Source organism: Triticum aestivum, chromosome 7A (genome assembly GCF_018294505.1).
Source record: "Triticum aestivum cultivar Chinese Spring chromosome 7A, IWGSC CS RefSeq v2.1, whole genome shotgun sequence".
NCBI lineage: Eukaryota > Viridiplantae > Streptophyta > Magnoliopsida > Poales > Poaceae > Triticum > Triticum aestivum.
Genome location: NC_057812.1, coordinates 568,459,274 through 568,531,362, shown reverse-complemented (window position 1 = coordinate 568,531,362; position 72,089 = coordinate 568,459,274). Strand labels below are relative to the sequence as shown.

At 44.1% G+C, this 72,089-nt stretch overlaps 2 protein-coding genes across 2 annotated transcripts; one reads left to right on the top strand and one right to left on the bottom strand.

Moving 5' to 3' along the window:
* Nucleotides 1–13,164: 13,164 nt before the first annotated feature.
* LOC123148314 (uncharacterized) lies at nucleotides 13,165–22,751 on the top strand. The gene is made up of 6 exons (XM_044567699.1): nucleotides 13,165–13,548; nucleotides 14,452–14,646; nucleotides 14,829–14,945; nucleotides 15,031–15,180; nucleotides 21,935–21,993; nucleotides 22,385–22,751. The coding sequence occupies exons 1-6, from the start codon at nucleotides 13,360–13,362 to the stop codon at nucleotides 22,518–22,520; spliced, it is 846 nt and encodes a 281-aa protein (XP_044423634.1). The 5' UTR covers nucleotides 13,165–13,359; the 3' UTR covers nucleotides 22,521–22,751.
* Nucleotides 22,752–22,970: 219 nt separating this feature from the next.
* Nucleotides 22,971–25,590, bottom strand: LOC123148313 (uncharacterized membrane protein At1g16860). The gene is made up of 4 exons (XM_044567698.1): nucleotides 24,653–25,590; nucleotides 23,989–24,129; nucleotides 23,685–23,899; nucleotides 22,971–23,592 (listed from the first exon to the last, which is right to left on the bottom strand). The coding sequence occupies exons 1-4, from the start codon at nucleotides 25,334–25,336 to the stop codon at nucleotides 23,400–23,402; spliced, it is 1,233 nt and encodes a 410-aa protein (XP_044423633.1). The 5' UTR covers nucleotides 25,337–25,590; the 3' UTR covers nucleotides 22,971–23,399.
* Between the last annotated feature and the right edge of the window lie 46,499 nt (nucleotides 25,591–72,089).

Sequence of the window (72,089 nt, the reverse complement as noted above, 5' to 3'; positions counted from 1 at the left end):
TTACGTGGCTGCTACGGGCTGAGCAAGAACCGTTCTTACCTATGCATCAAAATCACAACGCGATATAGTGATTTCTTTTTGATCTTCAGAAAGAACCCTGTTCATTGAATCAGATTCAACTAAAGCTGGAGAAACAGACACCCACTAGCCACCTGTGTGCGAAGCACGTCGGTCGAACCAGTCTTGCGTAAGCGTACGCGTAATGTCGGTCTAGGCCGCTTCATCCAACAATGCCGCTGAATCAAGAATCAACTAGTGACGGCAAGCAATATGTATATACCCACGTCCACATCTCCTTTGTGTTCTACTCGTGCATATAACATCTACGCATAAACCTGGCTCGAATGCCACTATTGGGGAACATGGTAATTTTAAAAAAATTCCTACGCACACGCAAGATCATGGTGATGCATAGCAACGAGAGGGGAGAGTGTCGTCTGTTAGGGAACGTAGTAATTTCAAAAAAAATCATATGCACACGCAAGATCATGGTGATGCATAGCAACGAGAGGGGAGAGTGTTGTCCACGTACCCTCGTAGACCGAAAGCGGAAGCGTTAGCACAACGCGGTTGATGTAGTCGTACGTCTTCACGGCCCGACCGATCAAGCACCGAAACTACGGCACCTCCGAGTTCTAGCACACGTTCAGCTTGATGATGATCTCCGGACTCCGATCCAGCAGAATGTCAGGGAAAAGTTCCGTCAGCACGACGGCGTGGTGACGATCTTGATGTTCTACTGTCGCAGGGCTTCGCCTAAGCACCACTACAATATTATCGAGGACTATGGTGGAGGGGGGCATCGCACACGGCTAAGAGATCAATGATCAACTGTTGTCTATGGGGTGCCCCCTGCCCCCGTATATAAAGGAGCAAGGGAGGGAGCCGGCCGGCCTAGGAGGAGGGCGCGCCAAGGGGGGAGTCCTACTCCCTCCTTCTTCCCTTGTTGGAGTAGGAGAGAAGGAAAGAGGGGGAGAGGAACAAGGAAAAGTGGGCTGCACCCCTTGTCCAATTCGGACCAGAGGGGGGGCGCGCGCCTCCTTCCTTTTGGCCTCTCTCCTCTATTCCCGTATGGCCCAATAAGGCCCATATACTCCCCGGCGAATTCCCGTAACTCTCCGGTACTTCGAAAAATACCCGAATCACTCGGAACCTTTCCGATGTCCGAATATAGTCGTCCAATATATCGATCTTTATGTCTCGACCATTTCGAGACTCCTCGTCATGTCCCCAATCTCATCCGGGACTCCGAACTCCTTCGGTACATCAAAACTCATAAACTCATAATATAACTGTCATCGAAACCTTAAGCGTGCGGACCCTACGGGTTCGAGAACAATGTAGACATGACCGAGACACGTCTCCGGTCAATAACCAATAGCGGAACCTGGATGCTCATATTGGCTCCCACATATTCTACGAAGATCTTTATCGGTCAGACCGCATAACAACATACGTTGTTCCCTTTGTCATCGGTATGTTACTTGCCCGAGATTCGATCGTCGGTATCTCAATACCTAGTTCAATCTCGTTACCGGCAAGTCTCTTTACTCGTTCCGTAATACATCATCCTGCAACTAACTCATTAGTTGCAATGCTTGCAAGGCTTAAGTGATGTGCATTACCGAGAGGGCCCAGAGATACCTCTCCGACAATCGGAGTGACAAATCCTAATCTCGAAATACGCCAACCCAACAAGTACCTTCGGAGACACCTGTAGAGCACCTTTATAATCACCCAGTTACGTTGTGACGTTTGGTAGCACACAAAGTGTTCCTCCGGTAAACGGGAGTTGCATAATCTCATAGTCATAGGAACATGTATAAGTCATGAAGAAAGCAATAGCAACAAACTAAACGATCAAGTGCTATGCTAACGGAATGGGTCAAGTCAATCACATCATTCTCCTAATGATGTGATCCCGTTAATCAAATGACAACTCATGTCTATGGTTAGGAAACATAACCATCTTTGATCAACGAGCTAGTCAAGTAGAGGCATACTAGTGACACTCTGTTTGTCTATGTATTCACACATGTATTATGTTTCCGGTTAATACAATTCTAGCATGAATAATAAACATTTATCATGATATAAGGAAATAAATAATAACTTTATTATTGCCTCTAGGGCATATTTCCTTCAGTCTCCCACTTGCACTAGAGTCAATAATCTAGTTCACATCGCCATGTGATTTAATACCAATAGTTCACATCACCATGTGATTAACACCCATAGTTCACATCGACATGTGACCAACACCCAAAGGGTTTACTAGAGTCAATAATCTAGTTCACATCGCTATGTGATTAACACCCAAAGAGTACTAAGGTGTGATCATGTTTTGCTTGTGAGAGAAGTTTAGTCAACGGGTCTGCCACATTCAGATCCGTAAGTATTTTGCAAATTTCTATGTCAACAATGCTCTGCACGGAGCTACTCTAGCTAATTGCTCCCACTTTCAATATGTATCCAGATTGAGATTTAGAGTCATCTGGATCAGTGTCAAAATTTGCATCGACGTAACCCTTTACGACGAACCTTTTTGTCACCTCCATAATCGAGAAACATATCCTTATTCCACTAAGGATAATTTTGACCGTTGTCTAGTGATCTACTCCTAGATCACTATTGTACTCCCTTGACAAACTCAGGGCAGGGTATACAATAGGTCTGGTACACAGCATGGCATACTTTATAGAACCTATGGCTGAGGCATAGGAAATGACTTTCATTTTCTCTCTATCTTCTGCCGTGGTCGGGTTTTGAGTCTTACTCAACTTCACACCTTGTAACACAGGCAAGAACTCCTTTTTGACTGTTCCATTTTGAACTACTTCAAAATCTTGTCAAGGTATGTACTCATTGAAAAACTTATCAAGTGTCTTGATCTATCTCTATAGATCTTGATGCTCAATATGTAAGCAGCTTCACCGAGGTCTTTCTTTGAAAAACTCCTTTCAAACATTCCTTTATGCTTTGCAGAATAATTCTACATTATCTCCGATCAACAATATGTCATTCACATATACTTATCAGAAATGTTGTAGTGCTCCCACTCACTTTCTTGTAAATACAGGCTTCACCGCAAGTCTGTATAAAACTATATGCTTTGATCAACTTATCAAAATGTATATTCCAACTCCGAGATGCTTGCACCAGTCCATAGATGGATCGCTGGAGCTTGCATATTTTGTTAGTACCTTTAGGATTGACAAAACCTTCTGGTTGCATCATATACAACTCTTCTTTAATAAATCCATTAAGGAATGCAGTTTTGTTTATCCATTTGCCAGATTTCATAAAATGCGGCAATTGCTAACATGATTCGGACAGACTTAAGCATAGATACGAGTGAGAAACTCTCATCGTAGTCAACACCTTGAACTTGTCGAAAACCTTTTTGCGACAATTCTAGCTTTGTAGATAGTAACACTAATATCAGCGTCCGTCTTCCTCTTGAAGATCCATTTAATCTCAATGGCTCGCCGATCATTGGGCAAGTCAATCAAAGTCCATACTTTGTTCTCATACATGGATCTCATCTCAGATTTCATGGCCTCAAGCCATTTCGCGGAATCTGGGCTCATCATCGCTTCCTCATAGTTCGTAGGCTCGTCATGGTCAAGTAACATGACCTCTAGAACAGGATTACTGTACCACTCTGGTGCGAATCTCACTCTGGTTTACCTACGAGGTTTTGGTAGTAACTTGATCTGAAGTTTCATGATCATCATCATTAGCTTCCTCACTAATTGGTGTAGTAGTCACAGGAACAGATTTCTATGATGAACTACTTTCCAATAAGGGAGCAGGTACAGTTACCTCATCAAGTTCTACTTTCCTCCCGCTCACTTCTTTCGAGAGAAACTCCTTCTCTAGAAAGGATCCATTCTCAGCAATGAATATCTTGCCTTCGGATCTGTGATAGAAGGTGTACCCAACATTTTCTTTTGGGTATCCTATGAAGACGCACTTCTCCGATTTGGGTTTGAGCTTATCAGGTTGAAACTTTTTCACATAAGCAATGCAACCTCAAACTTTAAGAAACGACAGCTTAGGTTTCTTGCCAAACCATAGTTCATACAGTGTCGTCTCAACGGATTTAGATGGTGCCCTATTTAACGTGAATGTAGCTGTCTCTAATGCATAACCCCAAAACGATAGCGGTAAATCAGTAAGAGACGTCATAGATCGCACCATATCTAATAAAGTACGGTTACGACATTCAGACACACCATTACACTGTGGTGTTCCAGGTGGCGTGAGTAGTGAAACTATTTCACATTGTTTTAACTGAAGGCCAAACTCGTAGCTCAAATATTTTCCTTCTGCGATCATATCGTAGAAACTTTTGTTTTTTGTTATGATGATTCTCCACTTCACTCTAAAATTCTTCGAACTTTTCAAATGTTTGAGATTTGTGTTTCATCAAGTAGATATACTCATATCTGCTCAAAACATGTGTGAAGATCAGAAAATAATGATACGTGCCGCGAGCCTCAATATTCATAAGACCACATACATCAGTATGTATGATTTCCAACAAATCTGTTGCTTGCTCCATTGTTCCGGAGAACGGAGTCTTAGTCATCTTGCCCATGAGGCATGGTTCGCAAGCATCAATTGATTCATAATCAAGTGATTCCAAAAGCCCATCAGCATGGATTTTCTTCATGCGTTTTACACCAGTATGACCTAAAGGCAGTGCCACAAATAAGTTGCACTATCAGTATTAACTTTGCATCTTTTGGTTTCAATATTATGAATATGTGTATCACTACGATCGAGATCCAACCAACCATCTTCATTGGGTCTATAACCATATAAGGTTTTATTCATGTAAACAGAACAACAATTTATTCTCTTACTTAAATGAATAACCGTATTGCAATAAACATGATCAAATCATATTCATGCTCAACGCAAACACCAAATGACACTTATTTAGGTTCAACACTAAACCCAAAAGTATAGGGAGTGTGCGATGATGATCATATCAATCTTGGAACCACTTCCAACACACATCGTCACTTCACCCTTAACTAGTCTCTGTTCATTCTGCAACTCCCGTTTCGAGTTACTACTCTTAGCAACTGAACCAGTATCAAATACCGAGGGGTTGCTACGAACACTAGTAAAATACACATCAATAATATGTATATCAAATATACCTTTGTTCACTTTGCCATCCTTCTTATCCGCTAAATACTTGGGGTAGTTCCGCTTCTAATGACTAGTTCCTTTGCCTAGAAGCACTCAGTTTCAGGCTTCGGTCCAGACTTGGGTTTTTCACTTGAGCAGCAACTTGCTTGCCGTTCTTCTTGAAGTTCCCCTTTCTTCCCTTTGTCCCTTTACTTGAAACTAGTGGTTTTATTTACCATCAACACTTGATGCTTTTCTTGATTTCTACCTTCGTCGATTTAAGCATCGCGAAGAGCTTGGGAATCATTTCTGTTATCCCTTGCATATTATAGTTCATCATGAAGTTCTACTAACTTGTTGATGGTGACTAGAGAATTCTGTCAATCACTATTTTATCTGGAAGATTAACTCCCACTTGATTCAAGCAATTGTAGTACCCAGACAATCTGAGCACATGCTCACTTCTTGAGCTATTCTCCTCCATCTTTTAGCTATAGAACTTGTTGGAGACTTCATATCTCTCAACTCGGGTATTTGCTTGAAATATTAACTTCAACTCCTGGAACATCTCATATGTTCCATGACGTTAAAAATGTCTTTGAAGTACCTATTCTAAGCCGTTAAGCATGGTGCACTAAACTATCAAGTAGTCATCATATTGAGCTAGCCAAACGTTCAAAACATCTGCATCTGCTCCTGCAATAGGTCTGTCACCTAGCGGTGCATCAAGGACATAATTCTTCTGTGCAGCACTGAGGATAATCCTCAGATCACGGATCCAATCCGCATCATTGCTACTAACATTTTCCAACTTAGTTTTCTCTAGGAACATATAAAAATTAAATGGGGAGCAACATCGCGAGCTATTGATCTACAACATAGATATGCTAATACTACCAGGACTAAGTTCATGATAAATTTAAGTTCAATTAATCATATTACTTAAGAACTCCCACTTAGAAAGACATCCCTCTAATCTTCTAAGTGATCACGTGATCCAAATCAACTAAACCATAACCGATCATCACGTGAAATGGAGTAGCATTCAATGGTGAACATCAATATGTTGATCATATCTACTATATGATTCACGCTCGACCTTTCGGTCTCAGTGTTCCGAGGCCATATCTGCATATGCTAGGCTCATCAAGTTTAACCTGAGTATTCTACGTGTGCAAAACTAGCTTGCACCCGTTGTAGATGGACACAGAGCTTATCACACACGATCATCACATGGTGTCTGGGCACGGCGAACTTTGGCAACGGTGCATACTCAGGGAGAACACTTTTATCTTGAAATTTAGTGAGAGATCATCTTATAATGCTACCGTCAATCAAAGCAAGATAAGATGCATAAAAGATAAACATCACATGCAATCAATATAAGTGATATGATATGGCCATCATCATCTTGTGCTTGTGATCTCCATCTCCGAAGCACCGTCATGATCACCATCGTCACCGGCGCGACACCTTGATCACCATCGTAGCATCATTGTCGTCTCGCCAATCTTATGCTTCCATGACTATCGCTACCGCTTAGTGATAAAGTAAAGCATTACAGCGCAATTGCATTGCATACAATAAAGCGACAACCATATGGCTCCTGCCAGTTGCCGATAACTCGGTTACAAAATATGATCATCTCATACAATAAAATTTAGCATCATGTCTTGACCATATCACATCACAACATGCCCTGCAAAAACAAGTTAGACGTCCTCTACTTTGTTGTTGCAAGTTTTACGTGGCTGCTACGGGCTTAGCAAGAACCGTTCTTACCTACGCATCAAAACCACAACGATAGTTTGTCAAGTTGGTGCTGTTTTAACCTTCGCAAGGACCGGGCGTAGCCACACTTGGTTCAACTAAAGTTGGAGAAACTGACACCCGCCAACCACCTGTGTGCAAAGCACGTCGGTAGAACCAGTCTCGCGTAAGCGTACGCGTAATGTCGGTCCAGGCCGCTTCATCCAACAATACCGCCGAACCAAAGTATGACATGCTGGTAAGCAGTATGACTTATATCACCCACAACTCACTTGTATTCTACTCGTGCACAACATCAACGCATAAAACCTAGGCTCGGATGCCACTGTTGGGGAACGTAGTAATTTCAAAAAAATTCCTACGCACACGCAAGATCATGGTGATGCATAGCAACGAGAGGGGAGAGTGTTGTCCACGTACCCTCGTAGACCGAAAGCGGAAGCGTTAGCACAACGCGGTTGATGTAGTCGTACGTCTTCACGGCCCGACCGATCAAGCACCGAAACTATGGCACCTCCGAATTCTAGCACACGTTCAGCTCGATGACGATCCCCGGACTCCGATCCAGCAGAATGTCGGGGAAGAGTTCCGTCAGCACGACGGCGTGGTGACGATCTTGATGTTCTACTGTCGCAGGGCTTCGCCTAAGCACCACTACAATATTATCGAGGACTATGGTGGAAGGGGGCACCGCACACGGCTAAGAGATCAATGATCAACTGTTGTCTATGGGGTGCCCCCTGCCCCCGTATATAAAGGAGCAAGGGAGGGAGCCGGCCGGCCTAGGAGGAGGGCGCGCCAAGGGGGGAGTCCTACTCCCACCGGGAGTAGGACTCCTCCTTCCCTTGTTGGAGTAGGAGAGAAGGAAAGAGGGGGAGAGGAACAATGAAAAGTGGGATGCACCCCTTGTCCAATTCGGACCAGTGGGGGGCGCGCGCCTCCTTCCTTTCGGCCTCTCTCCTCTATTCCCGTATGGCCCAATAAGGCCCATATACTCCCCGGCGAATTCCCGTAACTCTCCGGTACTTCGAAAAATACCTGAATCACTCGGAACCTTTCCGATGTCCGAATATAGTCGTCCAATATATCGATCTTTATGTCTCGACCATTTCGAGGCTCCTCGTCATGTCCCCGATCTCATCCGGGACTCCGAACTCCTTCGGTACATCAAAACTCATAATATAACTATCATCGAAACCTTAAGCGTGCGGACCCTACGGGTTCGAGAACAATGTAGACATGACCGAGACACGTCTCCGGTCAATAACCAATAGAGGAACCTGGATGCTCATATTGGCTCCCACATATTCTACGAAGATCTTTATCGGTCAGACCGCATAACAACATACGTTGTTCCCTTTGTCATCGGTATGTTACTTGCCCGAGATTCGATCGTCGGTATCTCAATACCTAGTTCAATCTCGTTACCGGCAAGTCTCTTTACTCGTTCCGTAATACATCATCCTGCAACTAACTCATTAGTTGCAATGCTTGCAAGGCTTAAGTGATGTGCATTACCGAGAGGGCCCAGAGATACCTCTCCGACAATCGGAGTGACAAATCCTAATCTCGAAATACGCCAACCCAACAAGTACCTTCGGAGACACCTGTAGAGCACCTTTATAATCACCCAGTTACGTTGTGACGTTTGGTAGCACACAAAGTGTTCCTCCGATAAACGGGAGTTGCATAATCTCATAGTCATAGGAACATGTATAAGTCATGAAGAAAGCAATAGCAACAAACTAAACGATCAAGTGCTATGCTAATGGAATGGGTCAAGTCAATCACATCATTCTCCTAATGATGTGATCCCGTTAATCAAATGACAACTCATGTCTATGGTTAGGAAACATAACCATTTTTGATCAACGAGCTAGTCAAGTAGAGGCATACTAGTGACACTCTGTTTGTCTATGTATTCACACATGTATTATGTTTCCGGTTAATACAATTCTAGCATGAATAATAAACATTTATCATGATATAAGGAAATAAATAATAACTTTATTATTGCCTCTAGGGCATATTTTCTTCATCGTCCACGTACCCTCGTAGACCGTAAGCGGAAGCGTTATGAGAACACGGTTGATGTAGACGCGTCTTCACGATCCGACCAATCCTAGTACCGAACGTACGGCACCTCCGAGTTCAGCACACGTTCAGCTCGGTGACGTCCCACGAACTCCGATCCATCAGAGTTTCGAGGGAGAGTTCCGTCAGTACGACGGCGTGATGACGGTGATGATGCTGCTACCGACGCGGGGCTTCGCCTAAGCACCGCTACGATATGACCGAGGTGGATTATGATGGAGGGGGGCACCGCACATGGCTAAAAGATCAACTGATCAACTTGTGTGTCTATGGGGTTCCCCCTGGCCACGTATATAAAGGATGGAGGGAGGAGGAGGCCGGCCCTCATAGGGCACGCCCAAAGTGTGGAGTCCTACTAGGACTCCCTAGTCATAGTAGGATTCCACCTCCCACATAGAATAGGAAAAAGGGAAGGGAGAAGGAGAAGGAAGGAAGGGGACGCCCCCTTTCCCTAGTCCAAATTCGGACCAGTCCATGGGGAAGGGGCGCTGCCACCCTTGAGGCCTTTCTCTCCTTTCCCGTATGGCCCATTAAGGCCCAATACAAATTCCCGTAACTCTCCGGTACTCTGAAAAATACCCGAATCACTCGGAACCTTTCCGATGTCCGAATATAGCCTTCCCATATATCGATCTTTACGTCTCGACCATTTCGAGACTCCTCTTCATGTCCCCGATCTCATCCGGGACTCCGGACAAACTTCGGTCATCAAATCACATAACTCATAATACAAATCGTCACGAAACATTAAGCGTGCGGACCCTACGGGCTCGAGAACTATGTAAACATGACCGAGACTCATCTCCAGTCAATAACCAATAGCGGAACCTAGATGCTCATATTGGTTCCTACATATTCTATGAAGATCTTTATCGGTCAAACCGCATAACGATATACTTTGTTCCCTTTATCATAGGTATGTTACTTGCCCGAGATTCTATTGTTGGTATCTTAATACCTAGTTCAATCTCGTTACCAGCAAGTATCTTTACTCGTTCCGTAATGCATCATCCCGTAACTAACTCATTAGTCACATTGCTTGCAAGGCTTATAGTGATGTGCATTACCGAGAGGGCCCAGTGATACCTCTCCGATATTCGGAGTGACAAATCCTAATCTTGATCTATGCCAACTCAACAAACACCATCGGAGACACATGTAGAGCATCTTTATAATCACCCAGTTACGTTGTGACGTTTGATAGCACACAAGGTGTTCCTCCGGTATTCGGGAGTTGCATAATCTCATATCTGAGGAACATGTATAAGTCATGAAGAAAGCAGTAGCAATGAAACTGTAACGATCATCGTGCTAAGCTAATGGATGGGTCAAGTCAATCACATCATTTTCTAATAACATGATCCCGCTTATTAAATGACAACTCTTTGTCCATGGCTAGAAAACTTAACCATCTTTGATTAACGAGCTAGTCAAGTAGAGGCATACTAGTGACACTCTGTTTGTTTATGTATTCACACATGTACTAAGTTTTCGGTTAATACAATTCTAGCATGAATAATAAACATTTATCATGATATAAGGAAATATAAATAACAACTTTATTATTGCCTCTAGGGCATATTTCCTTCATCCGGTGGGCACCATCCAAACAGGCCCTATGTTCTTAGTTCTTACTTGGATTTTAAGAAAGATAATAATGGTGGCCTGCCTGAGTCCTGGTAGACAAATCAATAATCATTGTTCCACAAATGCAAGTGGTTGATGCAATTCTGAACATGCCAAAACCTTTTCTCCATTCTGTTGTTCCGCCTATGCTACCCCACGTTTGTTCCGCCTATGCTACCCCACGTGTCACTCTGATTTGCGCTTCTCATATGAGTTGGATTATCCTACCAATCTTTATCGTATTAGGTGTCATGATAATATACGACAACCTAACTAAAAACACACAAATCTAATCTAGTGCCACACAAATTTAGTTAGACCATTGCAACCATGTCTTGAGTATACACATGAATGGATATGTTTTCTGATTTTCATGATGGATGCCAGAGAAAGTCTCATAGCGTTTTTATATTTTGGTAACTTAAACATTTCCTCAATTGTTAGTCAATCATTAATAAATTGGATCAATGTGTGATGCATGATGTGCATTCCAGTGACACAATTGTATAACAAATTAAAAACAAATTGTTAAAAGGAAACAAGTAGACAGCTGCTAGTAAACACCGAATATCACGAGTATATTCTCCTTTTTTTCAAGAGACGGTAGGCAAATAATCACATTTTTACAGTTCAAAACACGTCGATAGTGCGACACAAAAATTATCATCATTAGAGCAACTCCAAAGGGCCGATCCATTTCGTCTGCCTGCGTCCATTTGGGTCGGCGCGGACAAAACTGATGGCCCAATGCGCCGACCCAAATCCAAATCATGTCCACGTCGCGTCCGCGCCGACGCATTTACGGTCCAAATTTGCGTCCCAAATACGTCAGAGCGGAAGCCGAACGGACGCTTCTCGCGCCTTCCCGCTGTCCGCCGTGTTCCCACATGCCGGCCGTCCAACTACCCGCCGCCCATGCGGTCAGCTTAATTTATGATGACGGGCCCACGCGTCAGCGACGGCGCTCGTCCTTTTTTAAGCCGACCGTGCGGCAGGGCCGTCCTCATCCAAACTCGCCGTCCACATCTGTCATTCTTTGCTCCCTCGTCGCCGGCAAACCCTAACCACCACAACCACAATGAGATGGGCCTCTTCTCCGGCGCCAGCAGCAGCAAGGCCAAGGGCAAGTCCCCCGCCACCCCTTTCCCCTCAGAGTTCCTCCCGCCTCTGCCGGTGCCGGCGCCTCGCCAGCAGAGGCAGCGTGTGAACGTGCCAGTGCATCAGGCGGAGTGGCACTGGCACCACCCCCAGCCCCTGATGTATCCCGACGTGACGCTGCCGCACGACTGGCATCTGGATCCAGATAAGATCCCAGTGTCGGCGGCGCCGCGGTCAGCTCGTGCTCACGCGGAGGAGGTACGGCGCCGGCGGGCGCTACTGACGCCGGAGCAGCGCCACGACCCCGCCTACGCAACCGACTCGCCCAACTGTGCGAGGTGGTTCGCCTTCGAGCACGAGGAGGCGAGGCGCGCGAGGTCGACCGGAGGTCGCCGCCACCGGCGCTCGCCGTCCGCGAGGAGGACCAGACGGCCCTTGCGGCCGTCTACCGAGAGAACGAGGAGGACGAGCGGCGCAGGGCGGAGGCGGAAGAGGAGGCTCGGTATGAGGCGGCAATGGCGCAGGCCCTTGCCCTCTCCGCGGCGGGAGACAGCGTGGTGCCGCCGGTGGTCCCGCCGTCCCCCATCAAGCCGGAGCCGGAGCGGGAGCCGTCCCCCATCAAGCGCTACTCCTGGACGGGAGTAGTGCGTGAGTGCGTACGCGCGCCGCCGGTCTGGATAGGAGCGACGTCGGCGCAGGAGCAGGCGTAACTCGAGCACTGACGCAAGATCAGGGTGGCCGAGGAGCGCCGCGACGGCGAGTACCTCGAGATGCTCGAGCGCGACCTCAAGGAGGAGCAGCGCGAGGCCGGGGAGGAGGCGCACCAGGCGGCGGCCGCACCCCCCTCCCCCCGCGCGCGCGTCGGCACTGCCTGCGCCGACACAACCCGACATGACGGCACTCTGGAACACGGCGTTCGCCTGGGCCGGGCCGCGCCGACGCTCATCGACCTCACGGACCCCGAGGACGACGACGACGCCTAGGGCAGCGCGCCACCTCGTAGTTTAGGTTGTTTTTATTTTTTTAAATGCAAATGTGGACGCATGGACTTTCGCCGGTCTTCGTGGCCGGTTTTAATGTTTAATTAATGTTGTTTCTTTTTTTTTAATATGCATGCGTTCATTTTTTTTTGCGCCATCAAAATGGGTTCAGGCCTACGTTGAATGCACGTGCCGACCCAAATATGAAAGCGGACATCCGTATCCGTCTGGCCGACTCAAACGGATAAAAAGCGGACGAAATCATCGTCCGTTTAGGTCGGCCCGTTGGAGTTGCTCTTAGACTCGCATTGTAATTTCATACTCCAAACATTGGACGCCAAAACAAAGTTCATTTTTCATTGTGAACAAACAAAGGGGTAGCAGTATAAATTTAGGTGCAGCACACTTGCCAGGGGCTGGGTAGGGGCCGGCGGCGGTCGTAGTCCGCCGAGAGCCCGAAAACACCGTGGTCTGGCCTGGCCGTGTGGATCCATCCATCAATCCATCCACCCGAGGCGAGGGCGAGACGGAGATATCCCGTGTGCGTCCCGCTGTTCGCTTCTCCCGCATCCCGATAGCACCAGCAAGCAAAACCCCCCTCCCCTCTCCATCCAGTTCCCCCTCCCCCTCCCCCGCCCGCCGTCCCATGGCGTCTCTCCTCCGCACGGCCGCCGCGCTCGCGCCCCCACCGTCGTCCGCCCGGGAGACGCGGCGGCCGTCGTGCGCCGCCTCCCTCGCCTGCTCCCGGCGCGCGCCGGCGAGTCCGCTGCGCGCTCCGCCTCTGCCCGGGCCATGGCGATTGGGGCCCGATGAGGCCGCGCGTACGGCCACTCAGGTGAGGCGTGGCGTCTCCACCCCCAGTGCTTCATCTGTAGCGTTCGTAGATTGTGTCGTTTCTTTCATATTTTTCAGTGGATATGCAGTAAATTTTATCTTAGGAAGATGTATGTATTATTAGATTTCTGATGATGTATCGTCTCTGTTGAAAATTGGATGTCGGAGTTGGAATTTTGTTCTGGGCACGCACAATTTGCGTAGTAGTACCATCCTGTCTGTCTTGAAAGTGATTATATGACCATCATCTGCTTTGCACTAACATCAGTGGCACAGCCAAAGTCATTTCCCGCTAGAGTTGCTTGTTCAGACATTTGTAATTGAAGATCTCATTTTCCTAAAAGCCTAATGGCTTTAGATGCAAAACCTTTTGAACATGGGTTGTTGGGTGCAAATTGCAAAGTGTAGTATCTCTTTTTCAGTTGGACAGCTGCTGCCATATGCTGTTGTCTGTGTCATTCTTGAGTGGCCTTGGTAGGAACCTTGGAACTTTAAAGTGTGATATTTGCTTTTCAGTTGTTTTATGTTCAGTTGAACAGGTGCTGCCATATGCTATTCTGTGTATTGTTTTGACTTTTGAGTGGCCTTGGTGGGCATCTTTGAACTGCTATATGCCATAAGACCTGAATAGGAATCTTTGAATGGTTTATTCTTGACGAGTAGGAATCTCTGGAATACCGTATGTAAGTCCAGTAATGACGAAAACATTTTAGATGTGCCGGACACATGCCTGTGCTTCATATCTGACATGAATAGACGAGTATAATCAATTCCGACCATTGTGCATGAGAGTAAACCATAAATCTTAGATATTGCTCTACTTATTTGATGTCAGTATGCTGTAATATATTTGGTTTTCACTAATGATTTACTGCCAGGGGCTGTTTTTATTGTGCTCGTATAGTTTCTCTGCCGATACATGAGAAGAGATGGGCATGAAGGTGATGGGAGAACGCAAGGACAAGACGAACCTAGTATGTTTGGGCCAGATGATGACGATGGTGCAAAGATTCCTACTCAGGTGGAAACTCTTGTTAGAGGCACTGCAATAGTTGATGCTCCAGAATACAAGCCGCTCCCAGATCTCGATTACCTTCAGGTGCCTTGTACTGTTCTATTTTCATTTTATTAAGTTAACTTTTGTGCCCATTAGCCTCTAAGCTTGTCTGGGATCACCGCATATTCCATGCAGTTCATCAATCTTTAGTTAAATATGTGTATCAATACATTATTCGTTGGTTTATACTATGGGTTAATCTCACTTTATTGGTAATAATACAGGAATTGCTGGCTATTCAGCAGCAAGGACCCCGATCAATAGGTTTCTTTGGTACCCGCAACATGGGGTATATGCATCAACAACTTATTGAGATCTTGAGTTATGCCATGGTCATAACAGTATGTCACTGTGCTATATGTTATTATTGTTCATTACAACTTGATTCCTCCACACCTCTAGTTAATGTTTACATGTTAATTGCAGAAAAATCATATATTCACATCTGGTGCTTCTGGGACTAACGCAGCTGTTATTAGGGGTGCTTTGAGAGCTGAGAAGCCAGAATTGCTTACCGTAATTTTGCCTCAAAGTCTAAAGAAGCAACCTCCTGAAAGCCAAGAGCTATTATCCAAAGTAAGAATATGTGGTATTTCAGTTCTGTATAGGTCATTTCTAGTTTATTTTTGTTCCATAACTTTACTAAGAACCCTAAATAGTAAATACACCACCTTTCTTTTTAGATTATATTTTCTACTTACGCCAACTTGTGATTGTATATGTCTAGATTGCTCATCACAATCTCATGTGTCCAAAACCAAATTATGGAAAAATTCATTATGTGAGAATTCCACATAAAATTGAATAACATGAATTCATAAGCTGAACCCCTCAATCAACTTGCGAATGAACTGTGTCTATTGGACCTAATTCATGGTCAAAGATGATAATCAACAACTGATTCAATGGCTTGTATTATGACTTGTGAAGTTTTAGGCTCCCATTATCACCTGATATGTCCATTATGAACAATCTTAGAAATGCATTCATTTATTCTATTCTCATTAAGACATTGGATTTTTAATCTTCATCGTACAATAGAAGCAAGTGAGGGGAAAAAGCCTGCCGTGCCCTTCCTCCTTGATCTTGTTGCCTCTGCCACATCCCCTCTCAAAGCTCCTCTTTCAGGCTCTGGGCTCATTTTTGGTTAGCCTTGGGAACTAGAGTGAAGGTGTCAAGGGCCTCGGTGCCCAAGACAGCAGGACCTCGACTACGTAGTTCGTAGTCGCGGTGGATAGGAGCGCTAGGGTTTTTGCCTGGCTGCTCTATGATGCGGGAGGGGAAGATAGAAGGAAATAACTTTATTGCTTATCCCTAAAGGGTGCTAACTGTCTGATATATAAAGGCCCCATGGGCTAATAACAAACTAGAAACCTATACGAAATAAACTAGTCTAGGAACTAATGTGCCCGGATCAGGACTCCTGTCCAGCCTGCGCCTTGCCTGATGCGGCCGTCGGCTGCTCCTGGCCGCGCGGCCCACGTCTGTAAGACGTGCCCCACATGACATCTCTCCCCTCCTCGACGAGCAGCTCGTCCTCGAGCTGAAAAGCGGGGTAGCGCTCGACGAAACTGTCAAGATCCTCCCATGTAGCTGACGAAGCTGCTTCACCCTTCCAGTGGACGAGTAGCTGGCGAACGCCGCGTGCTAGGCGCGCACGAGTCACGCGCTCTGGTTCTGGAACAGCCGCCCCGTTGTGGATCGAAGGCAATCCCGGCGGTGTAGTTGGAGGAATGCCGAAGAACTTCTTGAGGAGACCCACGTGGAACACGTCATGGAGGCGCGAGCGTGCCGGAAGCTCAAGACGGTATGCCACGTCGTTGATCACTTCTGAAATGCGGTACGGCCCATAGAATCGTGGCTTGAGCTTGCCCCTGGTTGGCAAGTTGAGAGAGGACGCGGCGCGCTGTCGAAGGCGAAGCCAAACCCAATCGCCCACCTCATGCCGAATGTCCCGATGACGTCTGTCGTAGTAGGACTTATAGACCGCCTGTGCCTGTTGTAGACGATAGCGGACGTCCTCGATAAGTTCGTCGCGCTCAGCCATGCTCCTGGCCACTGCAGCCACCCGTGTGTCGCCGGGCTCGTAAGAGCGAATAGTGGGAGGGTCACGGCCATACACAAGCTTGAACGGAGTCTCTTGGGTTGCTGTCTGGTAGGCGGTGTTGTATATGTACTCAGCCCAGGGAAGCCACCGGAGCCACTGCTTGGGACGATCCCCGGTAAGACACCGTAAATACATCACAATGATCTTGTTAGCAGCCTCCGTTTGACCATCCGACTGCGGGTGAAATGCTGACGTCATGTGCAGCTTTGTCCCCGTGAGGCGCATGAGCTCTCGCCAAAAAGCGGAGGTGAAGACGGGGTCGCGGTCAGAGACCATGGACTGCGGCACGCCATGGAGACGAACAACCTCAGCGAAGAACACCTGTGCCACTGACTCTGCCGTGTATGGGTGGGCTAACGCCACAAAATGGCAATACTTGCTGAAGCGATCCACCACGGTGAGGATGACAGACTTCCCGCCTACTCGAGGAAGCGCTTCCACGAAGTCGATGCCGATGTCAGTCCACACGCCCGTGGGTACCGGCAGCGGCAGTAGCAGCCCAGCGGGGTGCAAGTGCTCGGACTTGTACCGCTGGCAAGTACCGCAAGTGCGGATGTACTCCTGCACCGTCTTGCGAAGGTTAGGTGCGTGGAAATCGCGGCGGAGACGATGCAATGTGCGCAGGACGCCTTCATGCCCATCATCGTGCACGGCACTGAGAATCTCCTGGAGTAGCGGGGATGACGGCGGAATGTAGAGGCGGCCGTTGAAAGTAACGAGGCCGTCGGAGAGCGCCCAAGGCTGTTGCCGCGCACCTGCCGTGATATCCTCCCGCAGTGCGACGAGCGCCGGATCAGTGGACGTCGCTTGCCGGAGGCGATTGATGAAGTCGAAACGAGGCCCTGAGACCGCCATGATCGTCGTCTCCTCCGTGTCACGGCGGGAAAGTGCATCCGCCACCGTGTTGGTACTACCTGCCTTGTACTCCACCGTAAAGTCGAATCCCAGGAGTTTGCCAACCCAATGATGCTGCGGGATGGTGGCCAAACGCTGGTCAAGCAGAAATTTGAGGCTGTAATGATCCGTTTTTACCACAAACTGACGCCCCCATAGGTACGGCCTCCAATGGCGAATCGCGAGCACCAGGCCGATGAGTTCCCGTTCATACGCTGCCAGGGAACGGTGACGTGGCGCGGCTGGCCGGCTAAAGAAAGCCACCGGGTGGTGGTCCTGAAGAAGGACGGCCCCGAAACCGTACGTCGATGCGTCACACTCGACGATGAACGGCCGTGTAAAATCCGGTAACGCGAGGACGGGAGCCGTGGTGATTGCCGTCTTGAGGGTGGTAAAAGCTGCTGCCGCCTCCGGCGACCAAGAGAAACCATCCTTGCGAAGGAGGGCCGTCAGGGGCGCGGCAACCACGCCAAAGTCCTTGACAAACTTGCGGTAGTACCCCGCAAGGCCGAGAAAGCCCCGAACCGCGCGCGCCGAGCGTGGTTGCGGCCAGTCCGCCACTGCCTGCACCTTTTCCGGATCCATGGCCACGCCTGCAGCGGAGATGGTGTGACCCAGGTATGCGATTGATTCAACGGCGAACGCGCATTTGGAGCGCTTGACGAAGAGCCGGTGCTGGTGCAGGACCGTGAAGACGGTGCGCACATGTCGGAGATGGTCAGCCCATGTCTCGCTGAAAATGAGGATGTCGTCAAAGAAGACGAGAACAAAACGGCGCAGGTATGGCCGCAGCAGATCATTCATGAGGGCCTGGAACGTGGCCGGCGCGTTGCAGAGTCCGAACGGCATCACCAGAAACTCGTAGAGGCCGTCATGAGTACGGAAAGCTGTCTTCGGGATGTCCTCCGCACGCATCCGCACCTGGTGGTAGCCGGAACGTAAATCGAGCTTGGTGAAGAAACGAGCGTGCCGTAGCTCGTCGAGGAGTTCGTCCACCACCGGAATCGGGAACGCATTCTTGACAGTAATGGCGTTCAGGGCGCGATAATCGATGCAGAAGCGCCAGGACCCGTCGGCCTTGCGGACTAGCAGTACCGGGGACGAGAATGCGGAACAACTCGCACGGATGATACCTTGGGCGAGCATGGCGGCGCACTGACGCTCCAGCTCGTCCTTGTGCGCGGCCGGGTATCGATACGGACGGACGGCCACCGGGGCGGAACCAGGTAGCAGGGTGATGCCGTGATCGCGGCTGCGGGGCGGTGGCACGCCGGAGGGGTCGGCGAAGATGCCGTCGAACTCGGTGATGATGGCGTCCAGGAAGTCGCGGCCGCTGCATGATTTTAGGGCTGGCCCGTCCGGTCCTGCAATGCCGTGCCAGCACACCCGATGGCCCCGTCGCCAGAATGTCATGGAGAGGGCTCGGAAATCCCACAGGATCGGTCCGAGCGACGCCAGCCACTGCGTGCCCAGGACGATGTCGTAGCCCGCGAGCGGCAAGGCGAGGAAATCCTCCGCGAACTCCTCGTGGCCGATGCGGAAGGGCACGACGCGGTACGCGCCCTGGCACGGAACGCGCTCGCCGTTGGCCACCGTGACGCGCATCTTCTCTGTGGTGGGGGGCGGTAACGTAGCACGAGCGGCCGCCTCTTCGGCGATGAAGTTGTGGGTGGAGCCTGAATCGATCAGGGCGAGGAGGGAGACACCTCCGAGAGTAATCTGCATCTGCATGGTTTCACTCGTGCGCACGCCGGCGATCGCGTGGAGCGAGATTTGAGGGTCGGCCCGCGATGCATCATCAGTGGCGGAGGCCGCGTCGTCGTCGTCGTCGTCCGGCGCTAAGTCGAGGAGAAAGATGCGCTGGCACACGCGGTTGTGGCCCCTGCCAAACTTCTCGTTACAGTTGAAGCAAAGGCCCAGGCGACGGCGTTCCTCCATCTCTGTCTGGGAGAGACGCTTGATTGGGCGTCCGTCCGGCAGATTGTGGCCCTGCTGAGGTGCGGCTGGTGGGGCCGGAGCGGGGGGCGCGAGGCGTGGTCCTGGTGTCGGCAGGATGCCCTTCTGTGGAAAACGCACCGGCGGCGGGGCGGAAAGCGCGCACTGGTCGCGCAGCTCCAATTTGCGGGCGAGGCTCATGGCGACGGCGAGGGACTGTGGGTTATGGATCTCCACGTCGAGGCTGAGGGGTGGCTGGAGTCCCGCGGTGAAGATCTGCACTTTCTGTGTCTCGGATAAGGTGCCTGCCCGGGGAAGGAGTGCCTCAAACCGCTCCTGGAAGTCGACGACGGACGTCGTGCGTTTGCACGCCATTAGTTCGCCCAGCGGGTTAGCGCGCAGCGGTGGCCCGAAGCGGAGATTGAGCAGCTCGGAGAAGCGGCGCCACGGAGGTGTGCCCTCGTCGCGCTGGACCTGCATATACCATAGTTGGGCAGGACCCTCGAGATTGTAGGACGCCATCCACACCTTCTCCTCCTCGGCGATTCGTTGTTGATGGAAGAAGGACTCGCATCTGTTGATGAAGGCGAGCGGATCAGACTTGCCGTCGAACTTGGGGAAGTCCATCTTCTGGAACCTGGGCGGCCGATCATTGTGGTGCTGCCCATCATGGGCGGCGGCAGCGCTGGATGAAGAGGAGGACTTGTCCTTCTGGAGTGCGGTGACGGACGACTGCAGGGACATCACCGTGGCCGTCAAGGCCTCGATCATCTTAGCCAGATCCGCGGTGGTCGGTTCTGCCATGCCGGAAGTGACCGAGGCGGCAGCGGATTGTGGCGATGTCGGGGAGCTGGGCGCGGACACAGGGGGGAAAGCGGCCGGCGGATGGAGCGTGGACGAGGAGGAGGATCGCCTGGAACCTGATACCAAGTTGTCAAGGGCCTCGGTGCCCAAGACAGCAGGACCTCGACTACGTAGTTCGTAGTCGCGGTGGATAGGAGCGCTAGGGTTTTTGCCTGGCTGCTCTATGATGCGGGAGGGGAAGATAGAAGGAAATAACTTTATTGCTTATCCCTAAAGGGTGCTAACTGTCTGATATATAAAGGCCCCATGGGCTAATAACAAACTAGAAACCTATACGAAATAAACTAGTCTAGGAACTAATGTGCCCGGATCAGGACTCCTGTCCAGCCTGCGCCTTGCCTGATGCGGCCGTCGGCTGCTCCTGGCCGCGCGGCCCACGTCTGTAAGACGTGCCCCACATGACAGAAGGGATCACGAATGATCTTCAAAAGCCAGATCTTGATCTGGACACCCTAGGATTTAGACTCCTGGATCTACTACTCCCCACCTTCTCCGCCCACTTAAACGAACTAGTGTGGTTAAGGTATCCCAATCTCCTGTCCATGGGTGGTAGCCATCTTCAGACTGTTTGCTGGTAACCCTTGGAGTTGCTGGTGCAAACCCCACTGTCAGACATCTGAGCCAAGGAGGTGGTGCTATGCTGGAGAATATGTGCTTCATCGTCTACTCCACCAGTGGGGATGATATAGTTTACTTCCCCAAGCCCAAATACCAGTCTGTAGCATTTCCATTTCAGGGTCCTTTGGTGTCCTGTGCTGAAATTTTTCTAACCTGTCCAGGTTCCAGAGAGATCTCAATCTTCTGAGGCCATCTTTCCTTAAAAAGTATAAACTAACAACACTATGTTTATTGACCGAGTAGTATCTTATCTGGTGATTTGAGTTAACAAACAAAACTGCATAACTAAAATTGTAGGGATTCCTGAGGCACCACCAGGGGAGTGTGGCGTTGCAAAGACCTGGCTCCATGGGGCTCGTTTTGCAAAAAATAATAAATAAATAAATATATATAGAAGTTTAAAAAAATTCAATTTTTTCCTACAAATACATATGCATATTCTTCAAGTATGTAGAAAATTTTATCAACTAATTTTATTATTTGCATGCTACACAAAAAAGACAAATACCTGACACAAATACTACAAAGAAAAAAGCCTATTTTAATCTGTGTATTTGTCTTTTTTGTGTACATCACATATGAATATATATGTCCATGAAATTTTATGCATGTATGCTACAAGTATATGTCTACATGAAAACATTTTTTCAGATTTTTTCGAGATGTGGAAAAGGTATTTCTGCTGAAAAAGAAAATCAAGAGCTCAATGGAGCTCGGCCTGTGCAGGCACTTTTCGACCACCAGGGCTCCTATAGGATTCTTGGCAACTTACGAGATCAGTACTGTAACATGTGTTAATTTGAACAAAGTGCCTCGCAGAAATTATTTCTTATCCTGCTTTAGCTTGGAAAGCTGATTCTGTTTTCAGGTGGTACATTGGATATGTTTCAGTGACATTCTGTTAATTTTTAGGTACAAAACTTGATTGAGAAACCTCAGTATGACCATTTACCACTAATTGAGGCTAGCAGGTTTGTTAGCTTTCTGTTCAAATTGCTTTCAGTTTTAGTGTTATGCATTTTGCGCTCCAATCTCAACAACATTTACGTATTATTTTGCTTTTAAATATTAAATAGTACTCCCTCCATCCCATAATATAAGAGTGTTTTTTACACTACACTAGTGTAAACAACGCTCTTATATTATGGGACGGAGGGAGTAACATAGTGTTTGGGCTCACTTTATGTTGTTGCTATGTCTGAGTAGTTTCATCACAGTCGATTTGTCACACTTGATATTACCACTCTTAATAAAACATATATCATGATTTTTGTGTTAGCCTATTTTTATTTGAGAGAACTGCTTTAGATTACGTTTCTCTTGTGCCATCACATTATAAACACAACTCTTATGATTTTTCAGGTTATGCAACATGGACATCATCTCGAAGGTCCAACAGGTGATATGCTTTGCGTTTCATGACAGCAGGCTGCTGATGGAGACCTGCCAGGAGGCAAAGAACATGCGGAAGATCGTAACGCTCTTCTACTTGGATTAGCTAGCACCTCGGGGCGCTTCTCCCCTTTTTGTCCGTAGGCCGGTGAACGGGATGCTGTCATTCCTGTATACACTAAAGCTCTGGAGTAGGTTCAGGTTTGGGGCATAACAGTGCGTCTTCGGGCATTTTGCCCATTATTCAAATTCTTGGTAGAAACCAAATAAGCTTGTCGATATGTCTAGTCTGTCAGTAAAGAAAATAATTCAAGTTCTTATTATTAGTAATTTCAAAGGCTACCGTATTGAAAAAACTGTTTCCACCCTCAATCAAAAAGAAAAAGGAAAAACTTTTTCCGAAGGCTGAGTTGACGACTTATTCAACAATGTCAGTCAGAGGGCTGCCAAACCTGTTCAAAGCTACTACCTCTGTTCCTAAATGCAAGGTGTTTTTGCAGTTCAACTGAACTGCAACCTCGAACGGAGGTAGTAGTATATAATTTCAGATGTTTTGGGATCTCTGATGCATTTCACTCAATGCGAAATCAGTATTATTAGTACATGTGAAAAGCATATGTGGTTGAAAAGTGAAAACAATGCAAAACCAATCTTTTACATGCGTAAAGCACACCTTGCTGCAAACAATGCAAAGCCAACCCTTTTATATGAGAAAGGGTGTCTACAATGGTTTAAGCACGCTGTGATCCAAAAAGTGACAGAGCTGTACTTGGAGAAGAGCAAAAAAAAAAGAAAAAAAGGTGCTGCTACCACAGCATCAAACCGGCAAGCCTATAAACACCACTCCAATTTACAGCATTCAGTATGCATCAGATCCTTCTGCTGCGAAAACCTAATATGGTAGGCGCTGAAACTGTTAATATAGTCAGCACTGAAACTGTCAAAGCAGCTCGAGGCCGGCCGGTCAGTCGTCGCAAGCTTAAGCTTAGACCATGTAGACGCCCTCGTCGGGGTCGTCGCTGCCGATGAGCACCAGCCCCCCGACGAGCACGGGGAACATGCACCTCGCCGGCTGGCAGCCGGTGGCCACCACGCCGTCCGGCGCGTCGACGACGTCGAAGGCGTGGTGCCTCTTCAGCACGCCGATCACGCTCGCCGTGTCTCCCTCCCTGATGAACCTGTCAAGAAAAAAGCAAAAAGCTGGTTGCAGTTTTGCTGAACATGTGACTTACATTGTTGTGCTCTGAAACTGAGCCACCAAGACCCTTACCCTTCTTCGACGCGCACGGCGCCGTCGCAGGACACGCCGGTGCTCGCCGCCCAGCTCTTGAGGCTCCGTGACGCGCCCTTGCCCTTGCCGTCTCCGCCGTCGAAGCTGGTGGTTTTCCGGTTGATCATCCAGGTGATCTTGGCGCCTTCTCCGGCGCGCACGTAGAATCTCCTCCCGGTGTTCCTGTCGGAGATGTAGAAGTTCGTCGACCGCGCCTGCCAGGGTCAAAAGACATACCGTCAACACCTGAGTGCACTTGTTCAGGCAGTGGGTTTATGAGGGTGGTAGAGCCTGACTGACTGACCTCGGAGTGCCGGAGCTGCCACCGGGAGCAGCAGCAGGCCCACGCCCACCCACGGCGGCCGTACATCCGGACCGACGTGAAGACGCACCGGGCGGCGTCGTGGAAGCAGGCCCCCACGGGCACCCGGCCGCAGGTCACTTGCTGCAATGCAAAGCACCACACGGCGTCAGGCCATGTCAGAGAATAAGCTTTCAGTAACCACACGCACACTGACACGGTGTAATCTTTCGCAGATCATTGTTGCTTGCAGAGATAATTAGCGACGCATGCAGTGCCTTGGTGAAGCAAAAGTGGTCTGGTAGCTTGTGCTCCACCAGAGGTAATGCATGGCAGGGAAGCCATTGACCACCACATGTTGCTTGAACCCGTTTTTGACAGCCTCTGACGCTTACCATATGCAAGCAAAGCAGCTCCAGCAGTTTGGACTGCCGGGTTAGATTGGCATATGCGTCGCTTGCTGCCGAGCTAAGCTTCAGCAGACGCCTCTGAAAGCTGAATTCTGGCACGCTCGAGCTATATTCGATTACGATTGGCATAAGCAATTAAATCGGCATGCAAATTCTTGCTAAACAAGTGAAGAAACGGTGTCTGATCATTGATCAACGTAGCGATAATGAGTTTTGCACGTGAGCAAAACAGAGAGGTATGAGGCGCGGCGGCTCACCCCGGTGATCTTGACGAGCTCGCCGATGGGCATGTCCCCCTGCTCGAACACCGTGTCGGGGGACAGCCGGAAGAACCGCTCCGCCTCCGCCGCGCACCGCAGAAAGTTCCAGGCGAGCACGGCCGCGGCTGCCGCCACCGCGCCGCCCGCAGCCGCGAGCGCCTCCCACCGGCGCCACGCCACGAGGAAGAACAGCCCGGCGCCGACCCCGGCCGCGGCGGCCACGAGCACCAGCACGTAGCACGCGAACGGGACCGCGAGCTTCGTGCTCCCGCGCGCCACGACGGGCGCCGCCTCCTCCATGGCGGCCGCGCGCCTCCGGCTCGCCTTCCTCCACGACCCTCCGCGAGCCGGCGACGGCGAAGGCGCGGCGGGAGGCGACGGGCCCACGAGGAGGCCCGAGTGCGAGAGCTGCGACAGCGGCCCGGACGCCGACGGCGACGGGGCAGGCCGGGGCGGCAGCGGCAGGTGCCCGGAGCTGCGGCGCGAGGAGGAGGCCGGGGACGGCGCCTGCGACTGCCACGACGAGGAGGCGACGTCGAACATCCGGCCCAGCTCGCCGGACCGCGACAGGTCCCCGCCGGTGTACGGCGGCGTGGCTACCGACCCCGACGACAGCTGCCGCTCCCGCTTCCTGTCCGGCGCCCGGCCGGACACGTACATGCCGCTCCCTATCTGATGCATCTCGACCCCTCCCTCCGTCCCTCCTCCGGCCGCCCCTCGTGACGCACGCCTGGCCGCCGCGAGCAAAAGCGATCAAGCTGGCTAGCTCGAGTAGTGGAAGCAGCACAAAGAAGAAGATGAAGGTGACGACGACGGCGACGGCGTGATGTGAGGGCGAAGGCTAGCTGCCGCTACGTCTTTAGCATGTCGTGATCGACCGGGCTATCGGGAATAGGGCGGCAAAGGACCGATCGACGCAACGGTGCGCTGCACTGGGCGCTAAGCAAGTTTTTATTCGGCCTGCTGCGCGCGTGTTCGTTGCGTGGTCGCGAATTAATTCGAGGTCGGCCGGCGTGACCGCTCCGGGCACTATCGATCGGTCGGAGCAAAACCGTTAGTTAGCTCAGCTTGGACCTAGTGGCTTTCGCTTTGCATCTGATCTGGACATCTCGGGCAGCTAATGGAGCGTGAGCGAGCAATACGGACGGAAGGTGGCGGTGATGCTGAGGAACCACGCGCTCTTTTGGCCGGCAACACGAGCGTACGTGGCGGGCGCTTAGGCGCGCGTGGTAGATCTATATATACGGACAAGAGACGTCATTATATTCTGCAAATTTCTGCCGGCGCGTGTATCTTCCATTTCTGCCGGAGCAAACCGTTGTTGTATTTTCATGACGAACATAGCACATTTTTTTTCTGGATTAGTCTTAGTTATATCTGGCCATCTGTCGGCCGGGCCGGGCTTCGGCCCGAGGCAAAAAACCTAGGCCCAAGCCTGGCCCGGGCCCCTTCCCTAAAATGTAAAAAAGCCAAGCCCAGGCCCGGCCAATGTGTTCTTCAGGCTAAAAAATCAGGCCCAAGCCCACCCATGGGCAAGACCGGGCCGGGTCAGATCGGGCTTTTTCGGGCTGGATATCCCATGACCAGGTATAGTAGTCTTAGTAATATATAGTACAAAGGAGAAGGACAAACATATTTTGTTTGTTAAGCACTCAATTGCACCTCACAACTTAGTGTTCAACCTAATGCTTTTATCAAATGTGTGGAATTTAGTTTATATCACTACTTTTGCCTACTAAGTGTGCTCCCCCACATAAAAATTATATCATTTCGTCAATGTACCATAAATAATTAACCTTTGTTGTCTGGATTACTGGACATAACAAAACAACAATCGGATACTTTCGCGACGCGCCACGCTTGTGTGGCAATCCAAACAAACATTTTGTTGGACATATTAGCAATTTTCCTATATTGATTTAATCCATAGTTAAACATATGAGCATGTACGAAACATAGAATAAGAACATCTATGATAACAACACACGATCCTACTGTTCAGATATGGTTGTTGCGAAACATGTCCATTAATGACTCGTAATTGATTAAAAATTAATTTTCCATTTTGAACAAGCTCGAATAGCATGTGGAAGAGAATCCATTATATGTTGTTATCAACTCTCCTCCAAAACCTGTGTGGTAATGAACTTCCCACCATGTCTTGAAATCCCACATGGGATTGAGATTTTCCAGAAATTATTTCTTATATGGCCCTAGAGCCCATCTATAATTCAACACATTCTTCCATATGTTCACTGATTTAAATAAATGGAACATTATTTCATGGCAAAGTAGCAACACATTAATGTGAAGGATTGAGAATTGCGAATCATGAACAACTTGTTACGGTCATGTAATTGAGACCAGGGTTGAGATAGAACACCTAGAGGTCGTGCCGTTGGAAAGATGTAGTAACAACCAACGTTGATGACCCGAGCTTCAAAGTTGTCCCTGTTTAGCAGCTTGTCCTTAGCGCGGAAGATGAAGATTGAGGATATTGTGAATAAGATGAAGGTCCATATTAGTTTCTTATGGACATTTTGTGCCGAGGAGATGAAGAGCGAGTATAATAGGCCAAATGCATTTTTGCTCTTAGTCGAAACCACCCCATGGGTTTTGCCCCTACTTTTCAGCTTTGCTTAGTTTTGCCCTTAGATTTGTCTCTAAGGCCGTTCAAGTGCCCTTTGACTATTTGACCAATACTTTGAAAATTCATAAAAAATCATATGAACTCATAGAAATGCAAATAAGATATGAAAATGTTCAGAAAAGCATTACCTTTATGTGCATGTCATTTGCATTCAGGAAAAAAGTACTGTTTAAACTACATGAGGTTGTTAATGTCATCAACATTGCGAAACATAAAAAGGTATATGCTTTTTCATGAATAAAAATGACATGAAAATATAGGTGATGTTTTTTTGAACATTTTGATATCTTATTTGCATTTTTCCGAGTTCATATACTTGTTATGAATTTTCAATGTAATGGTCAAAGTCGTTTGAAAATCCATAACAAAATTCATATGAACTTGAAAAATGCAAATAAGATATTAGAATGTTCAGAAAACATGCCTATATTTGCATTCCATTTTTATTAATGAATAAGTATTTTTATACCTTTTTATGTTTAAGAATGTTAATAACATTAATAACCTGAAGTAGTTTAAACAATACTTCTTTCCTGAATGCAATTGACATGCACATAAAGGTAATGTCTTTCTTAACATTTTGATATCTTATTTGTATATTTATGAGTTCTCATGAGTTTGTCATGAATTTGCAAAGTATTGGCCAAACGGTTAAAGGGCACACAAATGACCTGAGAAAAAACATCTAAGGGCAAAATCGAGCAGAGCCGAAAAGTAAGGGAAAAACCCACAGGCTGGCACAATGCTACTTGTGAGCTATGTTGGGATTTTCCTCGAAGAGGAAGGATAAAGCAATATAGTAGCAGATAGTATTTCCCTTAGTAAAGAACCAAGGTTATAGAACCAATAGGAGATTCACGAAAACAACTGGCGACATTACCTACACACAAGAGCAAATACTTGCACCTAACACGAGCAAGAGGGTTGTCAATCCCCTTGTACTCGTTAGTTGCAAGGATCAAATCTGATAGTAGGTGATAGATAAGTTGTAAAGTAAAATAAAAGTAAATAAATCGCATCAAGGTATTTTTGGTTTTTGTAATATGATTAATATAGACTCGGAGCCATAGTTTTCACTAGAGGCTTCTCTCTCATAAAAATGACATACAGTGGGTAGACAAATTACTGTTGGGCAATTGATAGAAAAGCGCATAGTTATGACGTTATTCATGGCATGATCATGTACATTGTCATTACGTCCATGACAAGTTGGTCGACTCCTGCCTGCATCTACTACTATTACTCCACCAATCGATCACTATCTAGCATGCATCTATGGTATTAAGTTCATGACAAACAGAGTAACGCTTTAAGAAAGATGACATAATGTGGACATAATAAAACCAAGCAATATGATTGAACCCTATCATTTTCTCCTTAGTAGCAACAATACAAATACGTGTCTCGCTACCCCTTCTGTTACGAGGTGAGGACACCGCAAGATTGAACTTACTACTATGCACCACTCCGGCTGAAGATAAATCAGTCTAGTTGGCCAAACCAAACGGATAGATCCGAGAGAATTACATAGCTATAACAATCACACACAATAAAGTTCAAAAAAAACTCAATCACTTTCAGTGAATAATCTGGTCATCAACCCACAATTAATCGGATCCCAACAAACACACCGCAAAAGAAGATTACATCGAATAGAACTTCGAGGAGAACATTGTATTGAAGATCGAAGAGAGAGAAGAAGCCATCTAGCTAATCACTACAGACCTGTAGGTCTGTGCTAAAGTACTCACAAATCATCGAAGGTGCAGCAAGGTTGATGTAGAAGCCCACTGTGTTCGATTCCCCCTCCGATAGAGTACCGGCAGAGGCCTCCAGATGGAACCGCGGAAGAACATAGGCTTACGATGGCGGAATAATTGTTTTGGGATTTATGGGAATTTATAGAAGTGAAACTAGGTCAAATGGAGTTGCGAGAGGCCCACAAGCTCATGTGGCGTGCCCCCTAGGGGCGCACCGTTTGAGCTTGTGGCCCTCTCGTAAGTCTTCTGGACTCCTCTCGAAGCTTCTACGGTCCTTTCTGGTCCAGAAAAAATCACTGTAAAGTTTATTGTATTTGGACTTCGTTCGGTACTATTTTTCTATGAAACAATAAAATAGGCAAAACAGGAACTGGCACTGGGCACTGAGTTAATTGGGTTGTTCCAAAAAATGATATAAAATTGTATATAAAGCATACAAGATTTATAATAAAATAACATGAAACAATAAAAAATATATAGATGCATTGGAGACGTATCATACAACTAGGGGAAAAAGTGTATTTGTACCTAATAATTAATGGAGAATACAAAAGAGTTGATTATGGGAAAGATGAATAATGACAACATGCATAAATTTTGAAATTCTAACGGTGCTGGTAGCTAGCGATGAGGGATCCACTATCCATTGGTGTTTCAAGATTGGTGCCCAGGATTCCTTTATTTTTGCAATACGAACGAGATAAATGGAGAAATATGGAGGTGGACCCCACCATCACCAAGGTATTTATGCCTAGGACCCGCATGTGCTCTTGTTCCATCTCTCTCACTCTCGCCGAAGGCAGCAACAAAGTGCGAGTGGGCGAAGCATGAGCCAACGTGGTGTACCTACGCCGACCATGGGTGGATTTGCTTTCCCCGACCATGACTTGGTCGACATGAAATACCCATTTTCCTTGGCAGGTTGGATACACCTTCTCCAGCCACGACCATATTCGGGGTCGCTGATGCTAGCCACCATCGCCATGCACTGGCGAGCTCCCTCTTTCTCTAGCTTGGTCGATGATAACCCACAAGTATATGGGTTCGCAATAGTTTTCGAGGGTAGAGTATTCAACCCAAATTTATAGATTCGACACAAGGGGAGCCAAAGAATACTTGCAAGTATTAGCAGCTGAGTTGTCGATTCAACTGCACCTGAAGATTAATTATCTACAACATCGTGATCAGTAGCAAAGTAATATGATAGTTTTGATAATAGTAGCACCAACAATGGTAACGATAACGGTGATAGCAGTAGTTTTGTAACAAGTGCAACAGTAACGATAGCAGTAGTGACTTAGCAAGAACAATATAAGATAAATTCGTAGGCATTGGGTCGGTAATTTGTTGGATGATATTCATCATGTGACATTCATAACCTAGGGCGATACGACACTAGCTCCAGTTCATAAATATAATATAGGCATGTATTCCGTAAATAGTCACACGTGCTTATGGAAAGAACTTGCATGACACCTTTTGTCCTACCCTTCCGTGGATACTAGGGATCAAGCCCTAACAGAACTAACTAGATTACATGATGAATCTCATCCAAATCCTCACCGACTAGCGAGCCTACGAAGGAATTACTCACTCCCGGTGGGGAGCATCATGGAATTGGCGATGGAGAAGGGTTGGTGATGACGAAGATCGAATATCCCCCTCTCTAGAGCCCCAAACGGACTCCAGATCTGGCCTCCCAATGAAGAACAGGAGGTGACGGTGGCTTCTTCTCGTGAAACGTGATAATTCTTTCTCCCTAATTTTTTTCTGAAAAAATGTGATTTTATAGCGTGGGTTTCAGGGTTTGCGGGGCCACCAAGTGGGGACAACCCACCTGGGCACACCTAGAGGGGGGGTGCGCCCTGGTGGGTTGTGCCCACCCAGGTGCCCCCCTTCGGTGGTTCTTGGCTCCAGAAATTCACATATATTGCATAAAAAATCCTTGCAAAGTTTCGTTCCATTCAGAGAACTTTTATTTCTGCACAAAAACAACACCATGGTAGTTCTGGTGAAAACAGCGTCAGTCTGGGGTTAGTTTCATTCAAATCATGCAAATTAGAGTCCAAAACAAGAGGAAAAGCGTTAGGAAAAGTAGATACGTTGGAGACGTATCAACTCCCCCAAGCTTAAACCTTTGCTTGTCCTCAAGCAATTCAGTTGATAAACTGAAAGTGAAAAAGAAAAACTTTTACGAACTCTTTTGCTCTTGTTTGCATAAATAAGCTTAAACAACACCTAGGTTTTCAGCCAATATTATAACTAACCATGCCGACAAGAACTCTTAAAGATTATATTAATTCATATCAATGACATAATCAGCTAGCGAGCAATATTAAGATATCTCAAACAACAACACGTTATCAAAACAACCATGATATAATATGACAGTAGTGGTATCTCGCTAGCCCTTTCTGAGACGGCAAAACATAAATGCAGAGCACCTCCAGAGTTCAAGCAACGACTAAACATTGTAATTCATGGTAGAAAAGATCCAGTCATGATGCACCCAACATTAGCTACACACAATGCATCAGCATGACATCAGTGCTCTCAGGTTCTGGCGCTTATTTTAGAAGGTGATGACACAATATAAAAGTAAATAGAAAGTCCCTTCGCAGAGGGAAGCAGTGATTTGCAGCGGTGCCAGAGCTCAAGTTTTTAAAATAGAGGTAAATGATATTTTGGGAAATGCACCCTTCTTGTTTACTTCACGACCATCAGTTATCAATATCTTCCATGCTAAGCATGCTAGTGGCGGTTCCCAAGCGATAAAAGTAAAGGTTTACTCCCCCTCCACCAACAATCACACTCCATGGCTTGTCCGAAACAACGGGTGCCGTCCATACCAACAATAGTCCCAGGGGAGTTTTGTTTAATTATTTGCAATTTGAGTTCGGGACTGGGAATCCCTATTACCGCCCTTTTCTCGTGCGATGGTGAGTGAATAAACACTCATCCTGAGAATAACCCGCTTAGCATGGAAGATACCGACTACCTCCTGTCGTTCCATGAACGATCCAGGCACACAAAAGGATATTTATTTGAGGTTTTTAGAGATGGCACATGCAAATTTACTTAGGACGGCAGGGTAATACCGCATATAGGTAGGTATGATGGACTCATCTGGAATAACTTGGGTTCAAGGTTTTGATGTACAAGAAGAATTCCCACTTAGTATAGGTGAAGGCTAGCAAATAGGTTGAGCAGCGGCTAGCTAGAGAGCAACAATGGTCATGAACATGCATTATGCATAAGTAACATTGGACACTAACATGAGTAGGATATGAACACCATGAACATAAATATCATAGAGGATATGTTGGTTTTGATTCAACTACATGCATGAACATGTGCCAAGTCAAGCCACTCGAACATTCAGAGGAGGATACCATATCATCATACTACATCATAGTCATTTTAACGCAATGTTGATATCCAAGATAAATCACTATCCACCCCTAGCTACTTATGCATGGCATGAGAAACTATAATCTCTAATTGTCATTGCAAACATGTTTAATCATAATGGGCCGAATCATGGATACTAGGTTAAACATATTTACAAAAACAAAACAAGTCGAGTCCATACCCGTTTCTCTCTACCACGGCCAGTTCATCAAATATTGTCATTATTGGCTTTCACTTGCACGACCGAGCGGTGTGAAAGTAATAATAATATTGCAAGAGTGTCATGGACTAAGCTGGAATCTGCAAACATTTTATTCAATAGGAGAAGACAAGGTAATATGGACTCTTTGTTAGATCAACAATTATGCATATGAGAGCCACTCAACATTTTCATTGTGGTCTTCTCCTCGGTATGACTCAATAGAAATAAAAGAAATTCAGAGAAACACACTAAAATATTTTTGGAGTTTTTGGTTTTCTTGAACAAGCAAATAAAAGGGAAAAGCAAAAATGAGAAAAACTATTAACACGGGAAAGCTCCCAACAAGCAAAAGAAGAACAAGGAAATCTTTTTGGGTTTTCTTTTTAGTGGTACAGCTGACTACTCTAGAAAGAAAAATAAAAAAAAGCAGGAAATATTTTTGTATTTTCTCAAAGTTTTTCAAACACACAAGAAGAAAGCGAGAAAATAAATTTAACATGGATAGTATAGTGAAAAAGTGTGGACACCGACAACTAGAATGAAATATGTGAACATGAATGTAATGTCGGTGGGAATACGTACTCCCCCAAGCTTAGGCTTTTGGCCTAACTTGGCAATCAGTCATTAGTCGAAGAAACCATGGGGTCCATTGTCGAACTACCAAGGAGCGGGCACCCATGGATCCCACTGCCGAGGCTCCTCCTCTGCTACGGCCTGGTTGTTCCGGTAGGCGATGATATCTGCAGGCATAATCCTGTATCCACCCCTGGCAATAGGATCAAACAAAGTAGGTGCAAGCAATGGAATAATATCACGAGTTCTCACACTAAAAACCAGGTTATACGGAATAGAGATGTGAGGGTAATCAGCAACAATAAACTGGTGATGTTCGATAGCCGCGCGATCTAGGTAAACCTTGGGCAAATGATAATCATGCAGGCATATCTCTACATTAAAGCGAGTCGCCAAATGAGTAGCGTAAATACCACCATGTACTTTACCCTTGGATTTATTAATGTGAAGGCGACGTGCCACAATAGCTCCCAAGCTATAAGTGTTGTCGCCCTCAAGTGCACGATGTAAAACAACAAGGTCTGGGGCACTGAGTGCACCCACCTTCTCTCTAGCAAGCAAGCATTTTGCAATGAAAAGAGTGAAATAATGAACAACAGGAAAATGCAAGCCAGCAACAGTGATACTCGTCACCCCTCTCTCATCACCAACTGTTAGAGTGCGATAAAAACCTTCAAACTCCGTAGGCCTAGGCTCTACCAAACCACCATCAGAAGGAAGCAAGCATATTTCACAGAACTCAGTAAGCGGTATCTGATGGGGCTTAGTGTATAAATTAAACTGCACCTCAGGAGGATTATTCCTAGGAAGGAAAGTAAAACTTTGCACAAAGGAGTTTGTGAGGAGATGATACTGTTCACATTCAACTGCGATGAAGTCGGTGAGGCTGGCATTAGCAGCATATTGTGCAAACTCTTGAAGGATTCCAGCCCCTTCCATGAACGGGGTATGCGGCCATTCGCACAGACGTACTTCCGCCAACTTCTGGGTATGGAGATCACTGTGAGATGACTCCCCAGTCACTCCCTTGGAGTTCTTCTTGGAAGTAAACTTCCTAAAGATATTCATATTTTTCCTATGAACAAAATTCTGAAAGTTTTAGTCCACAAAATTTTCTCAACAAAACTTTACAAGGTTGATAGCAACTACTCATAGGGATACATAGAGGCCATAGCAAGCATTCAAACTACTTAGAACTCTAAGAATTCAACATGCAAGCTCGTCTATGGCAGCACCAAGAGCAGCTAATTATTCAAAATATAAACCACTAAAGCAAAAACTAATTGGACAAATGGAGGAGTCACATACCAAGCAACAATCCCCCGAAATAGTTTCGGAAACGGAGCTTCGAGCAAAGAGATCGAAATCCGCGGGTTTGAGAGCAAGAACACGAGAGAGAGAGAGAGAGAGAGAGAGAGAGAGCAATGGTGATTTTTTCTGGAGGTAAGTGATGAAGTGGTATGAAGGGATAAGTGAGGGGGCCCACATGGGGCCCACAGCCCACCAGGGCGCGCTTGGGGGTCCTGCCGCGCCCAGATGGGTTGTGCCCACCTGGTGCACCTCCCTCTGATATTATTTGCACCAAAAATTCTTAAATATTCAGAAAAAATCGTATTGAATTTTCAGAGCATTCTGAGAACTTTTATTTTTGGTCATTTTTTATTGCACAGGAAATTCAGAAAATAGACAAAACATGGCATTTTATTTTACTTAACTAATAAAAAACAGAAAACAAAAAGTAGGGATAGAAGGTAGTACTTACTAAATTCATCAACTTCATACCTCTCAAAAATGATCCATTAATAAGGTTGACCAAGTCTTATTAACAACCACTTTCGATTAGCATGAAACCGAAGAACTTTCGTGAATCACTAAGTTACCTCAACGGGGATATGAATGTCCCCAACAATAAGCATTTCATATTTCTTTTTAACAGTAGGTAGAGGTAGTTGAAAACTTCCAATAGTGATTGTCGGAGATTTTTCAATAACATTAATATCATCCACTTGGAATTGTTTCTTCGGAAAGTGCACCGTATGCTCTTACCATTGATATGAAAAGTGACCTTGCTTTTATTGCAATCAATAATAGCCCCTGCAGTATTCAAGAAGGTTCTACCAAGGATAATCGACATGTTGTCATCCTCGGGCATCTCAAGTATAACAAAGTTAGTCAAAATAGTAACATTAGCAACAACAATGGGCACATCCTCACAAATACCGATAGGTATGGTAGTTGATTTCTCAGTCATTTGCAAAGATATTTCAATAGGTGTGAGTTTATTCAAATCAAGTCTTTTATATAAAGAGAAAGGCATAACACTAACACTAGCTCCCAAATCACATAAAGCAGTTTTCACATAATTTCTTTTGATGGAGCAAGGTATAGTTGGTATTCCCGGATCTCCAAGTTTTTTAGGTACTCCATTTCTAAAAGTATAATTAGCAAGCATGGTGGTGATTCCAGCTTCTGGTATTTTACTCTTATTGGTGATGATGTCTTTCATGTATTTTGCATAAGGAGGCATTTTTAAGATATCAGTCAAGCGAGTACGCTAAAAGACTGGCCTCAGCATTTCAGCGAAGCGTTCAAATTCTTCATCATCTTTCTTTTTAGTTGACTTAGGTGGAAAAGTCATAGGTTTTTGAACCCACGGTTTTCTTTCTTTACCATGTTTTCTATTGGGAAACATAGCATGCAATTTCACAAATTTTCCTACGCTCACGCAAGATCTATCTAGGATATGCATAGCTATGAGAGGGGGAGAGTATGTCTACGTACCCTTGTAGACCGAAAGCGGAAGCATTTGACAACACGGTTGATGTAGTCGAACTTATTATTGTTCTAACCGATCAAGCACCGAACGTATGGCACCTCTGAGTTTTGCACATGTTCAGCTTGATGACGTCCCTCAAAATCTTGATCCAGCAAAGTGTTGAGGAAGTAGACGAGTTCCGTCAGCACGACGGCATGGTGACGCTGATGGTGAAGTGATCCGCGTAGGGCTTCGCCTAAGCACCGCGAGAATATGACCAAGGGTGTAATCTGTGGAGGGGGGCGCCGCACACGGCTAGGCAATTGTCTGTTGTGTGCTAGGCTCCCCCTGCCATATATAACCGAGGTGGAAGGAAAGAGGGGGGAGAGGGAAGGAAGTAGGAATCCTAATCCACACTTTCATTGCCCTCCCCTCTTTCCTTATCCTCCTCATAGGGATGGCCTCTATAGGTCGCACCAGGGCTGGTGTGTTCCCCCACTTGGCCCATAAGGCTCATATCTTTGTCGGGGGTGCCCGAAACTCCTTTCCGGTGACCCGATAAGTACCCGATACCCTCCAGAACACTTCCGGTGCCCGAATACCATCGTCCTATATATCAATCTTTACCTCTCGACCATTTTGAGACTCCTCACCATGTCCGTGATCTCATCCGGGACTTTGAACAACATTCGGTCACCAAATCACATAACTCATATAATACTAAATCGTCATCGAATGTTAAGCGTGCGGACCCTACAGGTTCAAGAACTATGTAGACATGACCGAGAAACCTCTCCGATCAATAACCAATAGCGGAACCTAGATGCTCATATTGGCTCCTACATATTCTACGAAGATCTTTATTGGTCGAACCATTATGACAACATACATAATTCCCTTTGTCAATCGGTATGTTACTTGCCCAAGATTCGATCGTCGGTGTCTTCATACCTAGTTCAATCTCGTTACTGGCAAGTCTCTTTACTCATTCCATAATACATCACCTTGTTACTAACTCCTTAGTCGTTTGCTTGCAAGCTTATGATGTGTATTACCGAGAGGGCCCAAAGATACCTCTCCGATACTCAGAGTGACAAATCCTAATCTCAATTCATGCCAACCCAACAAAACACCTTCGGAGTTACCTGTAGAGCATCTTTATAATCACCCAGTTACGTTGTGACGTTTGATAGAACACAAGGAATTCCTCCGGTATCCGAGAGTTGTGTGATCTCGTAGTCAAAGGAATATGTATTTGACATACATGAAAGCAGTAGCAATAAATTGTACGATCAAATGCCAAGCTAACGGGTGGGTCTTGTACATCACATCATTCTCCTAGTGATGTGATCCCATTATCAAATGACAACACATGTCCATGGTTAGGAAACCTTAACCATCTTTGATCAACGAGCTAGTCTAGTAGAGTCATACTAGGGACATGGTATTTGTTTATGTATTCACACATGTATTTAAGTTTCTGATAAATACAATTCTAGCATGAATAATAAACCTTTAGCATGAATAAGGAAATATAAAATAACAAATTTATTATTGCCTCTAGGGCATATTTTCTTCAGTCTCCCACTTGCACTAGAGTCAATAATATAGTTCACATTGCCATGTGATTTAACACCAATAGTTTACATCGTCATGTGATTAACACCCATAGTTCACATCGCCATGTGACCAACACCCAAAGGGTTTACTAGAGCCAATAATCTAGTTCACATCGCCATGTGATTAACACCCAAAGAGTATTAAGGTGTGATCATGTTTTGCTTGTGAGAGAAGTTTAGTCAACGTGACTGCCACATTCAGATCCGTATGTATTTCGCAAATTTCTATGTATACAATGCTCTGCATGGAGCTACTCTAGCTAATTGCTCCCACATTTAATACGTATCCAGATTGAGACTTAGAGTCATCTGGATTAGTGTCCAAGCTTGCAACGTTGTATCCCTTTATGACGAACTCTTTATCACCTCCATAACCGAGAAATATTTCATTAGTCCTTTAAGGACAATTTTGACCGCTGTCAGTGATCTACTCCTGGATCACTATTGTACCCCCTTGCTAAACTCATGGTAAGGTACACAATAGGTCTGGTACACAGCATGACATACTTTATAGAACCTATGGCTGAGGCATAGGGAATGACTTTCATTCTCTCTCTATCTTATGCCGTGGTCGGGCTTTGAGTCTTACTCAACTTCACACCTTACAATACAGGCAAGAACTCCTTCTTTGACTGATCGTAGAAACTTAATTTTATTGTTACGATGATTTTCCACTTCACTCTGAAATTCTTTGAACTTTTCAAATGTTTCAGACTTATGTTTCATCAAGTAGATATACCCATATCTGCTTAAATCATCTGTGAAGGTCAGAAAATAACGATACCCGTCGCAAGCTTCAACACTCATCGGACCACATACATCGGTATGTATTATTTCCAATAAGACATTAACTCGTTCCATTGTTTCGGAGAACGGATTTTTAGTCATCTTGCCCATGAGGCATGGTTCGCAAGTATCAAATGATTCACAATCAAGTGATTCCAAAAGCCCATATGCATGGAGTTTCTTCATGCGCTTTACACCAATATGACCTAAATGATAGTGCCACAAATATGCTGCACTATCATTATCAACTTTGTGTCTTTTGGCATCAATATTATTCATATGTTTATCACTATGATCGAGATTCAATAAGCCATTTACATTGGGTGTATGACCATAGAGGGTTTTATTCATGTAAAAAGAACAACAATTATTCTCTGACTTAAATGAATAACTATATCGCAATAAACATGATCCAATGATATTCATGCTCAACGCAAACACCAAATAACATTTATTTTAGGTTCAACACTAATCCCGAAGGTAAAGGGAGTGTGTGATGGTGATCTTATCAACCTTGGAATCACTACCAACACACATCGTCACCTCGCCCTTAACTAGTATCTGTCCATTTTGCAACTCCTGTTTTGAGTCACAAATCTTAGCAACTAAACCGGTATCAAATACCAAGGGGCTATTATGAACACTAGTAAAGTACACATCGATAACATGTATATCAAATATACCTTTGTTCACTTTGCCATCCTTCTTATCTGTCAAGTTTTTTTTGGGAAGTTCCGCTTCCAGTGACCATTTCCTTTGTAGTAGAAGCACTCAGTTTCAGGTTTGGGTCTAGCTTTGGGCTTCTTCACGGGAGTGGCAACTTGCTTACCATTCTTCTTGAAGTTCCCTTTCTTTCTCTTGCCCTTTTTCTTGAAACTAGTGGTCTTGTTAACCATCAACACTTGATGCTATTTCTTGATTTCTACCTTCGCCAATTTTAGCATCGCGAAGAGCTTGGCAATCGTTTTCGTCATCCCTTGCATATTATAGTTCTTGACGAAGTTCTAGTAACTTGGTGATAGTGACTAGAGCTATCTTATCTGGAAGATTAACTCCCACTTGATTCAAGTGATTGTAGTACCCAGACATTTTGAGCACATGCTCACTAGCTGAGCTATTCTCCTCCATCTTGTAGGCAAAGTACTTGTCAGAGGTCTCACACCTCTCGACACGGGCATGAGTCTAAAATACCAATTTCAGCTCTTGTAACATCTCATATGCTCCGTGGCATTCAAAACATTTTTGAAGTCCCGGTTCTAAGCCGTAAAGCATGGCACACAAAACTATCAAGTAGTCATCATATCGAGCTTGCCAAACATTCATAACGTCTGTATCTACTCCTGGAATAGGTATGTCACCTAGCGGTGCATCAAGAACATAATTCTTCTGTGCAGCATGAGGATAATCCTCAGATCACGAAGTCAGTCTGCATCATTACTACTATCATCTTTCAACTTAGTTTCCTCTAGGAACATATCAAAAATAAAAAGGGGAGCCATACGCGAGCTATTGATCTACAACATAGATATGCAAATACTATCAGGACTAAGTTCATGATAAATTAAGTTCAATTAATCAAATTACTTAAGAACTTCCACTTAGATAGACATCCCTCAAGTCATCTAAATGATACGTGATCCAACTCAACTAAACCATGTGTGATCATCATGTGAGATGGAGTAGTCATCAATGGTGAACATCTCTATGTTGATCATATCTACTATATGATTCACGTTCGACCTTTCGGTCTCCACTGTTCCGAGGCCATGTATGTACATGCCAGGCTCGTCATGTTTAACCCAAGTATTCCGCATGTGCAAAACTGTCTTGCACCCGTTGTATGTGAACATAGAGCCTATCACACCCGATCATCACATGGTGTCTCAGCACGACGAACTATCGCAACGGTGCATACTCAGGGAGAACACTTATGCCTAGAAATTTTAGTTAAGGGATCATCTTATAATGCTACCGCCATACTAAAACTACTACAGGATGCTACTAATGCGACACTACGATCAGAGACCCTTCGACGAAACTGTGTGCGATGCAATAATCGCAAACGGTGGTGTAAAAAACCCGTAAAAAGGCGCAAAACATTTGCGATGGAGGATGCATCAAACACGGTTCATATTTTAGTTGCATGTGCGATGCAGGGCATACAGTTCAGTTCAATTAACTGTTTGCGATGAGGAGGAACAAAAGAAACAGGCATCCAGATGAAGGTGTGTGCGATGTAGAACATACAATTCAGTCGGATGAACTGTTTGTGATTAGGCAACACAAAAGAAATGGTCAGCCAGATCAAGGTGTGTGCGATGTACGACATATGGTTCACTTGGATGAACTGTTTGTGATTAGGCAACACAAAAGGAACGGCTAGCCAAATCAAGGTGTGTGCGATATACAACATGCAGTTCACTCGGATGAACTGTTTGCGTTGAGACAAGAGAACAGAAATGGTTCAATATAACAAATACCATAAATATTGCAAGGTTCAAATTCAAAGATTACAATGCCCAAATTCACACATTGCATACTTCGTCATTTCTACAAAGGGATCAGCCGCTGACAAGTCATGTATGGGTTTGACAGAATGGCTTCCAATTACTCTGTTATATGCTCTTCCAATACGAAGTTTAGCTTTTTTGGAGCCTCTTCCATTCTGCAATACCTGCCGAATCTGATCAACATACCTGTCGGTGTCAAAACCGGCGGATCTCGGGTAGGGGGTCCCGAACTGTGCGTCTAGGCCGGATGGTAACAGGAGGCAAGGAACACGATGTTTTACCCAGGTTCGGGCCCTCTTGATGGAGGTAAAACCCTACGTCCTGCTTGATTAATATTGATGATATGGGTAGTACAAGAGTAGATCTACCACGAGATCAAGAGGCTAAACCCTAAAAGCTAGCCTATGGTATGATTGTTGTATGATGAAGTTGTCCTACGGACTAAAACTCTCCGGTTTATATAGACATCGGAGAGGGTTAGGGTTACACAAAGCCGGTTACAATGGTAGGAGATATTGAATATCCGCATCACCAAGCTTGCCTTCCACGCCAAGGAAAGTCCCATCCGGACACGGGACGAAGTCTTCAATCTTGTATCTTCATAGTCCTGGAGTCCGACTGAAGGTATAGTCCGGCTCCCCGAACACCCCCTAATCCAGGACTCCCTCAATACCATTCATATTTCCTAATTAAATGCGTGTTCAACCTCAGTACCCTCAACACCCTTGCTCTGTCAAGAAAGAACCTGGTGAGTGTAATCTCCGGTAAGGTCCCTCGGTAGGAGTTCAAAGTAATATTTGAGAGATGCAGATCCAGGCATTTGATGTGATTGTCGTTATAAACATTATCCACCTCCGGGCCTATTATTATCTGCAAAAGAAGAGAACGTGTTAGTGCCTACATGTAGTTTTGAACACTACTACAGTCCTATTTGGTTTACAGGATTTGTAAAATGCACCAATGTGCCATCTTCGATCTGACATGATTAACATGGGCATTTGATTACAATCTAGAAACATGTAGCCTTCTTCACAAGAGGTTGGATTGGATGAAAAATTCCCTAAGAAAACTAGTATAGATGAATCCAAAGGAGAAATGCTTATGGATTGTAACCATATGAATCAAGCAACCAATATGGGGTGGGGTGTATGTCCTGAAATCCTCCAAAATTCCTTCAGAAATCGTAGTACATTGTCATTGTAAACTTGGGAAAAGGTGCAAAAAATTGAACTCCCTTATGGTTAACACTTAACAGGAAATGAACATCACCTCGATATACAACTTCTTCAGGCACGGAAAGCATCTCGGGCAACTAACAACTTGGTCCAGGTTGGGGCCAACAAATTCTAGTGCCAAGACCTTCACTGTGCCCAGAATCAGGGTGAAGCTTTGCTGGATGACAGACAAACATACATCTTCAAAACTAGAAATAATATTGATAACAAGAAGGAGAGGCATAAGGCGACTGTTGTACCTGAAAGTAGTAGTATTCGACAGACGAGTAGCCCACCACTGTCAATTTCGGCGCAGAAATGACATTGATTCTTGTTGGACCTTGTTGATCAACTACAAGTAATCTCTCAAGTGAAGGTGTGTCCTCAATGACCATATTGTGGTCTACCTTTTCTGATCTCTCGTTGCAGCACTAGCAACACACATAAATAGTCCGGGGAGTCCTGGAGGTGATGTGTAAGGTACTCGACCAATTCATCGCCTGAAATGAAGGAACTCGAGTGCAGTACAACCGCGGAGCAGGCGCTCCATGTCATCCTTTGGGATGCAAACGGCGACGAGCTCGAGGTGCTTCAGTCGTGGTATAAAAAGAGCTGGTGCGTCATTAAGGGGGGATGGCAGTTCATGAACTTGGCGAGGCGCAGCGTGGGCGCGAAGCGGAGTGCGGACATATGCCCATCATTAAAACTGAGCTTCTCGAGCTGATCTATGGTGGGGGATCGGACCCACTCGTCAAGCTTGGCTCGGTCCTTGCCATTGGAATGGAACTTGCCCGTGATAAGGCCTTTGATTGGGCCATGGTGATTGCCGAGGATCTGGGAGAACGCATCCAAGCTTTGGTGATAGCCATGGTAGAGCTTGTGGGCGTCGAGGAGGTCGACAAGGGTGAGGAGCCATAGGGGGCGCCACCGCCGGGAAAGGGAGGTTGTCCTTGCCCGATATTTGATTGGGAGGAGGGATATGATGACTATCAACATATCATCGGGGAGGTTGTTGATGAAGTCTAGGCCTGCCGGAGTCGCTTGCCGTTCTTTCTTGACCCTCCTTCACTTGTTGGCAGCCTCGTTCTCTAGCTCGTCGGTGGTGACGGAAACCTCTGTCTCCATATTCACGCCGTGCTCCGGTGCTTCAGCAGCCCCGACGTTGCCACTCCCTCCGATGGGGCACTTCGGCGGCATCCTCATACACTGACGGCTTTGAGGACTCAGAGCGGCGTCGAGGATGCGGGCGGAGAGAGAGGATTGCGTGTGTGGCGAGGATGGGGGTGCCGCCGCTCGGTCGCGCCATTAATACAGACCAGTGGGAGCGAGGCGGGCGGCGGTCCAAGGCTATCTCGCTTCTCGGTGAGAACGACTGCATAATCCCTATGAATGAAATCTATGCTTAATTACTAAATTTTAGTTGCAAAAAATAGATAGTGCTATAGATTTTTAGCTGCATATTTTGACAAATCGCAGTGTCTCTTGGCTTAGCGCCAAAGTCTGGCTTTAATTTGCATACCATAATCTTAACCATTTGCATTGAAGAGATGCACAGATCCTGCGTTGAACAGCTTGCACGCTTCCCGGTGAGCCTATGCACCTAACTGCGCTCCCACGCCTCCCATTCCATCAAGCAGCTGTCTGCAAGACACTTCCTATAGCCATTAAAACCAAGACATGTGGGGTCATGTGAATGGTTAACAAAACGCACACGGTTTGAATTATACAAATCTTTGAGATATTAAAGTGGCAACTATTTTTTCAAAATGCCTTTGTTGGCTATTATTCAAGTGCGCCTTCTCTCAAAATGGACACGAAAAATACCACAACATGTCGGGTGCCATTCCATGATAGCATGCCAAGTTTCATGAATTTCAGACGAGTTTCGGATTTACAAGAATTTAAAAGCCAGGTATCTCAACGTTTTGCCGGCAATCAACAGTCCCATGGTGTTTGACATTCATTCCCACTTCTTGCATGGGACCTAAGCATGAACCCAAGGATGCAGATTTGATTTTTCAACCAATTTATATGCACTGGAGCATGTGCATGTATTTCAAATTTGAATTATGCACATAAAATGCCTAGAAAACTGAGTTAATGTATAAAAATGTCCAAACGAACCCCGAAAAATTCCAAAACATAACACAACACTCTTGTTGTTCTATGTTGCCACTAGAATTTTTTTGAAAGCAATAAGAGGCAACAGATATCGTTTCGTCCCCAAAGGCGGCATGTTCGGTACCGAAACCATTAGGCTTGTTGTGAGAAGCTCTGGTTCGTGAGAAGCTTATACCCAAACCTGCCCCAAATGGGACAAATATTTTACCACAACATGTTGATGCCGCTCCATGATACCATGCCAGGTTTCATGAATTTAAGACGAGTTTTGGATTTACTAGAATTCAAAAACCAGGTATCTCAATGTTTTGCCAGCAATCAGCAGTGCCCTGGTGTGTTTGATATTCATTCCCACTTCCTGCATGGGACCTAAGCATGCACCCAAGGACACATATTTGATTTTTCAACCAATTTATATGCACTAGAGCATGTGCATGAATTTCAAATTAAAATTATGCACATAAAATGCATAAAAACCCAGTTAATGTATAAAAATTTCCAAACGAACCACGAAAAATACCAAAACTTAACACAACACTCCTGTTGTTCTATGTTGGCACAAGAAATTTTTTGAAAGCAATAATAGGCAACGGATATCGTTTTGTCCCCAAAGGCGGCACATTTCGTACCGAAACTATCAGGCTTGTTGTGAGAAACTCTGGTTTGTGAGAAACATATACGCAAACCTGCCCCAAAGGGGACAAATTTTTTACCATGACATGTTGATGCCGCACCATGATACCATGCCAAGTTTCATGAATTTTAGACGAGTTTTGGATTTACTAGAATTTAAAAACCATATATCTCAACATTTTGCCGGCAATCAATAGTGCCCTGGTGTTTGAAATTCATTCCCATTTCTTGCATGGGACCAAAGCATGCACCCAAGGACACTTATTTTTTTCAACCAATTTATATGCATTGGAGCATGTGCATGTATTTCAAATTTGAATTATGCACCTAAAATGCCTAGAAAACCCAGTTAATGTATAAAAATGTCCAAACGAACCACGAAAAATTCCAAAACTTAACACAACACTCATGTTGTTCTATGTTGGCACTAGAATTTTTTTGAAAGAAATAAGAGGCAACAGATATCGTTTCATCCCCAAAGGTGGCACTTTCCGTACCGAAACCATCAGGCTCATGGTAAGAAGCTATGGTTTGTGAGAAGCTTATGCCCAAACCTGCCCCAATTGGGATAATTTTTTTAACATGATATGTTGATGCCGCTCCATGATACCATGCCAAGTTTCATGAATTTCAGACAAGTTTTGGATTTCCTAGAATTTTAAAACCAGGTATCTCAACATTTTGCCGGCAATCAACAGTGCCCTCATGTTTGAAATTCATTCTCATTTCTTGCATGGGACCTAAGCATGCACCCAAGGACACAGATTTGATTTTTCAACCAATTTATATGCACTGGAGCATGTGCATCTGTTTCAAATTTGAATTATGCACATAAAATGCCTAGGAAATCCAGTTAATGTATAAAAATGTCCAAATGAACCACGAAAAATTCCAAAACTTAACACAACACTCGTGTTGTTCTATGTTGCACTAGAATTTTTTTGAAAGCAATAAGAGGCAACGGATTTTGTTTCATCCCCAAAGGCGGCACGTTCCGTACCGAAACCATCAGGCTTGTTGTGAGAAGCTCTGGTTTGTGAGAAGATTATACCAAAACCTGCCCCAAAGGGGACAAATTTTTTACCATGACATGTTGATGCCGCACCATGATACCATGCCAAGTTTCATAAATTTCAGGCAAGTTTTGGATTTAGTAGAATTTAAAAACTAGATATCTCAACATTTTGCCGGCAATCATCAGTGCCCTGGTGTTTGAAATTCATTCCCATTTCTTGCATGGGACCAAAGCATGCACCCAAGGACACATATTTGTTTTTTCAACCAATTTATATGCATTGGAGCATGTGCTTGTATTTCAAATTTGAATTATGCACATAAAATGCCTAGAAAACCCCGTTAATGTATAAAAATGTCCAAACGAACCACGAAAAATTCCAAAACTTAACACAACACTCATGTTGTTCTATGTTGGCACTAGAATTTTTTTGAAAGAAATAAGAGGCAACGGATATCGTTTCATCCCCAAAGGTGGTACTTTCCGTACCGAAACCATCAGTCTCATGGTAAGAAGCTATGGTTTGTGAGAATCTTATGCCCAAACCTGCCCCAACTGGGACAATTTTTTTACGACGACATGTTGATACCGCTCCATGATACCATGCCAAGTTTCATGAATTTCAGACAAGTTTTGGATTTACTAGAATTTGAAAACCAGGTATCTCAATGTTTTGCCAGCAATCAACAGTGCCCTCATGTTTGAAATTCATTCTCATTTCTTGCATGGGACCTAAGGATGCACCCAAGGACACAGATTTGATTTTTCAACCAATTTATACGCACTGGAGCATGTGCATCTGTTTCATATTTGAATTATGCACATAAAATGCGTAGGAAACCCAGTTAATGTATAAAAATGTCCAAACGAACCATGAAAAATTCCAAACTTAACACAACACTCGGGTTGTTCTATGTTGCAATAGAATTTTTTGAAAGCAATAAGAGGCAACGGATATCGTTTCGTCCCCAAAGGCGGCACGTTCTGTATCGAAACCATCAGGCTTGTTGTGAGAAGCTCTGGTTTGTGAGAAGATTATACCCAAACCTGCCCCAAATGGTACAATTTTTTTACCACAACATGTTGATGCCGCTCCATGATACCATGCGAGGTTTCATGAATTTCAACGAGTTCTGGATTTACTAGAATTTAAAAACTAGGTATCTCAATGTTTTGCCGGCAATCAATAGTGCCCTGGTGTTTGAAATTCATTCCCACTTCTTGCATGGGACCTAAGCATGCACCCAAGGACACAGATTTGCTTTTTTAACCAATTTATATGCACTGGAGCATGTGCATCTTTTCAAATTTGAATTATGCTCATGAAATGCATAGAAAACCCAGTTAATGTATAAAAATGTCCAAACGAGCCACGAAAAATTCCAAAACTTAACACAACACTCATGTTGTTATACGTTGGCACTAGAAACTTTTTGAAAGCAATAACAGGCAACGGATATCATTTCGTCCCCAAAGGTGGCACATTCCATACCGAAACCATCAGGCTTGTTGTGAGAAGCTCTTGTTTGTGAGAAGCTTATACCCAAACCTGCCCCAAATGGGACAAATTATTTACCACGGCATGTTGATGCCGCTCCATGATACCATGTTTCATGAATTTTAGCCGAGTTCTGGATTTACTAGAATTTAAAAACCAGGTATCTCAATGTTTTGCCGGCAATAAACAGTGCCCTGGTGTTTGAAATACATTCCCATATCTTGCATGGGACCTCAGCATGCACCCAAGGACACAGATTTGATTTTTCAACCAATTTATATGCACTAGAGCATGTGCATGTAATTCAAATTTGAATTATGCACATGAAATGTATAGAAAACCCAGTTAATGTATAAAAGTGTCCAAACGAACCATGGAAAATTCCAAAACTTAACACAACACTCATGTTGTTCTATGTTGACACTAGAAATTTTTTGAAAGCAATAAGAGGGAACGGATTCGTTTCATCCCCAAAGGCGGCACGTTCCGTATCGAAACCATCAGGCTTATTGTGAGAAGCTCTGGTTTGTGAGAAGATTATACCCAAACCAGCCCCAAATGGGACAATTTATTTTACCACGGCATGTTGATGCCGCTCCATGATACCTTGCCAGGTTTCATGAATTTGAAACGAGTTCTGGATTTACTAGAATTTAAAAACCAGGTATCTCAATGTTTTGCCGACAATCAACAGTGCCCTGGTGTTTGAAATTCATTCCCATTTCTTTGATGGGACCTAAGCATGCACCCAAGGACACAGATTTGATTTTTCAACCAATTTATATGCATTGGAGCATGTGCATGTATTTCAAATATGAATTATGCTCATGAAATGCATAGAAAACCCATTTAATGTATAAATATGTCCAAACGAACCACGGAAAATTCCAAAACTTAACACAACACTCGTGTTGTTCTATGTTGGCACTAGAAATTTTTTGAAAGCAATAAGAGGCAACGGATATCATTTCGTCCCCAAAGGCGGCACGTTCCGTACCGAAACCATCAGGCTTGTTGTGAGAAGCTCTAGTTTGTGAGAAGCCTATACCCATGCCTACCCCAAATAGGACAAATATTTTACCACGGCATGTTGATGCCGCTCCATGATACCATGCCAAGTTTCATGAATTTTAGACGAGTTTTGGATTTACTAGAATTTGACAACCAGGTATCTCAATGTTTTGCCGGCAATCAATAGTGCCCTCGTGTTTGAAATTCATTCTGTTTCTTGCATGTGAGCAAAGCATGCACCTAGGGACACACATTTGATTTTTCAACCAATTTAAATGCACTGGAGCATGTGCATGTATTTCAAATTTGAATTATGCACATAAAATGCCTAGAAAACCCAGCTAATATATAAAAATGTCCAAACAAACCATGAAATATTCCAAAACTTAACACAACACTCGTGTTGTTCTATGTTGGCACTAGAAATTTTTTGTAATCAATAAGAGGCAACGAATATCGTTTCGTCCCCAAAGGCGGCACATTCCGTATCGAAACCATCAGGCTTGTTGTGAGAAGCTCTGGTTTGTGAGAAGATTATACCAAAACCTGCCCCAAATGGGACAATTTTTTACCACAACATGTTGATGCCACTCCATGATACCATGCCAGGTTTCATGAATTTGAAACGAGTTCTGGATTTACTAGAATTTACAAACCAGGTATCTCAACGTTTTGCCGGCAATCAATAGTGCCCCGGTGTTTGAAATTCATTCCCATTTCTTGCATGGGACCTAAGCATGCACCCAAGGACACAGATTTGATTTTTCAACAAATTTATATGCACTCGAGCATGTGCATGTATTTTAAATTTGAATTGTGCTCATGAAATGCATAGAGAACCCAATTAATGTATAAAAATGTCCAAACGAACCACGAAAAATTCCAAAACTTAACTCAACACCCGTGATGTTCTATGTTGGCACTAGAAATTTTTTGAAAGCAATACGTGGCAAGGGATATCATTTCGTCCCCAAAGGCGACACATTCTGTTCCGAAACCATCAGGCTTGTTGTGAGAAGCTCTGGTTTGTGAGAAGCTTATATCCAAACCTGCCCCAAATGGGACAAATTTTTTACCACGACATGTTGATGCTGCTCCATGATACCATGACAAGTTTCATGAATTTCAGACGAGTTTTGGATTTACTAGAGTTTGAAAACCAGGTATCTCAATGTTTTGCCGGCAAGCAATAGTGCCCTGGTGTTTGAAATTCATTCTCATTTCTTGCATGGGACCTAAGCATGCACCCAGGGACACACATTTGATTTTTCAACCAATTTAAATGCACTGGAGCATGTCCATGTATTTCAAATTTGAATTATGCACATAAAATGCCTAGAAAACCCAATTAATGCATAAAAATGTCCAAACGAACCATGAAAAACTCCAAAACTTAACACAACACTAGTGTTGTTCTATGTTGGCACTAGAATTTTTTTGAAATCAATAAGAGGCGGATATCATTTTGTCCCCAAAGGCGGCACATTCAGTACCGAAACCATCAGGCTTGTTGTGAGAAGCTCTGGTTTGTGAGAAGATTATACCCAAACCTGCCTCAAATGGGACAATTTTTTTACCAAGGCATGTTGATGCTGCTCCATGATACCATGTTTCATGAATTTCAGATGAGTTTTGGATTTACTAGAATTTAAAAACCAGGTATCTCAACATTTTGCCGGCAATCAACAGTGCCCTGGTATTTGAAATTCATTCCCATTTCTTGCATGGGACCTCAGCATGCACCCAAGGACAGAAATTTGATTTTTCAACCAATTTATATGCACTAGAGCATGTGCATGTATTTCAAATTTGAATTATGCACATGAAATGCATAGAAAACCCAGTTAATGTATAAAAATGTCCAAAGGAACCATGGAAAATTCCAAAACATAACACAACACTCATGTTGTTCTATGTTGACACTAGAAATTTTTTGAAAGCTATAAGAGGCAACGGATATCGTTTCGTCCCCAAAGGCGGCACGTTCCATACCAAAACCATCAGGCTTGTTGTGAGAAGCTCTGGTTTGTGAGAGGATTATACCCAAACCTGCCCCAAATGGGACAATTTTTTTACCACGACATGTTGATGCCGCTCCATGATACCATGCCAGGTTTCATGAATTTGAAATGAGTTCTGGATTTACTAGAATTTAAAAACAGGTATCTCAATGTTTTGCGGGCAATCAACAATGCCCTGGTGTTTGAAATTCATTCCCATTTCTTTCATGGGACCTAAGCATGCACCCAAGGACACAGATTTGATTTTTTAACCAATTTATATGCACTGGAGCATGTGCATTTATTTCAAATATGAATTATGCTCATGAAATGCATAGAAACCCAATTAATGTATAAAAATGTCCAAACGAACCACAAAAAATTCCAAAACTTAACACAACACTCGTGTTGTTCTATGTTGGCACTAGAAATTTTTTGAAAGCAATAAGAGGGAATGGATTCGTTTCATCCCCAAAGGCGGCACATTCCGCATCGAAACCATCAGGCTTGTTGTGAGAAGCTTTGGTTTGTTTGAAGATTATACCCAAACCTGCCCCAAATGGGACAATTTTTTTACCACGACATGTTGATGCCGCTCCATGATACCTTGCCAAGTTTCATGAATTTGAAACGAGTTCTGGATTTACTCGAATTTAAAAACCAGGTATCTCAATGTTTTGCCGACAATCAACAGTGCCCCGGTGTTTGCAATTCATTCCCATTTGTTGCATGGGACCTAAGCATGCACCCAAGGACACATATTTGATTTTTCAACAACTTATATGCACTGGAGCATGTGCATGTATTTCAAATTTGAATTTTGCTCATGAAATGCACAGAAAACCCAATTAATGTATAAAAATGTCCAAACGAACCACAAAAAATTCCAAAACTTAACACAACACTCGTGTTGTTCTATGTTGGCACTAGAAATTTTTTGAAAGCAATAAGAGGCAACGGATATTGTTTCGTCCCCAAAGGCGGCACGTTCCGTATCGAAACCATCAGGCATGTTGTGACAAGCTCTAGTTTGTGAGAAGCTTATACCCAAGCCTGCCCCAAATAGGAGAATTTTTTTACCACGGCGTGTTGAAGCCGCTCCATGATACCATGCCAAGTTTATGAATTTCAGATGAGTTTTGGATTTACTAGAATTTGAAAACCAGGTATCTCAATGTTTTGCCGGCAATCAATAGTGCCCTCGTGTTTGAAATTCATTCTCTCTCTTGCATGTGACCTAAGCATGCACCCAAGGACACACATTTGATTTTTCAACCAATTTAAATGCACTGGAGCATGTGCATGTATTTCAAATTTGAATTATGCACATAAAATGCCTAGAAAACCCAGTTACTGTATAAAAATGTCCAAACGAACCATGAAATATTCCAAAACTTAACACAACACTCGTGTTGTTCTATGTTGGCACTAGAAATTTTTTGAAATCAATAAGAGGCGATGGATATCATTTTGTCCCCAAAGGCGGGATGTTCTGTACCGAAACCATCAGGCTTGTTGTGAGAAGCTCTGGTTTGTGAGAAGATTATACCCAAACCTGCCTCAAATGGGACAATTTTTTTACCAATGCATGTTGATGCCGCTGCATGATACCATGTTTCATGAATTTCAGACGACTTCTGGATTTACTAGAATTTAAAAACTAGGTATCTCAATGTTTTGCTGGCAATCAACAGTGCCCTGGTGTTTGAAATTCATTCCTATTTCTTGCATGGGACCTCAGCATGCACCCAAGGACACATATTTGATTTTTCAACCAATTTATATGCACTGGAGCATGTGCATGTATTTCAAATTTGAATGATGCACATGAAATGCATAGAAAATCCAGTTAATGTATAAAAATGTCCAAACGAACCACGGGAAATTCCAAAACATAACACAACACTCATGTTGTTCTATGTTGACACTAGAATTTTTTTGAAAGCAATAAGAGGCAACGAATATCGTTTTGTCCCCAAAGGCGGCACGTTCCGTATCGAAACCATCAGGCTTGTTGTGAGAAGCTCTGGTTTGTGAGAAGATTATACCCAAACCTGCCCCAAATGGGACAATTTTTTTAGGGAAAACTTTCTTTTTGCCACTCTAGTTTTTGCCAACTTTGCTTATGCCACTCTAGAATTTGACATTTCACTTTTGCCACTCTTAGCTTTTGACAATATATCACTTTTGCCATTCCATGGCAAAAGCAAAAAATTTAGAGTGGCAATTGTGATATATGTCAAAAGCTAAGAGTGGCAAAAGTGCAATGAAAAATTATCGTTTTTGCCACGGAATGGCATTTGTGATGTATTGTCAAAAGCTAAGAGTGGCAAAAGTGAGATGTCAAATTCTAGAGTGGCATAAGCAAAGTTGGCAAAAACTAGAGTGGCAAAAACAAAGTTTTCCCATTTTTTTACCACGACATGCTGATGCTGCTCCATGATACCATGCCAGATTTCATGAATTTGAAATGAGTTCTGGATTTACTAGAATTTAAAAACCAGGCATCTCAACGTTTTGCCGGCAATCAATAGTGCCCCGGTGTTTGAAATTCATTACCATTTCTTGCATGGGACCTAAACATGCACCCAAGGACACAGATTTGATTTTCCAACCAATTTATATGCACCGGAGCATGTGCATGTATTTTAAATTTGAATTAATGTCATGAAATGCATAGGAAACCTAATTAATGTATAAAAATGTCCAAACGAACCATGAAAAATTCCAAAACTTAACTCAACACTCGTGTTGTTCTATGTTGGCACCAGAAATTTTTTGAAAGCAATAAGAGGCAACAGATATCGTTTCGTCCCCAAACGCGGCACGTTCCATTCCGAAACCATCAGGCTTGTTGTGAGAATCTCTGGTTTGTGAGAAGCTTATACCCAAACCTGCGCCAAATGGGACAATTTTTTACCACGACATGTTGATGCTGCTCCATGATACCATGACAAGTTTCATGAATTTCAGATGAGTTTTGGATTTACTAGAATTTGAAAACCAGGTATCTCAATGTTTTGCCGACAATCAATAGTGCCCTGGTGTTTGAAATCCATTCTCATTTCTTGCATGGGTACTAAGCATGCACCCAGGGACACACATTTGATTTTTCAACCAATTTAAATGCACTGGAGCATGTGCATGTATTTCAAATTTGACTTATGCACATAAAATGCCTAGAAAACCCAATTAATGCATAAAATGTCCAAACGAACCATGAAAAACTTCAAAACTTAACACAACACTCGTGTTGTTCTATGTTGGCACTAGAAATTTTTTGGCAACGGATATTGTTTTGTCCCCAAAGGAGGCACGTTCCGTACCGAAACCATCATGCTTGTTGTGAGAAGCTCTGGTTTGTGAGAAGATTATACCCAAACCTGCCTCAAATGGGACAATTTTTTTACCAAGGCATGTTGATGCCGCTCCATGATACCATGTTTCATGAATTTCAGACGAGTTATGGATTTACTAGAATTTAAAAACCAGGTATCTCAATGTTTTGCCGGCAATCAACAGTGCCCTGGTGTTTGAAATTCATTCCCATTTCTTACATGGGACCTCAGCATGCACCCAAGGACACAGATTTGTTTTTTCAACCAATTTATATGCACTGGAGCATGTGCTTGTATTTCAAATTTGAATTATGCTCATGAAATGCATAGAAAACCCATTTAATGTATAAAAATGTCCAAGCGAACCACGAAAAATTCCAAAACTTAACACAACACTCGTGTTGTTCTATGTTGGCACTAGAAATTTTTTGAGAGCAATAAGAGGCAACAGATATCGTTTCGTCCCCAAAGGCGGCACGTTGCGTATCGAAAACATCAGGCTTGTTGTGAGAAGCTGTAGTTTGTGAGAAGCTTATACCCAAGCCTGCCCCAAATAGGACAATTTTTTTACCACGACATGTTGATGCTGCTCCATGATACCATGCCAAGTTTCATGAATTTCAGACGAGTTTTGGATTTACTAGAATTTGAAAACCAGGTATCTCAATGTTTTGCCGGCAATCAACAGTGCCCCGATGTTTGAAATTCATTCTCATTTCTTGCATGGGACCTAAGCATGCACCCAAGGACACAGATTTGATTCTTCAACCAATTTATATGCACTAGAGCATGTGCATGTATTTTAAATTTGAATTATGCTCATGAAATGCATAGAAAACCCAATTAATGTATAAAAATGTCCAAACAAACCACGAAAAATTCCAAAACTTAACACAACACTCATGTTGTTCTATGTTGGCACTAGAAATTTTTTGAAAGCAATAAGGGGCAATGGATATCATTTCGTCCCCAAACGCGGCACGTTCCGTTCCGAAACCATCAGGCTTGTTGTGAGAATCTCTGGTTTGTGAGAAGCTTATACCCAAACCTGCGCCAAATGGGACAATTTTTTACCATGACATGTTGATGCTGCTCCATGATACCATGACAAGTTTCATGAATTTCAGATGAGTTCTGGATTTACTAGAATTTAAAAACAAGGTATCTCAATGTTTTGCCGACAATCAATAGTGCCCTGGTGTTTGAAATCCATTCTCATTTCTTGCATGGGTACTAAGCATGCACCCAGGGACACACATTTGATTTTTCAACCAATTAAATGCACTAGAGCATGTGCATGTATTTCAAATTTGACTTATGCACATAAAATGCCTAGAAAACCCAATTAATGCATAAAATGTCCAAACGAACCATGAAAAACTTCAAAACTTAACACAACACTCGTGTTGTTCTATGTTGGCACTAGAAATTTTTTGGCAACGGATATTGTTTTGTCCCCAAAGGAGGCACGTTCCGTACCGAAACCATCATGCTTGTTGTGAGAAGCTCTGGTTTGTGAGAAGATTATACCCAAACCTGCCTCAAATGGGACAATTTTTTTACCAAGGCATGTTGATGCCGCTCCATGATACCATGTTTCATGAATTTCAGACGAGTTATGGATTTACTAGAATTTAAAAACCAGGTATCTCAATGTTTTACCGGCAATCAACAGTGCCCTGGTGTTTGAAATTCATTCCCATTTCTTGCATGGGACCTCAGCATGCACCCAAGGACACAGATTTGTTTTTTCAACCAATTTATATGCACTGGAGCATGTGCTTGTATTTCAAATTTGAATTATGCTCATGAAATGCATAGAAAACCCATTTAATGTATAAAAATGTCCAAGCGAACCACGAAAAATTCCAAAACTTAACACAACACTCGTGTTGTTCTATGTTGGCACTAGAAATTTTTTGAGAGCAATAAGAGGCAACAGATATCGTTTCGTCCCCAAAGGCGGCACGTTGCGTATCGAAAACATCAGGCTTGTTGTGAGAAGCTGTAGTTTGTGAGAAGCTTATACCCAAGCCTGCCCCAAATAGGACAATTTTTTTACCACGACATCTTGATGCTGCTCCATGATACCATGCCAGGTTTCATGAATTTCAGACGAGTTTTGGATTTACTAGAATTTGAAAACCAGGTATCTCAATGTTTTGCCGGCAATCAACAGTGCCCCGGTGTTTGAAATTCATTCTCATTTCTTGCATGGGACCTAAGCATGCACCCAAGGACACAGATTTGATTCTTCAACCAATTTATATGCACTAGAGCATGTGCATGTATTTTAAATTTGAATTATGCTCATGAAATGCATAGAAAACCCAATTAATGTATAAAAATGTCCAAACGAACCACGAAAAATTCCAAAACTTAACACAACACTCATGTTGTTCTATGTTGGCACTAGAAATTTTTTGAAAGCAATAAGGGGCAACGGATATCATTTCGTCCCCAAAGGCGGCACATTTCGTACTGAAACCATCAGGCCTATTGTGAGAAGCTCTCGTTTGTGAGAAGCTTATACCCAAACCTGCCCCAAATGGGACAATTTTTTTACCACGTCATGTTGATGCTGCTCCATGATACCATGCCAGGTTTCATGAATTTGAAATGAGTTCTGGATTTACTAGAATTTAAAAACAAGGTATCTCAACGTTTTGCCGGCAATCAATAGTGCCCCGGTATTTGAAATTCATTCCCATTTCTTGCATGGGACCTAAGCATGCACCCAAGGACAAAGATTTGATTTTTCAAACAATTTCTATGCACTGGAGCACGTGCATGTATTTCAAATTTGAATTATGCACATAAAATGCCTAGAAAACCCAATTAATGTATAAAAATGTCCAAACGAACCATGGAAAATTCCAAAACTTAACACAACACTCGTGTTGTTCTATGTTGGCACTAGAATTTTTTTTGAAATCAATAAGAGGCAACGGATATCGTTTTGTCCCCAAAGGCGACACATTCCGTACCGAAACCATCACGCTTGTTGTGAGAAGCTCTAGTTTGTGAGAAGATTATATCCAAACCTGCCTCGAATAGGACAATTTTTTTACCAAGGCATGTTGATGCCGCTCCATGATACCATGTTTCATGAATTTCAGACGAGTTCTGGATTTACTAGAATTTAAAAACCAGGTATCTCAATGTTTTGCTGGCAATCAATAGTGCCCTGGTGTTTGAAATTCATTCCCATTTTTTGCATGGGACCTAAGCATGCACCCAAGGACACAGATTTGATTTTTAAACCAATTTATATGCACTGAAGCATGTGCATGTATTTCAAATTTGAATTATGCACATGAAATGCATAGAAAACCTAGTTGATGTATAAAAATGTCCAAAGGAACCACGGAAAATTCCAAAACTTAACACAAGACTCGTGTTTTTCTATGTTGGCACTAGAAATTTTTTGAAAGCAATAAGAGGCAACGGATATCGTTTCGTCCACAAAGGCGGCACGTTCTGTACCAAAACCATGAGGCTTGTTGTGAGAAGCTCTGGTTTGCGAGAAGCTTATACCCAAACCTGCCCTAAATGGGACAATTTTTTTACCATGTCATGTTGATGCTGCTCCATGATACCATGCCAGGTTTCATGAATTTGAAACGAGTTCTGGATTTACTAGAATTTAAAAACCAGGTATCTCAACGTTTTGCCGGCAATCAACAGTGCCCCGGTATTTGAAATTCATTCCCATTTCTTGCATGGGACCTAAGCATGCACCCAAGGACACAAATTTGATTTTTCAAACAATTTATATGCACTGGAGCATGTGCATGTATTTCAAATTTGAATTATGCACATAAAATGCCTAGAAAACCCAATTATTGTATAAAAATGTCCAAACAAACCATGGAAAATTCCAAAACTTAACACAACACTCGTGTTGTTCTATGTTGGCACTAGAAATTTTTTGAAATCAATAAGAGGCAACGGATATCGTTTTGTCCCTAAAGGCAACACATTCCGTACCGAAACCATCACGCTTGTTGTGAGAAACTCTGGTTTGTGAGAAGATTATCCAAACCTGCCTCAAATGGGACAATTTTTTTACCAAGGCATGTTGATGCCGCTCCATGATACCATGTTTCATGAATTTCAGATTAGTTCTAGATTTACTAGAATTTAAAAACCAGGTATCTCAATGTTTTGCTGGCAATCAATAGTGCCCTAGTGTTTGAAATTCATTCCCATTTCTTGCATGGGACCTAAGCATGCACCCAAGGACACAGATTTGATTTTTCAACCAATTTATATGCACTGGAGCATGTGCATGTATTTCAAATTTGAATTATGCACATGAAATGCATAGAAAACCTAGTTGATGTATAAAAATGTCCAAAGGAACCACGGAAAATTCCAAAACTAAACACAACACTCGTGTTTTTCTATGTTGGCACTAGAATTTTTTTGAAAGCAATAAGAGGCAACGGATATCATTTCGTCCACAAAGGCGGCACATTCCATACCAAAACCATCAAGCTTGTTGTGAGAAGCTCTGGTTTGCGAGAAGCTTATACCCAAACCTGCCCCAAATGGGACAATTTTTTTACCACGTCATGTTGATGCTGCTCCATGATACCATGCCAGGTTTCATGAATTTGAAACGAGTTCTGGATTTACTAGAATTTTGAAAACCAGGTATCTCAATGTTTTGCCGGCAATCAATAGTGCCCCGGTATTTGAAATTCATTCCCATTTCTTGTATGGGACCTAAGCATGCACCCAAGGACACAAATTTGATTTTTCAAACAATTTATATGCACTGGAGCATGTGCATGTATTTCAAATTTGAATTATGCACATAAAATGCCTAGAAAACCCAATTAATGTATAAAAATGTCCAAACGAACCATGGAAAATTCCAAAACTTAACACAACACTCGTGTTGTTCTATGTTGGCACTAGAATTTTTTTGAAATCAATAAGAGGCAACGGATATCGTTTTGTCCCCAAAGGCAACACATTCCGTACCGAAACCATCACGCTTGTTGTGAGAAGCTCAGGTTTGTGAGAAGATTATCCAAACCTGCCTCAAATGGGACAATTTTTTTACCAAGGCATGTTGATGCCGCTCCATGATACCATGTTTCATGAATTTCAGATGGGTTCTGGATTTACTAGAATTTAAAAACCAGGTATCTCAATGTTTTGCTGGCAATCAACAATGCCCTGGTGTTTGAAATTCATTCCCATTTCTTGCATGGGACCTAAGCATGCACCCAAGGACATAGATTTAATTTTTCAACCAATTTATATGCACTGGAGCATGTGCATGTATTTCAAATTTGAATTATGCACATGAAATGCATAGAAAACCTAGTTGATGTATAAAAATGTCCAAAGGAACCACGAAAAATTCCAAAACTTAACACAACACTCGTGTTTTTCTATGTTGGCATTAGAAATTTTTTGAAAGCAATAAGAGGCAACGGATATCGTTTCGTCCACAAAGGCGGCACGTTCCATACCAAAACCATCAGGCTTGTTGTGAGAAGCTCTGGTTTGCGAGAAGCTTATACCCAAACCTGCCCCAAATGGGATAATTTTTTTACCACGTCATGTTGATGCTGCTCCATGATACCATGCCAGGTTTCATGAATTTGAAACGAGTTCTGGATTTACTAGAATTTAAAAACCAGGTATCTCAACGTTTTGCCGGCAATCAACAGTGCCCCGGTGTTTGAAATTCATTCCCATTTCTTGCATGGGGCCTAAGCATGCACCTAAGGACACAAATTTGATTTTTCAAACAATTTATATGCACTGGAGCATGTGCATGTATTTCAAATTTGAATTATGCACATAAAATGCCTAGAAAACCCAATTAATGTATAAAAATGTCCAAACGAACCATGGAAAAGTCCAAAACTTAACACAACACTCGTGTTGTTCTATGTTGGCACTAGAAATTTTTTGAAATCAATAAGAGGCAACGGATATCATTTTGTCCCCAAAGGCAACACATTCCGTACCGAAACCATCACGCTTGTTGTGACAAGCTCTGGTTTGTGAGAAGATTATCCAAACCTGCCTCAAATGGGACAATTTTTTTACCAAGGCATGTTGATGCCGCTCCATGATACCATGTTTCATGAATTTCAGATGAGTTCTGGATTTACTAGAATTTAAAAACCAGGTATCTCAATGTTTTGCTGGCAATCAACAGTGCCCTGGTGTTTGAAATTCATTCCCATTTCTTGCATGGGACCTAAGCATGCACCCAAGGACACAGATTTGATTTTTCAACCAATTTATATGCACTGGAGCATGTGCATGTATTTCAAATTTGAATTATGCACATGAAATGCATAGAAAACCTAGTTGATGTATAAAAATGTCCAAAGGAACCATGGAAAATTCCAAAACTTAACACAACACTCTTGTTTTTCTGTGTTGGCACTAGAAATTTTTTGAAAGCAATAAGAGGCAACGGATATCGTTTCGTCCACACAGGCGACACGTTGTACCAAAACCATCAGGCTTGTTGTGAGAAGCTCTGGTTTGCGAGAAGCTTATACCCAAACCTGCCTCAAATGGGACAATTTTTTTACCATGGCATGTTGATTCCGCTCCATGATACCATGCCTAGTTTCATGAATTTCAGACGAGTTCTGGATTTACTAGAATTTAAAAACCATGTATCTCAATGTTTTGTTGGCAATCAATAGTGCCCTGGTGTTTGAAATTCATTCCCATTTCTTGCATGGGACCTAAGCATGCACCCAAGGACACAGATTTGATTTTCGACCAATTTATATGCACTGGAGCATGTGCATGTATTTCAAATTTGAATTATGCACATAAAATGCCTAGAAAACCTAGTTAATGTATAAAAATGTCCAAACAAACTACGAAAAATTCCAAAACTTAACACACTCATGTTGTTCTATGTTGACAGTAGATTTTTTTGAAAGCAATAAGAGGCAACGGATATTGTTTTGTCCCGAAAGGTGGCACGTTCCGTAATGAAACCATGAGGCTTGTTGTGAGAAGCTCTGGTTTGTGAGAAGCTTATACCCAAACCTGCCCCAAATAGGATAATTTTTTTACCACAGCATGTTGATGCCGCTCCATGATACCATGCCAAGTTTCATGAATTTCAGACGAGTTCTGGATTATTAGAATTTAAAAACCAGGTATCTCAATGTTTTGCCGGCAATCAACAGTGCCATGGTGTTTGAAATTCATTCCCATTTCTTGCATGGGACCTAAGCATGCACCCAAGGACACATATTTGATTTTTCAACCAATTTATATGCACCGGAGCATGTGCGTGTATTTCAAATTTGAATTATGCATATAAAATGCCTATAAAACCCAGTTAATGTATAAAAATCTCCAAACGAACCCTGAAAAATTCCAATTCTTTTACAACACACATATAGTTGCATGTTCACTACAGATAAAAGGTCTAGCAATTCAAACACCGTCCATTGTCACTGTGACCCCATTATATAATTCAAATCAAGATGAAAAAATCAAGTAGATCTCGCACAGTTTATTATCACCAACCATGTGAGATGTAGTACAAAATATCCTAGAGCACCGTTGGTGTATAGCATGCTTATGGCTTACGCGAGAAGGTGCGTCAGCTATAGTCCACAGCCAGCGTGTCAAGCACACTATCTCGCTCCCCAAATACTCCCGCTTCTTCATCCCTCGCAATCTCGAATATATTACTGCCTCGTAATCTCGAAAATATCTACCGCCTGGAATGTTTTAATGTTTGATAACACACGATTAGTATGTGCGGACCGTGTGCGATGTCTGTTACTCCCGCTCTACTTCAGTCCCTTGATTCAAATTTTCAGTAGCCCCATCATTTTACTCCCGCCTCTGCATCCCTCGCAATCTCAAAAATATCTGCTCGCCCTTGATCCAAATTTTCAGTAGCCCCGCCTTGTTACTCCCAGCTAGCAAAATTTTCAGTTGCTGCAGTATTTCCTCAAACACCACCTTGCCCCCCGCCCCCTCCACACACACCACACACTCCCCAAAACCTCCTCTCAGACAGACACACACAAACCTCAAAACCATTGGTAGGTCACCGTCATCGCCAACACCTCCATCCTCAACCTTTGCCTGTGTGCCGGGGAGCTCGAGGAGCCAATGGCCAAAAGAGGTTTACCATAGCCTTTTCGCCCGACGCCGGCGATGTGGCCGCCGAGGTGTCCCCATCATCCTCTGTGGGCTCGATCCACCGTCGCCGGCCCCCCTATCCGCCCGCCGCCGCGCCTCTCTGCCGGTTTGAGGACTTTCCCGTCCTCCCTCGGACCCGACAGCCGACAAGGTCCTACCTTGGGGTCCGACAGCGGTGGTGGGGGACGTGGGTCGCCGAGATTACAGATCAAGAGACCCACACCCGCCGGTGGCTCGGTAGCTTCCACACGGCCGAGCTTGCGACCATGCAGTACGACCGCTGGCAGGTCCACTACCACGGTGCGGCGACTAGGCTCAATTTCCCCTTCAGCTCATGTCCGGTCGACCTCATTCCGCTGGAACCAGGGGTGGTGAGCTCGGCTATGGCGCGGGAGGACCGCGAGGCGTGGGAGCGCCTCGAGGTCGAGCCCGCAGACAAGGCCCACATGTAAGAGCTCCGCCGACAGCACCCGGAGCTCGTGGAGGCGGAGCGGGTGACCTTTGCCGGTGTGGAGGGTGGCGAGGTTATCGCGCTCTCCTCCGATGACGAGGTAGAAGGCGGCGAGGACGATGGCATGGAGGGCGGCAAGGTTATCACGCTCTCCTCCGATGGCGAGGTCGAAGGTGGCGGCGAGGACGGCATGGAGGGCGTCAAGGTGGGCCCCGAGGACGAGGAGATCGACGTCGACGAGTGGAGGAGTGCCTTCCCCAATGAACCCGACGACGACACCGGCCCGAACACGGTTTGCGGCACACTGTACATGACGAGGAAGGATTGGCTCGACCTCTACTTCGACCGAAAGTAGTTTAGCTTAGTTTAAATTTATGTTTTATGTTCGGTTATGCAAAACTATCTATGTTTATATTTGAATGCATGCTACTTTCGGTTGAACCTGCTTTGAACTTGATCAAATTGAAGTTTAGAACCTTAAGTTTAGGGGATCGACTAGAAAACGCCAAAAATTGCTGGAGTATATATATATATCCACTAAGGGTTTTAGTCCTTTAACTTTTTAAGGATCGGCTAGAGATGGCCTTATTGTTGGCGAACGTAGTAATTTCAAAAAAATCCTACCCACATGCAATATCATGGTGATGCATAGCAACAAGAGGGGAGAGTGTGTCATCGTACCCTCGTGGACCGAAAGCGGAAGCGTTAGCACAACGTGGTTGATGTAGTCGTACGTCTTCACGATCCGATCGATCAAGAACAGAACGCACGACACCTTCGAGTTCTGCACACGTTCAACTCGACGACGTCCCTCGAACTCTGATCCAACCAAGCTTTGAGGGATAGTTCCGTCAGCACGACGGCGTGGTGACAATGTTGATGTTCTACCGTCACAGGGCTTCGCCTAAGCACCGCTACGATATTATCAAGGTGGACTATGGTGGAGAGGGGCACCGCACACGGCTAAAAGATCCAAGAGATCAATTGTTGTGTCTATGGGGTGCCCCTCTCCTCCGTATATAAAGGAGGGGAGGAGAGGGCCGTCCAAGGGGAGGAGGCGCGCCCAAGGGGGGAGTCCTACTCCCACCGGGAGTAGGACTCCTCCTTTTCCTATTTGGAGAGGGAGATGGAAGGAAGATGAAGGAGGGAGGAAGGAATGGGGGGGTCGGCCCCCCTCCCAATTCAGATTGGGCTTGGGGGGGCACCCCCTCCCTTGCTCCTTTCCCCTCCTTTCCACTAAAGCCCATTAAGGCCCATATACCTCCCGGGGGGTTCCGATAACCTCCCGGTGCTCCGGTATTATCCCGATCTCACCCGGAACCATTCCGGTATCCAAATATAGTCGTCCAATATATCGATCTTTTCGTCTCGAACATTTTGAGAATCCTTGTAATGTCCATGATCACGTCCGAGACTCCAAACTACCTTCGGTACATCAAAAACCATAAACTCATAATATAACCGTCATCGAACTTTAAGCGTGCGGACCCTACGGGTTCGAGAACTATGTAGACATAACCGAGACACGTCTCCGGTCAATAACCAATAGCGGAACCTGGATGCTCATATTGGCTCCTACATATTCTACGAAGATATTTATCAGTCAAACCGCATAACAACATACGTTGTTCCTTTTGTCATCGGTATGTTACTTGCCCGAGATTCGATCGTCGGTATCTCAATACCTAGTTCAATCTCGTTACCGGCAAGTCTCTTTACTCGTTCCGTAACACATCATCCTGCAACTAACTCATTAGTTGCAATGCTTGCAAGGCTTAAGTGATGTGTATTACCGATTGGGCCCAGAGATACCTCTCCGACAATCGGAGTGACAAATCCTAATCTCGAAATACGCCAACCCAACAAGTACCTTCTGAGACACCTGTAGAGCACCTTTATAATCACCCAGTTACGTTGTGACGTTTGGTAGCACACAAAGTGTTCCTCCGGTAAATGGGAGTTGCATAATCTCATAGTCATAGGAACATGTATAAGTCATGAAGAAAGCAATAGCAACAAACCAAACGATCAAGTGCTAAGCTAATGGAATGGGTCAAGTCAATCACATCATTCTACTAATGATGTGATCCCGTCAATCAAATTACAACTCTTTGTCTATGGCTAGGAAACATAACCATCTTTGATCAACGAGCTAGTTCAAGTAGAGGCATACTAGTGACACTCTGTTTGTCTATGTATTCACACATGTATCGTGTTTCCGGTTAATACAATTCTAGCATGAATAATAAACATTTATCATGATATGAGGAAATAAATAATAACTTTATTATTGCCTCTAGGGCATATTTCCTTCAGTATCCCACTTGCACTAGAGTCAATAATCTAGATTACACAGTAATGATTCTTACACCCATGGAGCCTTGGTGCTGATCATGTTTTGCTCGTGGAAGAGGCTTAGTCAATGGGTCTGCAACATTCAGATCCGTGGAAGAGGCTCTATGTCTCCCACTTGGACTTGATCCCGGATGGAGTTGAAGCGTCTTTTGATGTGTTTGGTTCTCTTGTGAAATCTGGATTCCTTTGCCAAAGCAGTTGCACCAGTATTGTCACGAAAGATTTTCATTGGACCCAATGCACTAGGTATGACACCTAGATCGGATATGAACTCCTTCATCCAGACTCCTTCATCTGTTGCTTCCAAAGCATCTATGTACTCCGCTTCACATGTAGATCCCGCTACGACGCTTTGTTTAGAACTGCACCAACTGACAACTCCACTGTTTAATAAAAACATGTATCCGGTTTGCGATTTAGAATCATCCGGATCAGTGTCAAAGCTTGCATCGACATAACCATTTACGACGAGCTCTTTTTCACCTCCATAAACAAGAAACATATCCTTTGTCCTTTTCAGGTATTTCAGGATGTTCTTGACCGCTGTCCAGTGATCCACTCCTGGATTACTTTGATACCTCCTTGCTAAACTAATAGCAAGGCACACATCAGGTCTAGTACACAACATTGCATACATGATAGAGCCTATGGCTGAAGCATAGGGAACATCTTTCATTTTCTCTCTATCTTCTGCAGTGGTCGGGCATTGAGTCTTACTCAACTTCACACCTTGTAACACAGGCAAGAACCCTTTCTTTGCTTGATCCATTTTGAACTTGTTCAAAACTTTGTCAAGGTATGTGCTTTGTGAAAGTCCAATTAAGCGTCTCGATCTATCTCTATAGATCTTGATGCCCAATATATAAGCAGCTTCACCGAGGTCTTTCATTGAAAAACTCTTATTCAAATATCCTTTTATGCTATCCAGAAATTCTATATCATTTCCAATCAACAATATGTCATCCACATATAATATCAGAAATGCTACAGAGCTCCCACTCACTTTCTTGTAAATACAGGCTTCTCCAAAAGTCTGTATAAAACCATATGCTTTGATCACACTATCAAAACGTTTATTCCAACTCCGAGAGGCTTGCACCACTCCATAAAATGGATCGCTGGAGCTTGCACACTTTGTTAGCTCCCTTTGGATCGACAAAACCTTCTAGTTGCATCATATACAACTCTTCTTCCAGAAATCCATTCAGGAATGCAGTTTTGACATCCATTTGCCAAATTTCATAATCATAAAATGCGGCAATTGCTAACATGATTCAGACAGACTTAAGCATCGCTACGGGTGAGAAGGTCTCATCATAGTCAATCCCTTGAACTTGTCAAAAACCTTTTGCAACAAGTCGAGCTTTATAGACAGTAATATTACCATCAGCGTCAGTCTTCTTCTTGAAGATCCATTTATTCTCGATGGCTTGCCGATCATCGGGCAAGTCAACCAAAGTCCACACTTTGTTCTCTTACATGGACCCCATCTCAGATTTCATGGCTTCAAGCCATTTTGCGGAATCTTGGCTCACCATCGCTTCTTCATAGTTCGTAGGTTCGTCATGGTCTAGCAACATAACCTCCAGAACAGGATTACCGTACCACTCTAGTGCGGATCTTACTCTGGTTGACCTACGAGGTTCAGTAACAATTTGATCTGAAGTCTCATGATCATCATCATTAACTTGCTCATTAATTGGTGTAGACGTCACAGGAACCGGTTTTTGTGATGAACTACTTTCCAATAAGGGAGCATGTACTGTTACCTCATCAAGTTCTATTTTCCTCCCACTCACTTCTTTCGAGAGAAACTCCTTCTCTAGAAAGGATCCATTCTTAGCAATGAATGTCTTGCCCTCGGATCTGTGATAAAAGGTGTACCCAATAGTTTCCTTTGGGTATCCTATGAAGACACATTTCTCCGATTTGGGTTCGAGCTTATCAGGTTGAGGCCTTTTCACATAAGCATCGCAGCCCCAAACTTTAAGAAATGACAACTTTGGTTTCTTGCCAAACCATAGTTCATAAGGTGTCGTCTCAACGGATTTTGATGGTGCCCTATTTAACGTGAATGCGGCCGTCTCTAAAGCATAACCCCAAATGATAGCGGTAAATCAGTAAGAGACATCATAGATCGCACCATATCTAGTAAAGTACGATTACGATGTTCGGACACACCATTACGCTGTGGTGTTCCGGGTGGCGTGAGTTGCGAAACTATTCCGCATTATTTCAAATGTAACCAAACTCGTAAGTCAAATATTCTCCTCCACAATTAGGTCGTAGAAACTTTATTTTCTTGTTACGATGATTTTCAACTTCACTCTGAAATTCTTTGAACTTTTCAAATGTTTCAGACTTATGTTTTATTAAGTAGATATACCCATATCTGCTTAAATCATCTGTGAAGGTGAGAAAATAATGATACCCGCCACGAGCCTCAACATTCATTGGACCACATACATCAGTATGTATGATCTCTAACAAATCAGTTGCTCGCTCCATAGTTCCAGAGAACAGCGTTTTAGTCATCTTGCCCATGAGGCATGGTTCGCAAGTACCAAGTGATTCATAATCAAGTGATTCCAAAAAGTCCATTAGTATGGAGTTTCTTCATGCGCTTTATACCAATATGACCCAAACGGCAGTGCCACAAATAAGTTGCACTATCATTATCAACTCTGCATCTTTTGGCTTCAATATTATGAATATGTGTATCAGTACTATCGAGATTCATCAAAAATAGACCACTCTTTAAGGGTGCACGACCATAAAAGATATTACTCATATAAATAGAACAACCATTATTCTCAGATTTAAATGAATAACCATATCACATTAAACAAGATCCAGATAAAATGTTCATGCTCAACGCTGGCACCAAATAACAGTTATTTAGGTCTAAAACTAATCACAGAGGTAGATGTAGAGGTAGCGTGCCGACGATGATCACATCGACTTTGGAACCATTTCCCACGCGCATCGTCGCCTCATCCTTAGCGAGTGTTCGCTGAATCCGTAGTCCCTGTTTTGAGTTGCAAATATTAGCAACAGAACCAGTATCAAATACCCAGGTGCTACTGCGAGCTCTGGTAAGGTACACATCAATAACATGTATATCACATATACCTTTGTTCACCTTGCCATCCTTCTTATCCGCCAAATACTTGGGGCAGTTCCGCTTCCAGTGACCATCTGTTTGCAGTAGAAGCACTCAGTCTCAGGCTTAGGTCCAGACTTGGGTTTCTTCTCCTGAGCAATAACTTGTTTGCTGTTCTTCTTGAAGTTCCCCTTCTTTTTTCCGTTTGCCCTTTTTCTTGAAACTGACAGTCTTATTGACCATCAACACTTGATGCTCCTTTTTGATTTCTACCTCCGTAGCCTTTAGCATTGCGAAGAGCTCGGGAATTGTCTTATTCATCCCTTGCATATTATAGTTCATCACGAAGCTTTTGTAGCTTGGTGGAAGTGATTGAAGAACTCTGTCAATGACACTATGAACAAGAAGATTAACTCCCAGTTGAGTCAAGTGATTATGATACCCAGACATTTTGAGTATATGCTCACTGACAGAACTATTCTCCTCTGTCTTGTAGCTATAGATCTTATTGGAGACTTTATATCTCTCAATCCGGTAATTTGCTTGAAATATTAACTTCAACTCCTGGAACATCTCATATGCTCCATGACATTCAAAACGTCGTTGAAGTCCTGGTTCTAAGACGTAAAGCATGGCACACTGAACTATCGAGTAGTCATCAGCTTTGCTTTGCCAGGTGTTCATAACATCTGGTGTTGCTCCTGCAGCAGGTTTGGCACTCAACGGTGCTTCGAGGACGTAATTCTTCTGTGCAGCAATGAGGATAATCCTCAAGTTATGGGCCCAGTCCGTGTAATTGCTACCATCATCTTTCAACTTTGCTTTCTCAAGGAACGCATTAAAAATCAATGGAACAACAACACGAGCCATCTATCTACAACAAACATATACATGCAAAATACTATCAGGTACTAAGTTCATGATAAATTTAAGTTCAATTAATCATATTACTTATGAACGCCCACTTAGATAGACATCTCTCTAATCATCTAAGTGATCACGTGATCCAAATCAACTAAACCATAACTGATCATCACGTGAAATGGAGTAGTTTTCAATGGTGAACATCATTATGTTGATCATATCTACTATATGATTCACGCTGGACCTTTCAGTCTCAGTGTTCCGAGGCCATATCTGCATATGCTAGGCTCGTCAAGTTTAACCTGAGTATTCTGCATGTGCAAAACTGGCTTGCACCCGTTGTAGATGGACGTAGAGCTTATCACACCCGATCATCACGTGGTGTCTAGGCACGACGAACTTTGGCAACGGTGCATACTCAGGGAGAACACTTTTATCTTGAAATTTAGTGAGAGATCATCTTATAATGCTACCGTCTATCAAAGCAAAATAAGATGCATAAAAGATAAACATCACATGCAATCAATATAAGTGATATGATATGGCCATCATCATCTTGTGCTTGTGATCTCCATCTCCGAAGCACCGTTATGATCACCATCATCACCGGTGGGACACCTTGATCTCCATCGTAGCATCATTGTCATCTCGCCAACTATTGCTTCTACGACTATCGCTACCGCTTAGTGATAAAGTAAAGCAATTACAGGGCGATTGCTTTGCATACAATAAAGCGACAACCATATGGCTCCTGCCTGTTGCCGATAACTCAGTTACAAAACATGATCATCTCATACAATAAAATATAGCATCATGTCTTGACCATATCACATCACAACATGCCATGCAAAAACAAGTTAGACATCCTCTACTTTGTTGTTGCATGTTTTACATGGCTGCTACGGGCTGAGCAAGAACCGGTCTTACCTACGCATCAAAACCACAACGATAGTTCGTTAAGTTAGTGATGTTTTAACCTTCTCAAGGACCGGGCATAGCCACACTCGGTTCAACTAAAGTTGGAGAAACTGACACCCGCCAGCCACCTGTGTGCAAAGCACGTCAGTAGAACTAGTCTTGCATAAGCGTATGCGTAATGTCGGTCCGGGCCGCTTCATCCAACAATACCGCCGAACCAAAGTATGACATGCTGGTAAGCAGTATGACTTGTATCGCCCACAACTCACTTGTGTTCTACTCGTGCATATAACATCAACGCATAAAACCAGGCTCTGATACCACTGTTGGGGAACATAGTAATTTTAAAAAAAATCCTACGCACACGCAAGATCATTGTGATGCATAGTGATGAGAGGGGAGAGTGTGTCCACGTACCCTCATAGACCGAAAGCGGAAGTGTTAGCACAACGCGGTTGATGTAGTCGTACGTCTTCATGATCCGACCGATCAAGTACCGAACGCACGACACCTCTGAGTTCTGCACAAGTTCAACTCGATGACGTCCCTCGAACTCCGATCCAGCCAAGCTTTGAAGGAGAGTTCTGTCAGCACGACGGCGTGGTGACGATGTTGATGTTCTACCGTCACAGGGCTTCGCCTAAGCACCGCTACGATATTATCGAGGTGGACTATGGTGGAGAGGGGCACCGCACACGGCTAAAAGATCCAAGAGATCAATTGTTGTGTCTATGGGGTGCCCCTCTCCTCCGTATATAAAGGAGGGGAGGAGAGGGCCGGCCAAGGGGAGGAGGCGCGCCCAAGGGGGGAGTCCTACTCCCACCAGGAGTAGGACTCCTCCTTTTCCTATTTTGAGAGGGAGAGGGAAGGAAGAGGAAGGAGGGAGGAAGGAAAGGGGGGGCCGGCCCCCCTCCCAATTCGGATTGGGCTTGGGGGGCGCCCCCCTTGCTCCTTTCCCCTCCTTTCCACTAAAGCCCATTAAGGCCCATATACCTCCCGGGGGGTTCCGATAACCTCTCGGTGCTCCGGTATTATCCCGATCTCACCCGGAACCATTCAGGTATCCAAATATAGTCGTCCAATATATCGATCTTTACGTCTTGAACATTTCGAGACTCCTCGTCATGTCCATGATCACATCTGGGACTCCGAACTACCTTCGGTACATCAAAAACCATAAACTCATAATATAACCGTCATCAAACTTTAAGCGTGCGGACCCTATGGGTTCGAGAACTATGTAGACATGACTGAGACATGTCTCCAGTCAATAACCAATAGCGGAACCTGGATGCTCATATTGGCTCCTATATATTCTACGAAGATCTTTATCGGTCAAACCGCATAACAACATACGTTGTTCCTTTTGCCATCGGTATGTTACTTGCTCGAGATTCGATCGACGGTATCTCAATATCTAGTTCAATCTCGTTACCGGTAAGTCTCTTTACTCGTTCCATAACACATCATCCCACAACTAACTCATTAGTTGGAATGCTTGCAAGGCTTAAGTGATGTATATTACCGAGTGGGCCCAGAGATACCTCTCTGACAATCGGAGTGACAAATCCTAATCTCGAAATACGCCAACCCAACAAGTACCTTCGGAGACACCTATAGAGCACCTTTATAATCACCCAATTATGTTGTGACGTTTGGTAGCACGCAAAGTGTTCCTCTAGTAAACGGGAGTTGCATAACCTCATAGTCATAGGAACATGTATAAGTCATGAAGAAAGCAATAGCAACAAACGAAATGATCAAGTGCTAAGCTAACGGAATGGGTCAAGTCAATCACATCATTCTCCTAATGATGTGATCCTGTGAATCAAATGACAACTGTTTGTCTATGGCTAGGAAACATAACCATCTTTGATCAATGAGCTAGTTCAAGTAGAAGCATACTAGTGACACTCTGTTTGTCTATGTATTCACACATGTATCATGTTTCCGGTTAATACAATTCTTGCATGAATAATAAACATTTATCATGATATAAGGAAATAAATAATAACTTTATTATTGCCTCTAGGTCATATTTCCTTCACTTATGACTTGTTTATTCGAGTTCTTCACAATGTGATGCTCTATATGTGCAACTATTTGTCGTGTTTCATCAATAACAGTTTCAACAATACCACTATGAATTAAGATATTTGGTTGCTGTTAAGGATATTGCAGTTAACATGCCTTTTCTTTTTTTAACAATAACTAGTGTACTTTAGACCTGCACAATACCAGTTTGAATGACTATTTGCTTGTTTTTAAATGTTATGCCTGATGCAGTTAACACACCTTTCCACTTCTTGTTTTGCTAACCTAGCATGCTTAAGCCTGCACACTGAAGCTATCATTTGTAGATTATGTTGTCTACCATGGATATATTTGGTTGATGTTTAGCGTGTTGTGCTTAACATGCCTTTATATGTACTCATGCAAGACAATATTGAGAACAATGTTGTTTGCCATTGAGGTTAGTTTCATCGC

Coding starts and splice junctions, on each gene's coding strand:
- LOC123148314 (XM_044567699.1), top strand. CDS start 13,360: ATGGCGTCTCTCCTCCGCACGGCCGCCGCGCTCGCGCCCCCACCGTCG. Junction 15,181..21,934: donor GCCAAGAGCTATTATCCAAA/GTAAGAATATGT, acceptor GTTAATTTTTAG/GTACAAAACTTGATTGAGAA. Junction 21,994..22,384: donor CCACTAATTGAGGCTAGCAG/GTTTGTTAGCTT, acceptor ATGATTTTTCAG/GTTATGCAACATGGACATCA.
- LOC123148313 (XM_044567698.1), bottom strand. CDS start 25,336: ATGCATCAGATAGGGAGCGGCATGTACGTGTCCGGCCGGGCGCCGGAC. Junction 24,130..24,652: donor AGCTCGTCAAGATCACCGGG/GTGAGCCGCCGC, acceptor TTTGCATTGCAG/CAAGTGACCTGCGGCCGGGT. Junction 23,900..23,988: donor GGCAGCTCCGGCACTCCGAG/GTCAGTCAGTCA, acceptor TGACCCTGGCAG/GCGCGGTCGACGAACTTCTA.